General features: G+C 41.6%; 2 protein-coding genes across 3 annotated transcripts; one reads left to right on the plus strand and one right to left on the minus strand.

The window, feature by feature from the left end:
- The first annotated feature begins 4,040 nt into the window (after nt 1-4,040).
- Nucleotides 4,041-5,645, plus strand: prlh2 (prolactin releasing hormone 2). Its single transcript, XM_034706820.1, has 2 exons — nt 4,041-4,288; nt 5,279-5,645. The coding sequence occupies exons 1-2, from the start codon at nt 4,126-4,128 to the stop codon at nt 5,473-5,475; spliced, it is 360 nt and encodes a 119-aa protein (XP_034562711.1). The 5' UTR covers nt 4,041-4,125; the 3' UTR covers nt 5,476-5,645.
- A 3,014-nt stretch (nt 5,646-8,659) lies between these two features.
- Nucleotides 8,660-30,433, minus strand: myrip (myosin VIIA and Rab interacting protein). Of its 2 annotated transcripts, XM_034705859.1 has the most exons (14): nt 30,350-30,433; nt 27,692-27,789; nt 27,362-27,442; nt 26,615-26,776; nt 22,394-22,562; nt 21,667-22,193; nt 21,379-21,528; nt 20,301-21,086; nt 19,957-20,019; nt 12,101-12,292; nt 11,852-12,013; nt 11,551-11,646; nt 10,865-10,925; nt 8,660-9,218 (listed from the first exon to the last, which is right to left on the minus strand). In XM_034705859.1, exons 2-14 carry the CDS (start codon nt 27,779-27,781, stop codon nt 9,175-9,177), a joined length of 2,583 nt encoding a protein of 860 aa, XP_034561750.1. In that variant the 5' UTR covers nt 27,782-27,789; nt 30,350-30,433; the 3' UTR covers nt 8,660-9,174. The 2 variants fall into 2 exon arrangements, with proteins under 2 accessions (XP_034561750.1, XP_034561751.1); XM_034705860.1 differs by lacking the exon at nt 19,957-20,019.
- Between the last annotated feature and the right edge of the window lie 41,656 nt (nt 30,434-72,089).

Consider the following 72,089-nt stretch of genomic DNA (forward strand, 5'->3'; position numbering starts at 1 on the left):
TGTTGTGATGATTTCACTTAATGTGTAGAGACTTCTTCAAAAGAAAAACCAAAATGATTGAGGTAAACCCTAATATGTTATTTTTGTTAGATGTATAGGCCCATCATCTGCTGAATTACTGAATCTCTCAGTGCAGACTGATGTCCTCTGTGAGTGAAAATATTCATAAACTCTTGTTTCATCTCTCTTTCTTTGTGTAAAGTCAATCATTTAATCTTTAAAGTTATATATTTTTGGCCTTTTTGTCTTTATTTATAGAGCAGCTGAAGAGAGACAGGAAATGTGGGGAGTAGAGAGTTGGGGAAGACATGCAGGAAAAGGTCGACCGTCCGGGAATCAAGCCGGCAACCCCGGCGACGAGGACTGTAGCCTCTGTATGTGGGGCGCTTAGACCGCTAGGCCACCAGTGCCCCAATCATTTAATCTTTAAACTCTTTTGTATCCTGTAATCACTGCGGTGTGTGTTTAGTGTTGTTGTTTATAAAACTACAAAATAAATACGCTACTCACTGCTGACTTCTTATTTCAAACCTTTTCAAGGCAAGGGGGCCAACCAATAATGATCAATGAACATCCTGACCCACACACTCTGTGGGTCACGAATTACGAGGTAATTAACAAAATAAACTCTAGCATGCAAGGGGAACGATTAAACCCACAGAGCTTAGCAAGCTCAAGCTGTTAATCTTTCAGCAAGCAGGGTTCCCTCAATCAATACCACATTTCTCAGAGCACTCCTGAACCACACAACCCCACATGCATCAGCCATGCCTTAGATTACACCACCATGGGACTATTTTTATGAATGAAACAATCGTATACAGCCGCTCTGCTTGCTCGTACAGTCTCTACGCCTCAAGATTTGTCATTCACCAAGTGTAAGGCGACAGGAAGTGGAGGCCAATAACGTCATGCTGTGACTTGGCCGCTGATCCTCTGAGTCTCTATTCACAGAAAGACAGACGACACAGGCGAGATGAAGCCATTCAATCAGGGGCTGATGAGAACATGATGTTATAGTTCGAAAAGAGGAGGGACCAGACGTGAGTCAGAGGCAGTGTTGTGATACAAAAGAACTTGTCTGTGGCGACGCTGACCAAGGCAGTGTACTTTTAATTAAATCTGGAGATACTGAAGGCTTTTGATGCTGATAATTGATGTTCATTCATAAAAAAATAATTTAGAATGGTCTGTTTGAAGATCTTTAAAGCTGGGGTTGGTAGTCAGATTTAGATACACTTTTTGTTATACTGGTTAAACTGATCTTTATGTCCCGATGGCAATCAATATAGAATGTGTTCTTAAAAAAGAGCGAAAAAAAGCCACTATCTACAGCCGGATTAAACCCGGGAAAACACCAACCAATCCCTGCCATCAGGAGCCAAATTATGAAACCAATCAGATCCCGTCCTGCCGTGCTGCCCGCCTCCTGCAGAGCGTACATTTCATGTTTGTTTGTGTTTTTAACTTTCACTATGAGAATGTTTTGGTGTTTTCTTACCGCTGAGTGAGACATGAGTTGATGTAGTGAAAAACACAAACCATGTGCTGAGGACCGATTTTCAATCAGTCACGACCAAGGGAGAGGTTCCGGTGGCTGGTGGGAAGCTTTTAGCAGTGTGACTGCCCCCTGGTGGCTGGCTGCAGTATAGGTCAAAAAATCCGTCTCCCCCATTCATTTGAATGGGAGCAGTCAAACTTTAAAAAATTAATAAACGTCGTACGAATGTTTCTCACATCCGTATGCTGTGGTGATATGTAGTTAGTATGTGACTGTTTTGTGTCCAAGGCCTCTTTTTCCTGAAAAGTTTCTTTGTTGTTAGTTATTAGAGTTTAAAAAACGGGATTTTACTTCTGGGTTTCCTTTGATTCACAGCCGCCGTAGAACGAAACTTCAAAGGACACACAGTGTCTTGTGACGTCACGCTGTAGGGTAGAGCTTATTACAGTGGCTTCCCAGGCTCTGGCTGCACAATGGTGGCGCCCAGGAGCGGGATTTTTTGGCTTCAGAACCGTACAACGGGAAGAGGCGGAGCAACGCTGTCCATTTTTATTTACAGTCTATGGTCACGACCATATGGTCGCGAAGCAGCAGCGCTCGTGCATGTGAGCGGGGGCGTCGTTTTGGAGGAGCTCCGAGGGGAGGGGGGGAGAGGTTAGATGGAGGCCCAAGGACATGCTACATTCAAATTCATGCTAGTTTTCCATGACTACCAACCCTAGCTTTAATAAGTAAATTAATTTTAATGTTAGGCACCTGGCACATTTCAAGTCTTATAATTAAACTGCCATAATGCACCCTAAAAGATGCATGCAAACTCCTGCCTAACTTTTAAATATGGTTATGTTTCAGTCATGACGCTTTAATTTCTACGTTTTTAAATTGTTACTTTGTACTCCTGAAATAAAAGTCAGACAGAACTTGATACCAGACATGTGGCTCTTATTCTGGCATAAACAATCACTTCTCATATGTCTGGATTTTTTGAATGTGAAGCACAACTGTGTACATTAAAACACTATATATATTCATTTCAATAATTTATTTTTGAGTGCCAGTTTGTAGTGATATATTAAAGGCTGTGCAGAGACACATGAAATGTTCAGCCTAAATGTCATTCCCAGATAGAGACATTTAAGTCCTTGTTTACTGCAGGATTCAGTGAACGGGCATTATAAGTCAGCATTTAAATAAGCATGTATGTCTTCCATGAGGACTGACCCACACTAAAGCACATCGTAGTGTTACATTTTCAAAATAATTCCTTCATTTCTTAAACTCCTGTCTGTGTTTAGAGCACATCTAAAGGTTAAACTGCACGGTCACATTTGAAGCCTCTCTGTCACATCATAACGTGACATTTGCAGACATCCTTTTGGGCCCTACGGTGACTTTACACCTGAATACATCTGAGTGAGGAAGTTTTCCTGAGCTTGGCCTTTCACTTATGATTCATCACTGTCACCTCTCATCATGTGAACTGGTTCTTAAAGAATAAGTAAAGCCCACCCCTCCTCCACTCAGAGTTGATTTGACTGTGCATTTACTGTGAAATGAAATATTAGCCTGTTTTTTCATTGCAACACTAAACTGGTGCTTAAAGAAGAGAACTTGTTTTCAGATCTTAAATGTGATTACAGCTTGCAACGGTGCAAGGAACTTTCTGCATTTATAAACTTAGTGTTTGAAACTGAGTTGCAGAAGCTCATAGATTTTTACAATTTGTCTCTTGATTGATGAGACGCTCATCAAAAAGACGCCCACCCCGTGTTCTAGTTCCCTGTCTGACAGACCTCTTGAAGGTGTGGGGTCCCCCCTGTGTTGTCCTCTAATTTAAAGTTGTCCTCATGTCACTGACTTCCTGATGGACTGCTCTAATGCGTGACAGACATCAGGAGAAGTCCAAATCAAAACCTCCTTCTCAGAGGGCTGGTGGGAGGAGGAATAAAGGACGGGGTGTGTGTGTGTGTGTGTGTGTGCGTGTGTGTCTGTGTGTGAGAAGGGGGGTGGGGTGTATTCCTGTAGCCTGGGATCACTGTGGGACTGACGTTCTTGATTCATCATTGAACAACCACAGGGAGCTTATATATAAGCTGAAGCACACCTGCTCAACAATAAACGACTTCAGACCTCTGCAAACTGACCTCAGCCTGTCACCAAAGTTCAGGGTAAGAATCTGCTGTTTGGACTCAAAGTATTGATGACTTTTTAATGAATTATTTCATGTTTTAAATGCCTTTTATACTATAAAAGTGTGTTAATCTATAAATAAAGTATAGATACATGGGATTCATTTGTGTAAACTACCCTCACAACTAAAAACACCTCTTATCTGGGTGAAAACGTTATATCTATAATAATGCAGCTTTGACTTTATAATGAACACCACTTTGTGTTTTGAAGTCCTAATTAATTCCATTATTGAAATAATATTACTGTATGAACTTTTAATTAGGTAAAAATAATAAACAATGTTCTGATGGTACAGTAAAACTTTAATATAAATCCCTTTTACTTTTAATTGAACAGAAATTACATACATTGTTCCTTCCCTCACTTTCAGCTCGGTACGGACACTGAGCGATCCGTCCCTCCTCTCCAGAGCACCGGAGCGACCTCACAGCATGCTGCCCGGGAGAGCGGCTGATGTCCGGCTCTGCGTCCTGACGAGCCGCTGGGTGCCCGCAGCCCTTGCGCTGCTCCTCCTCCTCTCCTCCAGCCTGAGCAGCACTCACAGCACCACGGTGGAGCACGACTTCCACATCGTCCATAATGTCGACAACAGAAGTAAGACTGGAATTTTTGATATTGTTTCGTTGCTTCTGCTCTGTTCGTTTGTAATAATCTGAAAATATTGATGAAGTGCGTTAGGAAGATTTGGGAGGCTGAAAGTTGAGGATCATCTTTAGCTGCTAGAGTGACGGTCTGGTTGAAGTAACCCCCTAATGAGCACCGAGTCTTCTTATTTTTAGTGTGTTTTAAACAACTTTACCCTTAAAAAAGTTTCACCATAATTTTTTCTCTCAACACTGAGCAATAGGCATCAGTTTGAAAAGTACTTTTTATCTGAAGGACTCATTTATTGCATCCCAGTGTTAGTTTTTTGTTGCTCATCTGTTTTCCATTACGCTCAAAATGCCTAAACATGCGCAACTATAGTTTATCACATATTCTAATTGTTATTTATTTGATGGCAATGTGAGGAACAGTAGAATTTTCATTTTATCCATTGTTAAAAAATGTTAAAAATGCATTAGTATCTGCTTTTATTGTCTTCTTTTTATTGCACAGAGGTTGAAGAGCACTTATATTGTCACCTTACTATTTCTTATATTTTTATACAGCTCGCATAGGGAATACACAGATAATACATGTATTGTAGTGAACTACATGAAATATGAAAAATAATAAAATAAATAAAAATAATAAAATAAAAATTAAGACTTTAAACATATGTAACCATAAATTCGTGTAAAACTTAAACGTTCTCTTATTTAAATCAATAATTAAAGATTAGATGTAAAGAAAAACATTACATTCTGTATCCATGCAGTTCCTGATGTCATTAATCAGATTACACAATTAACTCTATTCACTTATCATGGCTGTGTGTTCAGACAAGAGTATAAACTCACTCTGAAAAATAACCATTGAAGTGAAACTGTCTCTTAAAGATTATAATTCTGTTTTAGCTCAGTGAATGGTCTTTTTCTGGCTGTCATGTTGGTGTTTGAATCGTCATAATCACTGCCACTGGTGTGCTTGTCCGGTGTCCAGGTCCAGAGATAGACCCATTCTGGTATGTGGGGCGTGGGGTGAGACCCATCGGGCGTTTCGGGAAGAGACACAGCAGCGTGAGCAGCGGGGATCTGCAGCCTGTCATCAGGACGCTGAGTCTGCTTCTCAGCAGCCTCAGAAACAAGGAGGACCTCGGAAATGTGATAGACGTTGAGGAGGGGGATTGGTTACCATGACAGCATGCCCTCCTTAGTCTATTCATAAACTCCAATTGTCTTCATTTTTTATGATTGAGGGTATGTTCTCGCTCTTGGCTGTATGTCTCCATAATAGAAATCACTCACCAAATGAATCTGTACATATAAATGCATTCTATATTGATTAATAAACCAGGATGTTGTGATTATATTTGTGCCTGTCAGGTTTGTGTTTGCAGAACGACAACAAACTTTTAAGTTTTCAGATTTTATTCATTTCATAATACATGTTTTTCTCAGAGTACTGTGGCACATAGAGAATCGGTATTTTTTGCTTGTTAATATTTTCCCCAACATGTCGTATGGATTGCAACAAACGATTGCACATAAAAGTGAACGGCCCGCCTGTGGAGCTGTGCACAGCGAGCCCCACTCACGCTGGATTTAAACAGGAACAAATATAGGAACTGTTTTTAACTCTGTATGAATCTCATCATCTCTGAGTACCTGGGACGCAGTTCCAGCCGTAAATCAGACTTCCTGTGTGAATCCAGCCCTACGAGTCATGACACTGAAACACAGCCTCTTGCACACAACACTGAAAGATTGATAAACTTTGATTGGGCAATACATACATTATTCTATATCCATCTTTTCACACATATACATATATTAACAAATTGTGTTGAGATAGTATTATTTTCTTCTTAGGTTAGAAAAATACAGGACACTGATGATTGGACCCTTGTGGCTGTGCTTCTCATGGGAAATTTTACATCAATTTTTCGATAAAACCAGAAACATGCTTTTATACATCGACACCTCTGGAGAACAAGATTGACAAAAGTACAGGATCAATGTGCAGAAACCAGAGATGTGAAATGCTGAGATGAAAAGGTCACTAATAGAAGGGGCAGAGCATTCATACAGAAGATCATCACACCCTTTAGTTCAAGCAGTCTGTCACGATATCAGTCTTACTTTGACATCTGTTTGCATGGCTTACTGAGATTCGTGTCATGTAAAGATGTCACAGAGTAAAGAAATAACCCGGAAATGAAAGGCAGTATTCTCAAATGGAGTGTTTGCGGAGTACAGAGTGAATTGTACTCTCCGCTCCATAAAAAGCTTCCTGACACGTGTTTGATTTTAACATTTACCATCACCATTACTGGCAGAATGTCAAATGGTAAATGCAGGCATACACTGAAAGCACTTTGAGTCACCACACTGTGAGAGTCTGATGGGACTGACTGAGGAGGACTCCCGTGACAACAGAAGAAAAATGCCTTCAGTTTTCTTGAGTGGTATTGCATAAAAACATTTAGTAAAGTAGAAAAATAAATTGCATTGTAACAAAATCATGGTTTCATGGCATCGGTCATATATGGCCCGTCAGACTTCACTATGTAAAAATCCTCAACACATTTTCTTAATGCAACAGAAAAGTTTGAACACGACCCGGTGAAGGGGTAGATACTGTTTGTTCAAATGAAAGGCCACAATGTTCGAAAGTAATCGAAGAAGGTGAAAGAGAAGAAGAGAATGACTTGGGGTTGAAGAATACTGCAACGAGGGAGGGCTGTGGGACCAAACCTGAAGGTCAAACTGGAGCAGATGTACACGTCTCATCCTTACATGTCTCACACCTTTAACAGACTTTTATGTATGTGTGTGTGTGTGTGTATTTTCTAGTTCCTTTTCTGCATTAAATGGAGAGTTTGGGCCTATAAATGATCATTACAGCGGGCATTTGCTTCAGGGACAGTTGGACATTTTGGAGAAAACACTTATAATTTCTTGCTGAGAGATAAATGTGAATATGTACGCTGATCATGTGTCAGCAGCCAAAGGGTCATTCTTAAACTACTGGGTCCTATTCTGCTAAGGTTTGATGAGACCTGTTTGGGTTCTTTGTCATTCAGAGTGATGACATTGAAATGCACTTTGAATGGTAACAACAAGTTTGTCTTATGAGGTTATCTGAGGACATTGATTTCATGGCCGAAACTGTACCTAAAAAAAACCAAGTGTGGTAACTATAACCCTGATAACCCCCTATAACCCTTCTTGATTCTGATTGGTCGGTGATCAATAAGTGATCGATGAGCGCAGCAGTGTTACAAAAATTAAACTGTTTTAAACTGAGACACATTTTTACGCTGAGCGCTAAATCACATTTGATTTATAAGAAAGATAAACGACGATAGTGGACACAGCACCTACTACTTGGGGGTCTGTTTACCTCAGACCGTGGACTTGGACTATGGACTGTGGCCAAAGAGCCGGGGCAATTTATGGCAAAGAAAATTGATAAGTTACCTTTCGGGGCTTGTGACTGACAGGTGGTCTAAAAACATCAGAACATTTGCAGTAGTGCAGTGGTGGGGCCAAATGGGATGTGTTTTCATGGGGCTCAAAATCCCTGCAAAGGAGTACAGCAGTCTGCCATGTATCTTGTTGACGACAGTTTCAACCCAAACCAAGATCTTTTCATGTTGGCACGCTAAAACTCACCAATGTATGACTGTTTTACAACTAGAGCATCGTTCTTGGTTAGGTTTAGTAACCATGCCATAAAGGTACTAAAAGTACAGTCAGGTTTACTTTAGAGTGAGGGAAATGCTGGCTCTGGGGATAAAAGCAGAGTAATAACAACATAAAGTTGGTGCTGCATCTACACACAGCCCTGGACTGGACTCAGAGCGATAGAGGCGATGTGTAGATTCTCTGAAGTTCTGGACTAAGTGTTAGTTGTTGGTATTTACAGGAAATTAAGAGTGTTGCCTCTTTGTTTCTGATATAAGGGGAATGGCTGTTTTTATCATGCAGATATGTTAGTGGTATTGATCCTCCACTGTAACTCTGGGGAAAAATATCTATAATTTCCCATAAACCTCTTCTTAATCATTCCTTTAGACTGCTGTTAGGGTGTTTGGGAGAGATTTCCAAAGTGTAGATTGTGTTTCATTATTACCATTTTGCAATTTTACTGTCAGGAAGGGGGGAAGAAGCATGTTTTGGCCCTGAAGTGATGCACATCTAAACACTATGTTCTGTTTTGTGTTATGACATTTTTAAAATGTTTAATTTCTTAGAGGTGTTACAATCATTCCACAAATAAGCTTGTATTATCTGATGGCTGTGTGTGTTTTCTGTGTTTATGTGTGAAAATGGACAATCATCCCAATAAGCTCTGACGGGGGGTTAAAGAATGATACGATTCCTCGTGACATTTCATTTGGTGCGAGAGAAGATGCAGTATAAAACACGGCTCGACCTCTTTTTGGGACACTGAATCACAGAAAGTTTCACATGATTAATCCACGTCTTCATTGTACAGTAAATCACAATACTCTTGCAAACAGATAGAAAAAGGTGATGAGAGTTATTTTTGTCTGTACAGGTTTTTTTCGTCGGGTCATGAGGAGTGATTGCAGATTTTAAGGCAGAGACGCTGACAGTCGAGTCATCCTTGCTTGTTGGTGTGTGCATTGTGAGCAGGAGAGAATGACGGTCAAAGTGGAAAAGAGGATGGTCAGGGGCATCTGACTGATGTGGGACCATGCCGGGCTGAGAGCTGAGGGCTGAGTGCTTGGTGGGTCACACAGGGCAGGTGTTGGCCCCTGCTTGGCCTGGAGTTGGAGGCGGACACTGGGTCAAGGCACTGGATGAGGGCCCCCATGTCCCTGGGGCTCTGGAGTGGCCCTGAGGGACTTGTTGTGCTGCTGACTGCCACTATGGCCGAAATGCTTTCACCTGAGGCTCTGGCTCCGATTTTTCTGCAATGCATAAAACACAAAGCAGTGAGCAAAGTTACCTTTTATAAGTTTATTTTTCATTTTTCCTTTATCAGATAAGACAGCTGGAGAGAGACAAGAAAAGTGGGGAGCAGAGAGTGGGGGAGTCGAACCAGCTACTACATGGGGCCTGTGCTTAAATCAGTGCCTCAAAAGTTGCATTTAATAAGTAAGTCTGTGAAATCTGGGGATGTCTACAAAAAGGAAACTATAAATAACATATGATTCACATGGCAGCTGACTTCTCCTACCAAACATATACTTCCAGCACACTGTATGATGTGCTGATAAAAAGGGACACTGTAAGCTGGAATCAATGATATGATTAGGGGACTTATTCTGTCTCATTGTCCAGCTCTGCTGTCGGTGTGGAGCTGTGCTGAAAAAGCCACTGATAATCAGAGCTATTGTGAGGATGCTGGTGAAGAAAAAAAACCAGACAAAAATGAAAATAAAGAAGGCCCTAACAGAGAAAAAGCCATTCACTGACATGAAAAGGAAGCAACTTCTTGTTGGTTGATAAAACAGCCTTCTCCCCCTGTACAGTGTGTGTTTCCATTTTGTTGCTTTACATCTAATGGAGCTTTTCAAACACCCTGTCCCCATCCTGCCAATGAATTCATTTTTACATCCTTTCAGCAGCCAATGTCTTCTTCTAGGGACAAAGCATAAATGTGTGATGTTAACTAAAGGTGAATAAGTGTTCCCTCAGCTCTCCCCAGCTGTCTTTGTTCACACTAACACATCAACAGAGTATGTGCATATAAGGCTTTTAAGATGTGCCTGGGGTCAGGAGAGTGTTACACTATATACCGTGTGACTCAGCTCAGGTTAGTGAGCTTGCTTTACTTTTACTTAACGTCTTGATGACTGCTAAGATGAGGGATGTGAAGTGAGTCCAACAATCACTGGAGTGACCTTCCACAACTGAAATACAGTTCTGTTTCCCCCCTGATCTATTAACTGTACAGAAATGATCTCTCTTGTCTCTGATGGTCTTCATTGCTTTTTAAGGACATATCCAGGCATCAGTATTAATTCCAACCTGTTTCACAACTAGGTATGTGCAATGATTTTCGAATATTTGGATATTCGCTTTGTAAAAATTGAAGTTACTTTGAATATTTTCTCATTTTAAAAGTACAATATTTCATCGTTTTTACCAGTTCCTGGTTGTAATACGGTATTCCCGCCAGACGGTGGCCATAGAGCGTCTTAAAGCTGTTTGCTAACCGCATTAAGTAACAAAAGAAGAAGAAAACATTAGCGACAGTGGCAGTGATATTCTCTGTTTCTGAATCTCACACTACTACACACGTATTTCCAGTGACTGAGCATGGCTGAAACATGTAAACACACACGCCACGCCGCATCACAGAAACACCAACATAAAGATTGAGACAGATGCTGTCAGAGCCTGCTACTAACAGCACCTTGTCCTGCTGCTGGTTAACGAGACTGCCACACAAACGGGCTGTTAATGGGGCAGGTGTGTGTGTGTATGCTGATTATTCGAATAATCGTCAAATGGATGCCAATGATCATTGAATAGTATTTCAGCTTGAAACACCCATCCCTATTCATAACTGGATAAAAACTCCTCACAGGAGCTTTAAACTTATTTGTACCTTTCATTGGAGGGGCTGGAAGCTTCCTCCTCTGATGGCGTGATGAGTCCAGAGTTTCAGGCTGTAATCAGAAAGTATGTTTATTTACTGCATACACAATGTATTTCTACACTGTGTAACTTTTACTGTTTCAGTCAGACTGCTCATGTTTTAATGGTGTGAAATGTTTAATGCTGCAGCAGAACACTGTTTGTTTGCTGTCCAGGCTCAGACCTCATCATTCCCCCTAGTTTTATTTTGCATGCAGAAATTTAAGGAGTGATGAGAAATTTTCTCAACTCGCCCTGGTGGGAGCCTGCAGGTGGGTGCTGGGGAAGTGGTGGGGCTGAAAGTTTAGGTGCAGAACTGATGTCAGGCTGAGATCAGAAATCTCGCTGCTTAAATTGACCGCCGAAATGGGAGGATACCTTTATCAGATGACTGAGGAGAATGATGCAGCTAAAAGTGCCTGCCTGAATTAGCTTGCAGGCGTTCTCAGTTAAAGGAGGTTTTTGTTAATTAGTGAGTGGAGGTGAATGTGTTACATATCCACAAAACCTCAGTGATGACACCACAGCTTTAATTTGCAACTCTTCACTGCACTACAGGTCTCCCTCAGGCAAATGTGAAGATACTAACTCTTACTGAACCAAAGATGTATAAGGCTGTGTGAGAGTTGTTGGTGAACCTCTCAGGGTTTGTGTTACCTTAGCCTTTGGCTTGAACTTGGAGAAGCGATTGCAGGCAGTCACATTCAACCCAGCTGTTTTCAGAGCGGATATCCTGGACTCAATGTTTGAAATCTGAAATGAACAGACAATACAAAATTCAATATTAGCTCTGTCTCAGTTTAAAAAAGAAAGCACCCAAAACCCAATTTTACTTTTTAATACTTCACTTCTACTTTTTCTTTGAATGATGTAGAAACAGCCCAACCTATCTCCTCTCTAACTAATATCTTATTAATATAAAGCTCATAAAAAATCATTGTGTGGGAAGGTTTCCCACCTGTAGTTCAGAGTGCTGAACCTGAGCAGCTGCAGTGGCCACCTGGTCCTCCAGGAAGGCCAGCTCTGTGTCTGTGGTGCCGCTGTTAATGGTGCGGGCACAATGCTCCAGGTCCCCCAGCGCCCCCTCGAGCCCGTACACTGCACCAGCAGCCAAGTACACCTGTGAGGAGATGAGAAGCCAGTTCACAATAACACTGAATCACTGGTCTGTAACTCCTAGTTCATGCTGCTGGACCTGTTAGCTTACATTCTCCTCCATCTTGGTCAGCCTCTGGTCCAGCCTGCGGGCCTCTGCGCTGTTGGAGACCGGAGAAACACACGAGGACTCAGATGGAGTGACGCCCTCGCCTCCTGCCTCGCCTATCAGCTCCTCTGTGGCATTCAAAACCTTCAGCACCTCGGTAGTGATGCTGCAGAGAGAGGCCGCCGAGTACTTCTGCTGCTTTTCAAAAACATACATCCCCACACAGACACGGACACACACACACACACACACACACACACACACACACACACACACACACACACACACACACACACACACACACACACACACACACAGATTGTACAACCATGAGATAGCAACATGACACCCTGTTGGGCTTAATGTCAACAGCTTTGATGATTTAAAGTGAATAGACATGGATTTAGTTTCAGTAATGAACTGATGAGAGCAAAACAACTTAATGTAAACCTTCACATAAAACCTCTTAACACCACATTAAGGACAGAAAGTGCTTAATGTAGCATAACAACCAAAATGATAATGAAAATATATTTAATTTTAGGACCAAAATACAGAATACAATAAGGACAAAACATTTGGAGTGTCGTATAAAACCATTAAAGTGAGAAAAAGGCATGTTGAAATCATTATTTGAAAATGAAAGGGAAATAAAAACTTCACGGGACTTCAAGTTAAAGATTTCTGTTTGCTAAATAAACATTTTGCAGGAGACAAATACAAACATATCTGTCTCTTTTCACATGTTTTCTGATTTGTGCACATCTCCACGTGTGAGACGAGCAATGAGGAGGAACAAAACAAAGAACTGAAGGTGAGAAAAGCAGCAGAGTATGGAGGAGGTGGAGAGGAAGTAAACAAGGTTTCAAGATGAAGCTGTGGGAGTGATTGATCTTTACTTTTTAGGGCTTTAAACAGGTTAAGCATGCTGCAATGAATAGAATATCCCTTATTACAGCCTGTTTCAAAAAGTGGGCTGCAGGGTTGTAATTATCTTGTTTGTGTGTTCAGATAATGAATCAGGGGTTTTATGAGCTGTGTCTCTCAGTCACATGCAAAGAATATGCAAGATTGGGCATTTATCACAAGAAATACTCCAAAAATGTGCATGTGCTGATGAAATGTCATGTTTTGAAGTTTTGTTGTATAAAGAAGTAGAAATGGTACATGTGTTGAATGTCACACACTCAGTTAATTAAATTTGAAGTGGTTCATTGGTAGAGATCTGTCACTAGCATATCAAATGCTTTAAAAAGACATTAATGAAAAACATGTTAGTCACTCTATTTACTGCCAGTCACTGTCTCCATAATCTGGAGCAGCTTGTTCATCCAAATTCAAGCATGTTTCCAAATTCAGACTGTCAGGGATGAAAAATAATTAACGCTGGAGATGCCTAATAAATAAAGCTGTATCTGAAAAGATACATGGTAAGAAAGAGAAAGAGCAGTGAAGAGAGACAGATGTAATTCAATAATGAATCAATCACTGGCTGAAGCCTTGTTCAGCTGCATCAGAGGCGTATTGATCCATCTCTCTGTGGTGGCAGTCTGAGAGGTAGAGCGTCAGGTGGTGGGGGATGTGCGGGAGATGAAGGCCAATGATTTGGATAAGACAGGATACAATAAAAGGTGAGAGATGAAAAGTAGAAGACCAAACATCTTATCTTTTGAGAAACATTACCTTTCAGTAATCTTAAAAAGATGAAGAAGCAGCAGCAGAGATATTGACTTGTGTTGGTCGATGGAGAGGCGGGTGTTTTGGTGAGAGTCTGATGTTCTCGTCCTCTCCTAAGAGCTAGACTAACACCATGCAGATGAAAGAGTCTGACATGTATGCACGAGTCACTGCTATTGACTTTCAAAGATACATTTGGCGTTTCAAGATATCCCCCTTTCAAATGAAGATATAAAAATAACTCAAGTACAGAATATATGAGTTGTTGAATATAACATGAGTTCTGTTGTTTAAATATGAAATGATATGTTTGTTTTGGACTCAGGAAGCAGCAGAAGATGGACTAGCCACATTTTTAAATGTTGAACACACATTTCTGATGATATAACTGAGGTGTGGTTCAAAGGACAGGATGCTGTGATAAAAAACGTCCTGATTGTGGGGTCAGAGATGTGTGAGGAGGGGGAAAGGGTGGAATTATGGTACGTTTGTTTAGCTCTGGTGACAGATTTGGAATAGATGAGGATCATGTTGGATTTTTTGCAGCTAACTTTGACGCAGTTGGCTTAGACCCATGATTGTATAGTATAATAGAAGTATGTGATTCTGTGAAAATGTGGAGTTGGATGTGATTATTGTTTCGAGTAAGGACCATGTGGAGGATGAACAGGAGAGGACCGTATACCAAACCCTGAGGGACGCCTTAGGACCAAGCATTAACCTTCGCCATTGAGAAATAAAGCCAATAGCTGCTCACATATTGCCGCTAAAAGGCGAGATAAGCCTCGAGTGCAGTGTGTAACATGCTGAGGCTGAACAGTGGGGCGAAGTCATCACATCACTGATCCATCAGTGGTTGTAACACGAGCAGTATGGTGGCAACATATGAGGTCAGAGCTTGCAGAGCAGAGCAGTGCAGTGTGTGTGCATGTCTGAATATTTGTGTTTGTGTATTGCAATGCAAAATCCCACACTGTGATGCCACTATAGCACTGTTTCAGATAGAATATGTCAGAACTGATGTGTAAAGGGTGGTGGAGCTTTTGAATGGCACTGCTGCAAAATCTCACTGTGCAAGTGACTAATGTTTACAGCCTGATAGAAGAGCCTTTCCGGGTCTTAACCTCTTTTCTGTATTCGTGACAACTCAAGGTGGATGATCATTGTACGGCTCACCTGCTTTTGATTACATTAGGGCTATATGTTATGCATAATGGAACATACTGTAACTAGGGGCGTGGCTAATTGACTCACAGGTTGGTCTGTTGTAACTGTTTGCCAAATGGCCTCAGCTCCACCTTTGTTTTTCAAATATGGCATCTGACATTTTTGGGCTACATATCCAGTCTTCACAAACCAATGGGTGAAGTGATGTCCATGTGTTTATAAGCTGTAGATGTGTGGGGCACATATGGCTAATGAGGCAAAAGCTGTGAGTGGTTTTGGTAGGGGAATTTTGACTGTTGAGAATCATGCTGGATATATCACAGATTACTTTGACCACCCTGTACAGAAACAAAATAATATATGTAAGCCAACTCAGAGTGGAGAAGGTTGCAGTGATGATGGATTCAGGGAAGATGTAGACCTGGATGTCATTGCTGTGGCATTTTTGCAAATTGCGAGCAAGTAGACAATAAACAGGAGAGGACTGAGTACCAAACCCTGAGGGACACCTTGGGACAAGGGAGCAGGGGGGGAGTTGCAGTTATTGATCCTGATAAATGGATGTCTGATTGTCGGTCATTACCCAGGAGATGGCAGTGCCACGTCTTTGTGACATGATTGGCATGCTAATGTTTGCAGCAAGCCCCTAACTGCATCTGTACCAGTTTTTAAAGCTTTTGAAAGATCATAAACTCCATTGTCTTAAACCATATCCTTCCCATATCATTCAAGGTTAAGTGCATTAACAAGTTCAATCATATATGTTTCTAATCTGTGTCTTGGTTCATCAGTTTAAAAAAAAAGACAACACCTCTTGTACCAATTTCTTGAATGGCACTGTGCCGTCTGTCTGTTTCATATAGTAGATATATTCTTTGTCATGTTGGATGCTTCTCTATAATAAGGTTAACTCAATGTAAGTGCAAAAAGTACTACAGATTCAAAATAATCACGGTCATGGTCACGTTTTCCCTCATTCAAATCAAGCTGAGATGTCAGTTTCAAAGGGAGCAGTGAAAATAAGAAACATTGATCACACTATCTCACTAGTGCTTGTCTCATTGTGAGAGGAAACCATTACTCACACAGGAGCCCTTATAATGAGTCTGGGTAATAACCTGCATTGACCCACACGCCTAAGAGCTTAGAAGCACGTGTGTGTGTGTGTGTGTGTGTGTGTGTGTGTGTGTGTGTGTGTGTGTGTGTGTGCGTGTGTGTGTGTGTGTGTGTGTGTGTGTGTGTGTGTGTGTGTGTGTGTGTGTGTGTGTATTTGACTTTGTGTGGATGATTGTAAATGGAGTGGATTCGCTCTTATTGAAAATGTTAAAACTGGAACACTGGCTTTAACCTAAAGGATAGAAAACACATAACATAGTATTCAAAATGTGGGCATTCTGTGTGTACAATACACCCTCTCAGACATGCTTTTGTTGTTAATATACAAAGACCAAATGTACTCCAAAAGGTAAATTAAGGACCTAAGCTCCTGAATTTTCTGGGTGGAGGGTTTCCTGACAAAGGAGTGAAAAAACAGGTGCTCAAACTAGACCGAGCAGATTGAACTGCACCTCAGGAGACCCCTCGGTGAAACTCCTGAAGTTTGCAGACGACACCACCGTCATCGGTCTCATCCAGGACGGAGACGAGTCTGCTTACAGACAGGAGGTGGAACAGCTGGCTCTCTGGTGTAGTCAGAACCATCTGGAGCTGAACCCGCTCAAGACGGTAGAGATGACAGTGGACTTCAGGAGAAGCCCCCCCCCACTCCCCCCCCCTCACCATCCTGAACAGCACTGTGTCTACTGTGGACTCTTTCAGGTTCCTGGGATCCACTATTTCCCGGGACCTGAGGTGGACCTCCCACATAGACACAATCAGAAAAAAGGCCCAGCAGAGGATGTACTTCCTGCGTCAGCTCAGGAAGTTCAACCTGCCCCAGGAGCTGCTGATCATGTTCTACACCTCCATCATCCAGTCTGTTCTGTGTACCTCCATCACTGTCTGGTTTGGCTCTGCAACCAAACTAGACAAACACAGACTGCAACGGACTATAAGGACTGCAGAAAAAATCATCGGTGTCGACCTGCCCCCCATCCAGGACTTGTACCGGTCCCGGGCCAGGAAACGGGCAGGGAGCATTACCGCTGACCCCTCACACCCTGGACACAAATTCTTCAAACTCCTCCCCTCCGGCAGGCGCTACAGATCACTGTGCGCCAAAACAACCCGCCATAAGAACAGTTTCTTCCCCCAGGCTGTCACTCTGATGAACACTAAACCATAACAGTGTCATACCTGTCAGATAAATACTCTCTGTAAATATACATGTAGATATACAATGCAACAATTCTCAAGCAGAATTCCATATTTCTATTTTTTGTATTATTTAACTTCTATTTTATAATGTAAAACTACCTCTGCAACTCACCACTGCACTTTATCATATTATTTTAGCCTGTACATATTAGTCAATGCCTATATTGTTGTTTCTTTGTATTTATAGCTAAGGTTATTGTTATTATATTTTTATTTTATTTTTTATTGTAGTTCTTATTCTTATTCCTATTCTTATGCCTTGTACAAAGAGAGCACAGTTTACCAAAGTCAAATTCCTTGTGTGTTCAAGCATACTTGGCGAATAAAGCTGATTCTGATTCTGATTCTGATTCTGAACTCACTACAGCTGAAATTGTAATGATGGATAATAGATAATAGGAATTGTTGGCTTTTCTTTTTAAGGGGCATTCCTTAAACGAAAATACTGTTTTCATTTGTTTCATAAACTGCTTCTTCTCTCTAAGTAATCATTTTGTTTTGGAACTTTCAACTCTGTTAGATTGAACCAAGAGGCTCGTTCAAAATTTTAAAATTTCCTGTGCTGTTTGTTCCTCAACCCTTTTGTTAGTTTTCTGGGCTTTTTATGTCTTTACTGTACATGGAGGGTGGGAAAGTGGATAGAGTCTGTGAAGAGAGAGTGGGGGGTGTCAAAGGTCTGTTGGTTAAGATGTGAAGCCAAGTCGCCTGTTTGGAGGACTTTGGATGTTCCAAGGGCGACTCATTTCCCAGTTTTTAGAACAGAAATATATGAACAATAACAGTCAAAAATGAACACAATATATTTGACACGGCTAAACCAAGGAACACAGAATCTGCTGGTTAACAATGTCAAATTGGTTTGCAGAACAAGGCTTACACTAGCAGAGCTAGCACCACCACCCTTCAGTCCTCAATGCAGGTTAACATCCACATGTTTGTGCTGGTTACACATCTCTCCAGTTGAGGGGTTATATGCCAGTTTAACAAGACTCAGCCTACACACAATTCTATCTCCAAGATGTCATTGAGATGGGAAAAGTTGCTCTTTTCTGTACTTACATAAAATATTAACAGGTATAAGTTACAAGAAAGAAAATTAAATGACCATTGTACAATACAAAAGAGAGGAGGGAAGGATACGGTATGTAATTGTATTTTGATCTGTTTTTTCCTTCCCTTTCTTTTATTTATTTATTTATTTGTGTTTACCTATTTTTATTATTTTTTAGCACAATTTCTTTGTTGCGATAAAACATAGATAAGTGACTAGGTTAAGTTTTTATTTGACCCTTTCCTTTTTATTGATTTTTTTATTGATTTTTCTTTCTTTTCTTTCTGTTTATCTATTACACAATTTTTCTGTTTTATAAGGATATAAAATTTTGGAAAATGTATGAATGTAACAAAAATATGTTTACATCCAGGTAGTAGTGCATTGACGCATTAAAGCAGCAGCCATTGACCTGAGCTACAGCCCCAACTAGTGGTGGGTGGCTGCAGTAGAGCTTAGATACAGCATTTCAGGCCTATGACAATAAAAGTTTCCATAATTAGCTTAACTGAGGTAACTCTGGTGCCAACTCTTTAATCATTTAGTCGTCCATAACATGCACACTGCTTTTGAGAACTACAGTCTCTGTACACGAAGAGCGATTTATATCACAGATGGACATGTTGTATTGAATGTCTAGAATGTTTTGCTGAGGCAAAAATGGTCCTCTGGTCAAAATAAGACCAGATTGGGTGCAGATTTAGCCTTATGGTTAAATCGCGCACTCATAGCAGGTGGCTTGGTTTTAATTCCAGCCTGCAGCCCCTTTCCTGCATGTCATTCCCACTCTCTCTCCTTGTTCCTGCTCTATCCACTGTCTTCTCCTCTCTAAATAAAGGAGTAAAAGCCCCAAAAATATATAAAAAAATAAGACCAGAATGTTCTTACTCACAACTGGACCTGTGGCTATTTCAAAATGTGACTTTTTATGGATTGTTTTAATAATAAAAAACACATTTGCAGCTATTTTGTGGCGATATGATTCTTTAACACAATTGCAAAACAGTGTTTCTTTAAAACCCCTCAAAATAAAATGTTTCAGCTGAGATCTTTTTTACATATTTTGGAGCTCCCCAAATATTCAGTCATATTTTCAGGAGGTGACAGTTAAAAACATTTTTTGAGTATGGATAATCTCAACAATGCATCTAGGCAACATTGCAGCTCATCTCTTCCTTGCAGATAAATACTTGTTAAAGATCTTATTAGCAGCAGTAGTGTTAAATGGTTGAAATCCAAACCACCAGTAGAGACAGACAGGTTAGTTATTGTTTGTAATTAAGAAAGTATGGAGAGAATGACTTTCTCACTCTATCTAAGGGCAGGAAAATGTTGCTGTGTTGTCTCCTTATGTTTGTTTACAAAAATAAAGTGTGTCTTTCAAACTGTAAAGGCCTGAGCTGTGCACACGTGAAGCATCATGTGTGTTGTTGAGCATTCACATGAAAGGGGAATGCCTTTCTGCATGCTACAACAGAACAGGTTTAACAAGTTGTATGTGCGCATGCAGCTGGTTTGCTCTTCAGTACAGTGTGTTAGTGTGTGCGCACAGTATGATGGAGGTTTGGTAAACAGATCCATATCCTAAAATGATAGAAGGCACAGGGCACAACGCACCGCAGGCATCCTTCCCTATCTGATATCTCACCTGCTGTAAGAGAGAGGAGAGCAACTGAAGCCTCTGCTGTTGCTCCGAGTCATTCTGTCCCTCCTGATACACACACACAGGAACATACACACACACCCACAAAGCAACACACGAGCCAAGAAAGAAAAAGAAGGGAGGCACAGAGGACACGGGATGAGGGACAGCAGTGATTGTCACATCGTACAAGGTGAAGAGAGGAAGATGAGAGGATGAAGAGATATTAAGAGAAAAAAAGAAGATGTATCAGAAGTGAGACAAACAGACAGTGTTGACCAAGCAGGGCAGAGACAGCAGCAGACAGTGAGCAGCACAAATAAGTCTAACACAGTCTCTAATGATCCTACCTGGTTGTCTGACAGCACCCCCTCCTGGGATGAAGGTGTAATAGCAGGTGAACTTGCGCTGGATCCACTCCTCTTTGCTCCCACTCTGGGCTCCGCCTCCTTCTCCACATCTCTCCTGTACAGTCTCTTACTCTGTCTGTTCAGCTCTCTTTTCTCTCCTCTCTTGTGCCCCGGCTCCTCTAGTCTCTCTTTCAAACTTTCCACCCTCTTCTCTAACCTCCTCTCTTTTACTCTTCCTTCTTCTCTCACTGAATAACTCTTAATTAGTCTCTCACCTCGTCTCATCTCCTGTCCGTTCACTTGGACTGTTTCACTCGCTTTCTCTCTCTCCTTAAAGCTGGTCCTGTCTCTTAATCTTTCCAGAACCCTCTGCCTCTCTCTGTCTGTGTCCTTCGGCCTCGTCTTCTCTCTCTGTCTGTCACTCTCTTTTTCCATCTGTTTGTCCGCGGGCCGCTTTATGCACTCCTCCTCGGATGAGCTGCTGTCTTTGCTGTTGGCCCGGCTGACCAGCTCGCTGAGTCTGGATCTGAGCTCCTCCTCTAGGGGGTCTACAGGCCCTGGGCTGCTGGGCGAGTGCCGGGACCCCGGGGCCAGAGGCTGGGGTGGTGGGGAGCTGAGTGCGACTGAATTTTGGACCACTGTGTGAAAGTCTTCTGGCTCGGGTGTCATGGCATCTAGTTTGAAGGCTTCCGGTGCAGCTGTGGCCATTGGCATACTGTCAGGGGCCGACTGATCCTCACTCATGCCCCTCTTCAGGAGGGCGTTGAGCAGAAACCCACCGTTCTCCTTGAGGGGCAGAAAAACAGACGAAATACTCAACCGGAAGTAAAGGAATCAGAAAAATAAACACTGCCATAAATATAAGAAGCTCACTACGAAGCAAAATACACAAACCACACAGAGGAACTGAGCAGATTATTGAGTCTGGATTGCATCATCACACAGGATTGTAATTTGCTGCCTCTCGACGGGGAAACAGTGTTTTACAACCACTTAATTTCACTCTGGCAAATTGGGACCTGTAAGTCAGATTTATCAGGAAACACACACACTGCTCCGAGGAGGGGCGATGTTTCACCTGCACTAGAGGGTACGCTGACTGAGCATGAGGCTGGCTTCCGGGCCGGCTCCTCTCTGATGACGACTCTCTCTTGCTTTTCCTGCGTCGCCGAGATCTTCTGATGAGGTCGTTCTGCCTCTCCTCGGCCTCGCTGCTGTCTCCCATCACCTGAGGGAGAGGACGGAGAAGAAGAACATGAAGTATGTTTTCGAGGAACTGTTTCATTTAGGTTAAAAATATGCTATGATATGCTTTGTGTTTACTGTCGAACACAGTAATCCAAAGTTAAAAGTAAAGAGAAATGACCTTTGGGTTGAAGTTCACGTCCAGAGCCTCTGAGTGGTGCGGATACGGAGTAAAGTTCTGCTGCAGGTGTTGGTGGTAGAGCAGCTGGTGATGAGGGTGCAGGTGTGTGTCTGGCGGTCCTTTCTTCCTCAGGTGGTTGGAAGGCGGTTTGCGAGGACAGGCGGACAGCACTGATGAGGCCTCTGAGTCTGAGTTGAGGGTCTCTGTGTTGGTGAACTGGCCTGAGGACGGAGAGGTGATGGGAAGGTGCTGCGTGTACGTCCACTCCGGGTCGTGCTGCGAGTCCGTGTAGTAAGTATCATCGGATAATTTGCGTCTGAACTGCCTCAGTGCTACGCCCCAGCATCCTTCGTCACCCTCCTCGGAGTCTGATCCCATCTCGTCGTACGCCGAGATGACGCCGGACTCTTTTTCCAGCACGCTGAACACCAGACTCTTCCTCTTGGTCAGCAGGCTGGGCCGGGACAACTGTGAACTGTGGAGAGCGATCCAGTTACCGTCTGGGCTGTGGAGCACTGAGGATGCACCTGGAGGAACACATGGAGACAGTAAAATGACCCAACCGCAATTTATACCAACAATAATCAATAGAGGAGTCTTAAATCCTTAGTAAAGTAAACGATGCACATCTGAATAAACTTTATTCATCATCACAGTGCTCACAGTGCCTGAAGATGATTTATAAAGACATAACTCAAAATGCTGAGTCTCTTGGTGTGATATTTACTGGAGTTGTCCAGGCGGTCCACACTCCTCCAGGTCGGTAGGGAGGTAGCCTTGCCCTCCCTCTTCAGAGACGCGTACTCTTGGAGGCTGCGTCCCACCCCTGCGCCTTCCTCGTCTGGGCCCTTCTCTGGGGAGTCGTCACTGGTGAGGGAGAACGCTGAGCGGGATCTCTGTGAGGACACACACACACACACACACACACACACACACACACACAAACGGGACCATGAGCAATAAATACTCCATCGTAAGAGTCAAAAGAAAAAAAGAGCAAAGAAACATATGTGATGGAGACGTTTGACAGATTTAAACTCGGTCATCAGTCTCTTCTTAATTTGGCTTTTGTTCACTGGAGTCTCAACAGGCCCTTCAGATCCAGACAGATTATCACTGCTTGGACAGAGAAAGCAGCACGAGAGCCAGGGAAAGTCACACATTATAGTCTCATATAGTAATTACATAATATAAAGGAGAGCACTCAGTCCATCTGGCTGATCTCTCTTCTGTTAGTACGACTATGACTGTGAGGCAACTCTCTGTCCAGCAGGGGGAGCTAGAGAACAACTGAAGAAGAGACAGCAGGTGCTCTGCAGGGTTCTTTACATTAGATATGTCTGTCTGTGTTTAAAAGAGATCCAAGGTGATGAAGATGAAATATAATAATATAATAATAATATAAGATGTTTTCCTAGTCCTCTTAAAGATGAGCCACAGATGTATCTTGATTCATGGACTCTGTTTCCTCGATCAATGTTTGTGGACATTCAATTAAACCTAATCTTAATTTGCCATCCGAGTAAGAAGACTGCTAAGGTGAAAGTTTGGTGAAAATGAGCTGTTATTGGAGTAAATCAGAGGAACACATAATTCTTCCAGTGGGTGGGATTGAGGTATGAGATTACAGCATCAGCGTTGAGGCAGCACTGATGTTAGTGTGCGTTTCCACGCACTGTGTCTTAGCGAGTGTGTTTGCAGAGAGCTGATAAACACAGCCCGTCCCACTGTGGGCCGCGCCTTTCAGAGAGATCCCTTCATATTTCACGGGACTTTGATCTTCCCTGAGCGAAGCGGCGGGAAACAGAACGGTGGAGCCCGGTGAGAGCAGCTTTGATGCTTCACTCACACACGGGACGATGACAAATCTGCAGGAGTCCCTGCTGACTGGTAGTACTATCACTGCCAGGTGTGTGTGGGCCCCGTGTGTACTATACATCTCTATGTGCTTTGAGCAACCTGTGTTTTGTTCACATTATGCTTTGCTTTTGCTGTACTTAAGAGGGAATGAACTGTAAAGAGCTTCAAACTGTGGAAAAGGAGGAATTAGTCACGCATCTATGAGTCTTTTGTTGCCTGGTGGTCTGTTTTCCCTGCACGCAGCAGATGAAACTCAAAGTTTTCATGCAGCATAAGGATCCCTAATAGCTCAAGAATACACATCATGCTAATATGAAGAGAAAACTAAAATCTGAAATATAAATCACACAGTTATTTCAACACTGTGTTACTTATTCTAATGTCTAACACACTGGAATGACTGTATCTTGGCTCTCTGACTTAAACGTGTGCTTTAACACCCTACAAAGTCCAAAATGTGCAGCTTCTGTGCAGCTGTGTAACTTTTCTGGTACTGTCTGTTTTCACTTGGACCCTGCTAGCTGCCGTTAAGGTTGTGAAGGTGAAGGAGTGGTTCCCAAACTTCTTCTGCAGGACCCCCCTCCCTTCATCTTAGACATTAACACATAAAACCAATGAACCACTTTCACAAGGCAAGCAATTAAGAGTGAAACTTCAACACGTGACTCCCATATTTTGACTGTTTGGGCAGCCCATCGTTGGTGGAGGTCAAGCTGAGAGCCAGATATGACTCATCATAACTTCTTATCCTTGTTTAAGCAGCTGTGACATTAGGTGTAGATTCATCATCAACCTTACGTTTGCTTATCACATTGAGGAAATTGGCCGTGCTTTGCTTGCCATGAAGAATCGTACAGTTTTTATTAGGCCGTCATTACTCCCGGCCCTCTCTAGGGGTCAGGCCCACAGGAATCACTGGCCTGTGGTAATGGTTCATTTTATTTACATTGAAAGTCGGACAGTGTTCTAGTAATCATCTGAAACAACTCGGATAATACTTTAGCCTTTAGTTCACGTTACTTTTAGAATTGTTAGCCAATTCCAGGCGATGACACCAGACCAGGATAGTTTGTGGGCGAAAGCAACATGACATTGTTTCATGGAATGTCATGTTTTTTACTGAATGTCTCTCGAATCTTATTGATTGTCCTTTGTGTACGTTTGTTTATGTCTGGGAATGCATCACTTGAGTGTCAATATTAACTTTGTTGTATTCCTACAATGAAAATCAAGGCTTCTGACGACATGTTCACAAATAGAACTTGCACAATACTATCGGGGAACAAAACAAGACTAAAATGCAAATAAATGCTGTTAAAGTTCAGTTTTCTACTCCTGCTGCAGGTAGACATCATCTAGGACAGAGGCTCTCAATAGGCGGCCCGCAGTGGCCCCCGGACTGTTATCCCGTCATTCTGTGTTTTGGTCGGGTCCCTGCGTGTTTACCGGGACTTGTCTCCATGTCAACGATACCCAGACAGGCTGTTACTGGATCAATTTTTAACTTTCACTTTCGTTTAAGGAGTTGTTCGCATATTGGCACTTTGCCAGCTGTAGGACCCTAGAATGCACGATAACGGTGTGTTCCAAGTTTACTGCTCAAAGAAAAGTGGATGGTGAAAATCAACGATTGAAAGAAGAATGTAGTGAAAGTTTTGAATTCACTCACCCTCCAACCACCACAAGACCCATGTGCTTAATATGCCAGGAGACTATAGCTGTGCTGTAGATTTCCAATTTGGAACGGCATTATGAGACGAAGCATAGGAATTTTGAAGAGACATTTCCACAAAATTCAGAAGTAAGAACTACAAAATAAATGCACTGAAATCATCATATCAAGCTGCAAGCAGGACTCTTGACATATCTATGACACAAAAAACACACAACAACATTTACAGTTGTGCTCATAAGTATACATACCCTGGCAGAATTTATGATTTCTTGAGTAGTTTCTGTTGTCTTTATGATATAAAAAGAGTAAATACAGTTGTTTGATAATAATTTGCTTCACCCAACCACTAACAATGAGTGAAAACAAAGTGTTTCTCTTATCTTTCAGATTCTCTGAAAAATGGCCAAAAAAAATCACAAATACTGCCAGTGTATGTAAACTTATGAGCACAACTATAGTTCATATTTTTGTTGTTATTTTGAACAAAAAGGACATTTTGTTTTGAATATTACCATACTATGGCATTTGGTCTGACCGACCTCATTAAATGGACCTTTGGCTCATTGAAAAAAATATTTGTGGCCCTTTAAGATTTGTATTTGGGTACCCCTGATCTTGGATTTTGAGCTTGGGGTTACTGAAGTTTCTCTGAGAGTCCAAGTCGGAAATCTGACTTCAGGGGGCGTTCGAACTTCTGATATCAAATGAAATGCACACTGACTTTGAAAGTTGTGAGGGTTGAAACTACATACTAATGTAGTCATTATGGCACATGTCTGAGACAAAACCTTAGCTAGATAATCGCACCATCTTCAGGGTAAAATATCTTAAAATTACAAAATGATTCTCTGCACTTTATGTTGGTGCCTTTATACTGATGCAACCAGTTTAGAGATGAAACAATCGATAAAAAATGTAGTCCTTTACTCCAAATTGTCTGCCAATACCCTTGGAATATTATGACTATGCTAAAGTTAGCTTTGCAACATCTTGAGGGTCTGAAGCGTCCTCCTTGACTCATTATAAAAGAGGAGCAAGATCCAGAGAGGGCACATGGCAGAATCGAAGCCACATACAGAGTGGGACCTCACAGTCACCACATGTCCTTGTGTGCTACAGAGACGCTGCAAAGATTTTTCTGCCAAACAAAACATTCTTCTTGAGACAACATATGGTCCACCCTGAGGAGCACATACCAAAACACAGACAGAGGAGCTTTAGAGTACACGTGGAGTAAAGGGAGGAAGAAATGTACATCTTTACTGGAAAACCAAATGACCCTTCTTTAAACACACAGTGAGGATCAGAGGAGCGATTCCCATGACAGACGGATGAGACAGTTCTGTTTAGACTTCTGAGGATATGTTTGACATAGTTCAGAGTTTCACAGCATGAGTGGAGGCAGACACTAACCCAGAGGGTGTAGGAGTGCCTCAGGGTGTCCTGTGCTCCTTGAGAAGAGCCTTGAGTCTGGGACGGAGACGGCAGTTCACCGGATGGGAGGAGAGACTGAGTCTGAGGCCAGACAAAGTCATACTCTGTCTGCATCTCTGAGCGCTTTCTCCTCTGGATGATCTGAAGACAGAGAAGAAGAAAAGGAAAGTCTTATTAATATTAGATTAAATCACTTCAGCAAATTGGAATAAAATATGCAATCCCATAAAGGCCTATTATGTTTACACTCGGGCATCAATAATTCATTGTAATGAAAGTTTAAAACCAACAACCCGGTGTCTGTTTGAATCCTCCTGAAATATTAGGCTTAGCTGGAGATAAAAAAAACCACATTTTCAGATTGTCCTTTACAGGCCAGCAATCGTTAATTAAAGGTGCAAAGTTAATGCAAATTACAAAGCATGGTTCTCATGAAAGAGGCTGACATTTGAATTTATATTCAAACTTAAATGTGACATTCAAAGACCGTGTCTTTTTTCTATGATGCTGGTGTAACCAGGAGTTCAAAAGATGAAAATAACTTCAATTTGTTGCGTTCTTTTGCTGTTTCTTGAAAGAGTAATGAATGCAAACATGTTATTGAACTTTATACAACCCTGTCCTAGAAATGAGGACAAACTTGGACCTGGAAAACAACTTAAACGCTTCAAAATGTGATGGAAAAATAAATGTTTATAAAGTCTAATGAACTCTGGCTGGACTTACTTTTTGTACAATGGTTGTGGCAAGTTCCTCTATGAGCTCCTCTTTGTGGTCCCGCAGATACCGAGCCTCATTTTGCTTTTCCTGCACACACAAACACACACACAAACACACACACAAACACACGCACATATATACTGTTCAAAGCGACTGTGTATTACCAGGAGAGGCTCCGTGCAGACATCTTAGCCAACAACCATGACTGCTTCCTACTGATACAGACACCAAGAGGGAGGCCGGAGGAAGAAGAGGAAGGAGATGAGGAGAAAATGGAAAAAGGAGAGATGGAGAGAGTGAGAGAGAAGAAAGAGGAGGGAGAGATAAACGTCTCACCAAGCTGTCACTGAACTCCTCTGCCTTAGCGATGGCCTCCTCTATGGCTTCCTCAGCGACACGCAGGGCGACTGTGAGCGTGTCTGCCATGCTGTGTCCTGATGACAGACACAGTGTGAACTTTTATGAGATCAACAGTTTAACAACACATATACACAACATTTCACCTCCACCTTCTTAAGCTTATGTAACACCTTTTCTCTTGTCAAATAGTCCCCAAACAGTGAGTCGTAATACTTCCTGATGGGCAAATAATAATGATCGGTGACCCCTATTAACTATTGCACAAAGTTTGAGGGTCTGGACCACACCTTATTATGCGCCCTTAAAAGGTTTATAGAACTGTTTATGAGCTCTGCCCCTGAAACGTTTTAAAGTAGCATGCATGTCCCTCATACCCTGAAGTTTCCCCTGCTGGATGAAGGAGGCAGAGAGCAGGGAGGGATGAGTCTTGGCAGGCCGGATATGACATCAGAAGCTTGCAGTGAAAGCCACAGTGGCTGTTCTCGAAACCGCCTGCTACTAGGGATGTTAATTGGATTGATTGTTAAGAACTTACTCAAACACATTTTTTTGTTCTGATTCTCTAAACATCATGTGGTCTCACTTTGTTCAGCTATCAGGGAGGTGTTTTCAGTTTAAAGCATGTTTCATGTGAATCAGCTGACTGAAGGTGTTGCACACAGCGGAGACGCTCATCTGGGGGCTGCTGCTTAGTGACAGGTCTCCGAGAGCGCTTTTTTCCTCCGCCGCCAGACTGATTATGACTCAGTTGCGCTCCCGGCTGACACCTGGCCACGTTCATATGCTTATTTCTCTCAATAAGAACGAGTGACAGAAAACTGGACACTGTGAGTCTGACATATGTTTCTGTTCAGTTCCCTTGTTGAAGTCTGAGCCTTCACTTTTATGACTGTATGTCCGCAAAGATTATGAGCCTGCTCCACATGTTGATATTCAGCGTGTTTAACATTTTGAACACCTCAATACGATCCTTAGTTATTGAACACTGTCCGTTTTATATACATTGTGTTGTGAAGGAAAATTTGATTGAGGGGAAAAACAGATTTGGCATTGTTTTTGACATGGAATACGTTTATGTTTTTTTAATGATTAATTGATAATTGAGCGTTAACATTTCCAAAGATCGATCACGGAAAATACTTGAAATTTGCATCCATACATTGGATTTCCGGTTTTGGGAAGCGGAAGTAAACAATGGCCAAACTGATAGAGAAACTGCTTCTTTAGCATCACTTGTGATTTAAATTGTTAAGAAGTGATTTATATGGAATTCAATAATTTGCCTAGAACCTAAAAACTGAGTGGCCCCGTCATATACAGAAAAAAGAAGACGCATAACGCTAGCGCTGTGCATTGTGGGAAACAGTACGCAAGGCAGACTGGTCTGCTGCATACTGTGAAATTTTCCCGAATCAATATGACATCCGGGTAGATTTGGCATACTGCAGATTTTGCTCTTTTTCACATACTACATACTGAATTTGGCCGAATCAGTACGTAGGCTACTGCTAGTATAGTAGGCGGTTTGAAAACAGCCTGTGTGACTTTTCAACATGATGGCTGATGAAGCAAATGAGACCTTTGCTATGGGGACGTTCTTGCATTTATTTTGAAGCTACATGCAAATGGTCAGATGTGCTGTTAAAGTTTAAAAAAATTTCTCCTTCTTCAACCTTTGAAGTTTTCATTTATCTTATTTTGTAACATGTCAAACTTTTGATTCGCCCCTGCACACCTGTCATTATTAATTTTCCTGAATATTTCCTTTCATCGACTCACCCTGACTTCATGAGGAAACTTTATTTATGAGGAAAAAAGTCTGGGTGAGATCAGGGTTTGCATTCTCCCATGCAGCCCACCCAAAAGTTTCAGGAGGGTTTCAGGAGCGTGTGTGAATACAGCAAAGAATACTTAACAAAACAAAGAGAATATTTCGCTCGGCCTCTGTAGCCTGCCCCCTGACACATATCGCCAATGTGGAGAGCACAGATAAATGTAATACAGGCCACACAGACACACACGCACATGCACACGCACACACACATGCCCCCACACACATGCCCCCCCACACACACACACTCACACACACTCACAGATTGTTTGTTTGGGTTTCTCAAGAGCAGCCATTATCTAAGCAGCGATCATCATCAGCGCATAAACAACTCATAATCACGTGCAAAGAAATGAAATTAGCTTCATCATTAGGCTGGGGCTGTGTGATTGTGAGCCCGTTTACTTGAAGGTGTATGTCTGTGTGACTGTGTACAGTGAGCACACATTAGTGTGTGTATCTTCATATGTTTTCTGAAGCTGTGATTTTATGTGCGTGAATCTTAATGGCTTTTCAGTTGACTGATTTGAAGAGGACATCTCCCTGTTGTGTAGCTCATACAGACAAGCACTCAGCAGGATGGTCTCTATTTGTTAAAGCAACAATTAATGAGCAATAAACGTAAAAACTGGACCTCTTAAGAAAATGGAAAGAGGGTGAAACATTGCAAAAAATCAATACGGCAAACACAGCAGACAAGAAGCAACAGCAGAGCGGAGAAGATAATGTCGACTGTAATTGCGGCTGAAATTACCCATCAGCGCCACCACGAACCTGTCACCTTCCATCACAGCAAATCTCACCTTCACTCTGTCTGTAGAAGGCGGAGTCACTGCCACAGATGCTGCCATCATTGTCGTTGCCGGTGCTTCCCTCGTGAACGCTGCTTTCTGCAGAGAGAGAAACACAGAAATGAAGCCTTTAGATAAAAGCCTTCAAGCTGTCACCTGTCACACATACCCAGGTCTTACACTCCTATCACACCAACTAATAAAGTAGATGCACATAGAAGTTGGTTACACTGCGCACAATGCCACTAAACTCTCTTTTTGTACTCTCGTCATCTGAATTCCCAACTCCATTTTGTCATATTGTCAATTGTAATCTTTTGTTTCTCGTACATGGTGCTTTTCCCCGCTGTGCATGAAAAGGGAAAACAAAGTAGGAACAAAATGACAGTTCAAAGAAAAGGACTACTCGCTCTGGTGCTTATCATACGCAAATTCTCAGTGCAGATGCACCGTCGGGTTGTATGTTTTCTGTATAGCACATTTAGGCCAAGTCTCCTAAGAGTTTGAGCTATAATTGTGCAAGTTTCTTTCTCAAACAAACTCCAAAATCTTAAAGCAAAGGGAGACTGGGGTGACCCAAAATGGAAACTTTGTGATTATAATTTTCAGACTATTCTACATAAAAAGCTGTAAGAGCCCAGAGAAGGTGCAGTGGTTACAATTTCCCCGCCTTTCAAACCACATATTCCCTCAGAGGCCCATTAACTCCTGTTAGACATCCCTCCTGTGGTTCCCCATTTATTGTGGCTCGCTCATCAGCGGTAAAAACAGAGTATAAATTCACACGCAGCTTATTCAGAAGACAAACTGTCAGAGAGAGCAGGCGAGGGATTCGCAGGAGCACTAAGGTGGAATACAATGCTACTGTTCAGGCCATTGAGAAAACACAGGAGCAGTCTGGCTCCAGCTGCACCTCTGGATGTCACTTTAGTTCATTTCCATCCTCAAACAGGAGCCAAAAGAAAACCAAAACCTCCCAGAAATGCCTTCATAAACTCCATGACTCCCACCCTTGGCCGTCCTCTTCTACATAAATCTTGTTGACAGTGTCCTGTTGCTCCTCCTGTTGGACAGGCTGCAGTTTCTGGCTGAATGCACAGAGACAGCCAAGTGCTCGCCGTGGCTTGGTGCGAGTCTGGCGACAAGGAGCCAGAGCCGCTAGTGATCCTGCCATGGCTAAATGTTAGACCGCCACCACTCTTCTGCACCACAATGTTTCCTTTGAGTGCAGACATGGTATCTCCTTTGAGTGTAAATCTTACAAAAAGACATTTATTTGGTATAAAATGGTGATAGAAGGCACAAAAAACAAGCTAATACATCAAAATCACACAAACTGGCATTTTCGTCTCTTCTCCCCTGACAGCAGCAGCAGCAGCAGCAGCAGCAACGCAGCCAGCTGTCAGATACACTCCACTATTTCTGCTTTACTGAGAGATGAACTGCTGTCTGTCTGAGCTCTGAGGTACAGAGCTGTAAGCCAGCAATCACAAACTCTTACATTACTTCACTGTGACACACAGTGACATGATGCAACTTATCCACAAGGTACAATGACTGCTTTGTATTTCTACATTTATAACCTCAGGCAACAGCAGCAGCTTCAACGTAAAAGATTTGTGCACGAATATAATGGATGTAGTGCAGTCCTATGTGTTTCCCAGTCCTCCCAGTCTCAGCACGGTGTAACAAGTTTCCAAACCATTACACGCTCTACCCGTCCTTCACTGCCAGAGTTGTGTCACACTGACTGAAGCTGCGTTCAACAGAGCTGTACTGTTCCCACTTGGTTAGAGCTGAATGATTCTGTCTGGCGCTATGGAAGGGGACATTAGGTGGGGGGAAATTACCTGCAGCGGCTCAGGACAATGTAGACACAAAAGGACTGCTGTCAGAGAAAGTGAGCTGAATGGTAAGATGGGCAGCACACACACACACACACACACACACACACACACACACACACACACACACACACACACAGGGAAGCTGACACACAAATTGTTCAGACTAAGAAAGCTCCAGAGGACAAGGTAGGGTGAAAATTTATTCCATTTCAACACCAGCTCAGCACTGTTTGCACACCAACGCCAACCTATGTCAGAACAGCCTGTCAGCACAACCTGACCATCTGTGAGATGTCCAGAAAGGTGTTGCTGTCACCGGGCCGTCAGTAATATGGATGCAGCCTGCAGAGAGGCAGACGCATGTGGTGTATGTTTATCCAGCAGGACGAGCACCTTTGTGTGTGTGTTGCTATATATATGCACCTTGTTTTGTTCTTCAATCACAAAAGGTCAGAGGTTACTTTATGTATTTTTTCTTTCTTCTACACTTCTCTTACAGTTGAAGAGCTAAAACTTTTTTTCTGGACTTAGCAGCAGAACAAAAAGTTAAAATAGCTGAAATTCAACCAATTATTAATGCTTCTTCCACATTACAACAACAACATCAGTACCATGATGTGTCTGGGAAAAACAATCTTGCATAATGACTAATTTATCTTTTAATACCTGATTACATTGTGTTACTGGGTTAGGATTGTACTTTGGTATTCTTATGTAATCGTTCAATGGGTCTTGCTCAAACCTGCACGTAGAGAGACTGTCCACTAAGAAAAACAACGCACTCATTAATACAGCAAAATCCCCCAAAATACAGACATGTTAAGACACCTTCAAGCGACAAAGACCCCGACCGGCTGCAGATGTTTTTACAAAGCAAAGTCAGGAGAACAATCATGAACTGTCTCAGAACTTAAGCAAGTTATTCATCAGTCTACATCCCATCAGATGTATGCATCAAACACTGTTCATAAGTGCTCAGGAAGATGCAGACAAAAAAAACTAACTAAAAACCAAGTATTGCTGTAACAGGATGTCTCGCTGTGCATTGTGTCAACACTAATGTTTAAGAGGTTTACGTTAGCCAGTATTTAGCCGGTTTCACGTGCAGTTGTCCGGCATACAGAGATATCATCGGCCAAAATGTCAGGCTGAAAAAAACAATTACAAATAACATTATTGACCGTAGTTTAAGCTGTTTTTTCCCCTTTAAACTGCATTTGAAAAAGTGGACAAGTCTTATACTCTAAGTCTACACTTTTACATACCAACATGCATTCATGACTGTGCAGTGAAGCAGCAGATGTTTTTGGAGTCACCCAAACACCACACTACATGTTTACTGATTGACAGCAGCACAGAGAAAATAGTCGGACATGAATGCTCAAAAACATCAGGAAAACGCTTCTCCACTGATGACGCACATGCTAGAAATTGTGTAACCACAGCTCCTACTTTGATAAGTATACAGAAAACCTGATGTGAGAGCCATATTTGTATCGGTGTTGTGTGGAATGTTTGATTTTGTTTGTTGCACTTCCTTGTTTACACACTAGGTGGCAGGATTTATCAAGTTGGGTGTTAGAAGGTACAAAGAGAAGAAGACAAAATTAGTGGCACGTGAGCTGCCTACCAGAAGTAAGCTAACAGTTTTTGACCGCCGCCGTCATCGTCTTTACGATGTCTGTGAGCCTGTTAATTATTGTGCAAGTTAATATTGGATGTAAGTGCAGATTGATCGGCAGAGTTTGATTGTCTAGCGTTGTAAATAAACCCATTTGGTGTGAGTGCACGGAGAGTGGACCAGAACGTTATTGATTCATTTGCAAAACGAGGACACGCGTCAACTCTGTAAGTCCTGGAAAAGCAGCCCCTCAGTGGCTTATTGGTTCTGTTTCGACTGGCGAAAGCAAGCCACTACACAGGATCATATGCTTTATGAATAGTTTAATCAAGTTGAGCCTCTCAGCATGATGAGATATGAACATCAAAAACACAACTGAAACATTCACCGGTTACTTGCTAGCTAAATTCAGAGCAGAGTTGGATCCAGAGGTTGACACCGGACAGACATGGTGGGTAACGCCTGTTGGTACTGGACCAGAGGAGGATCAGATTACAGTAAAAACCTAGGCTAACGGGATGAGGACACAGACACATGATGCTTTACTGCTTTTGCATCTTTGCTACTGAAGTAAGACGGAAATAAATTCCCCATGCTGCTGTCATATGGCCCCTAAGTGACAGCTATCAGACATTTTAAGGTGGAGCGTTTTCTTATTTGTCAGTGCATGATTGTTGTTGTGAAACAATCAAACAACCTTAAAGGTCAAAATGATTACTGATAAGTGTGTTTCATCGTATCGTCTGTCTTGCATGACATAAACTTTAGTGCTTATTAGCTTAGTTTCTATAGATCTAATCAATTCAAATCAAAATCAATTCAATAAGTGCACCTTTACAGAGAATGATTTTGGTCCGAGTTTCTAATTTCTTAATCAGCACACACTTTCTTTTTTTTTTTTTAAGTTAGATTTTTGGCCTTTTTGCCTTTATTTTATAGTAGAGAGCGGGGGAGGACATGCAGGAAATGGTCAATCAGCCGTGAATCAAACCGGCGACCCCTGCAACGAGGACTGTAGCCTCTGTACGTGGGGTGTTTAGACCACTAGGCCAACAGCGGCCCACACTTTAAAAAAAACAAAAAACGAAACTCTTGTGTAATTTTATGGTATGCTCCCTCTAATTAGCAGGTATCTCTGTCTGAGCTCACAATACCTGCTAAGTAGCTTGTTCAGTGTTTGTCCTTCATTGATTCATTTGTTAAGCGCAGTGAATTAGAGTCATTGTTGTTGGAGAGAAGTGAGAATTGCACATCTGGTATGTCCCTCAAGCTCTGTTAGCTTCTTTAGTCTTATAAATAAACAACTGTGGTCTGGGAACAACAGAACTGAAATAGAAAATAAATCTCTGGGAATTATGACGGCTAACTAGTCCGTTTACGAGCCAGAGAATGAGCCACAGGAACAGACTGTTTCGCTTACATAACTTGGCGTTGGCAAACTCTTCACTTCCCTCCAGCACCAAAATATGGTGCAACCTCTGGCTCCAGAAAACCAACATACCAGACTTAGACTTAAAAAGGCAGACATTAAACCAGTGTGATGTAAGGGTTGCAACGTTGAACTAAAACAAACTCAAGGCAGTAAAACGAGGACAATGACTTGAAGATCCTTTTATCTCCATGAGACTGAGGTGATCTGAGTCCTCTGTTTCCATTCACACCTGCTCCTCATGCATGAGTCATACGTGACCAGACAGTACTGATACATGAGCTGGTCTGACACCGGAGAGTGATGCATTTGTCATTAGTTAACCCTGAACGACACGGCTGCTTTGTCATTACGGAGGTGATGGAAGGTAAATGTGTGTGTTTGTGTGCGTCTCAGTCCCGTGCATTCCTCCTCAGGTCTAACCTCGGTGTTTTCTCTCCATGACCATCGTCTCACCTCAGTCCTCAACACTTGCCATATCCGCCACTCAGGGGAGTGTGGGAGGAAATCGCTCGATATCACCTTGGTAACCGCAGAGACGACAGCGGTGGCCTGAATCTTCAAGGATGTCTGCACACTGCTGGTGAGAGTGCAGATATGTGTTGTACGTGAGTGGATGTGGAAAAGAGAGCCGCAGGGTTACCTTGGCTTTGTGCTCAGAGAAAATAGACCATAAATATTAATTGCATGCTTGTAATATTATGTATGTTTACATTCCATGGATAGATAGAGACTGATGACATTACCAAATGTAGGTGCAGTTTGTCACTTAAGGTGAGCACCGTTTTTATTTCAGCGGTCTTGATTGAAACTCTGTTGAACCCTTGCAGATGCAGGTGTATTTGGATTATTTCAAATATTGGGAAATTAAATTTAAGGCTGTCCTCATTTAATCTCCATTTCCTGTGTAACAGATATTAAATACATTAAGCAGTATATTAAACCCTGGACTGCATTCTCCTGTATTGATGTGAAGCAGATAAAACATCCGTCATTAGCTTTTACTTTACTTGGCAGAAAGATATGTAAGAGTGAAAACTTTTATACTCAACCTTAATAATTACAGAGGAAACAGGGTGCCATGGATTTAAAGATTACCAAAGAAACAAACATGCCAGTGATGTAGCTCAATGGATCTAAAATATGTAAAACCTGATGTGGTCTAACATCGGACTTCCACCAGATCCACTGCAGTCTGGCTCTGTGCTCTCTCGTCCGTCATCACCCACCGGCTGTGTTTTCAGAACGCAACAGGGAGCAGGACCGTCGGACAGCTGGAGTCATGTAATGTAATTACTGAATCAAGGATTCTCCTCCTCCTCTCTTCATCCATGTTGTCTTTCTGGTCCTCTGAAAACCTCTGACCTGTTGACTCCAGGCCTGGCTCCGCTCATCATGACAGTTGTAGTTAAGTGAAATACAATCTGGTGATAACACAGAGGGCCCGATCTACTAAAGGTTTGTGTGTATAAAAACACGTGCAAACTTGATAGCGCGCGCAAGGCTGACGTACTAACCAGGAGCATCAAGGATTGCGTCTCTCAAATGAGCAAAATAGCACTCGCAAATCATTTAGCGTGTTTGCCTTCATGAATATGCAGAATACATGTAGATCATCAGAACGCGCAAAATACTGGGAGGAGGAGATGCAAATGTAATCATTTAGCACACGCAATGTGATTTATCAAACCTGAAGCAGATAGCGAGCGCTGTTTTTGCGTCTATATTTAGCACGTTTGAAAGGCAGGTGCAAACTGGCACAGCGTTGCGCACACATGGCTGCGGTCACTGTAACGCTCATCATAACATCGCTTTACAATATGCCCGCAAAAGCGGTGCTTACAAGCATTACTAAATGTTTTAGTCAATCAAACCAAGAGAACAAAATAATAGTAATAAAACAACACAAATTCAAAGCAGTTCAGCACCACGGATAGCGACCGGATCATTCTGACACCCACTTTAACTTTTTCAACTAACGAGAGCACAGTAGGTCACTGTATCAACAGCTATAAAGTTTAGTCAAATTGGCACAGCGGCCCACATCTTCACATACAAACAAAAAATCAACATGAAGTACTTGGCCTACTCACCACTGTTTGGACGAGCCTTAAGCTTCACGGACTTGTCCATGATGCACTGTATGTCCATTTTCTTTGATCTGTCATTCTCAATAGATATCATGACATGTCCACTCAGTCTATTCTGTCCCATTGTGCTCATCAAGGGGTTTTTAATTAGTTTTAACTTGGAGAATGAGCGCTCACTGAGCTGCGCCAGGCAGCTCTCCGTAACTCCTCATCTCGTGCTTGCAGCAGTGTGTTGGGGTGAATTGACTCAAACATGTTCCCAGTTCCATTTAAGCTGGTGAATCTTTGGGACAGTTGCTGGATGATGATATCAGGCATTAAAAACGTTCACCCGAAAGTTGCTCCCCGGGACAGTGAGGCGACTGTCTTCATCGAAGTGACGCCTAACTTTTCTGGAGCAAGAGTGGCAGACTTAGCCTCATAAAATCGCTCTCTAAACTCCATCTAAACACTGATTGTGTTTTGGAGTAGAGTGGATGGGTTTATTTCATCGGCAGATCTTCTGTTTTTTCTCACAGCATTCACCTTTTCACAGATGGCCTCCCAAATCAAGTTTCTAACACTGAGATGTTTCTTCTGGAGTTCACCGATGTGTTTATTTCCCTCCTCCACTAAAACCTCCAACTCCATGTCTTCAAACTTCATTTATCGCTTAAGGCCACTCTGATCTCTCAAACTCTCCATGGTGACAGCCATGCACACGCAAAATCCTCGTAAAATATGATCCACCCTGCCGGATCATAGATGCAGCCGGAACGCAATGGAACGGATCCAGTGGAAGTACACATAGACACACATAGACTAGAGTAGAAACCAGATCTGTTGCAGTGACGGTTTGGAGACTGAATGGACATGGATCAGGTGGAATTTGGCTGTTACACAGATAATTATAGGAGGCATGGTTGAGGTGTAATCCTGCTCCTGAAACTTTGCTATAAAGCATCACTACAAAGCAAAGCAGAAATGCCACAGGATAACTTCTGTAATCTTGCAGTGATAAGTGGTGCAGAGAGGCGAGGCTGTGGGTACTTCCAGTGCGAGAAACACTGTGAGTGGACACAGGCCCTTAATGTTCTGTTTACACATTGATCATTCGCTGTTGTTTGTAAAAACACTGAACAACTTTACAACCAACAACACACAGGAACACAGAGACGCATAGAGGACACAGGAAGAACTAAGCCACTGCTGGAGTCTGTCAGCGTGCTCACCACTGGGTCACCATGTCAGCATGCAGGTGTCGACGGAAAAGTAGAAGACTTTAGAAAGAGCGGAACTTTTTCTCCTCTTCCTATTTTCCAAAAACAGAAGAATGAATTCTTCTTCTATTCTGCAACATTTCATCACTTATACCCTTTTTCAGTCACATCTGTGTTATGGTGTACATCCCCTCTGTAACCACTTCATGTCCCTTGTATACATGCAAGAGCTGTAACAGGATGCCTCTGCTGTTGATAGAGGCATGGTTAGCACAGCTGAATAATATGTTTTGATGAGACTCTTTGATACAAACTAAATAAATGAGTGAGAAAAACAATCTTGAAATCTACTAAGATATTTTGAAAGTAAGATGTTGAGTGAAATAAATGGGGAGAATATGTGGATTGGCAGAGGGAGCAGACGAATAAGGAGTGTATAAATAAATGAGCCACTAAAGCTCCACTTAGAGCTAACGTTCCTGGAGTGCCAACAGCAGCAGCAGGACGAGGAAGGAGAGTCCAGACGGTTTCCTTTCAATTACAATGCAGCATCTGGCAGCACACACAGCCTCATAAACAACGCTCTCAGAACAACGGCTGAACTGACAGGATGTCTGCTCACATCATGACAGGCTGGGAGTTAGGGAAAGTAAACAAACCTGCACACTTCAGTCGCCTCTCTTTGGCAGCTAAGAGCTTTACCCACCTTTTCTGGAGATGATGCAATGTAGGACAAATCTGTCATGAGTCTGATGAAATGAGAGGTTTCTGAACAAACGGTCTTCGTTTGAAATTATTAGTAAATTATGACTATTTGCTGCTGTGTGTGTGTGTGTGTGTGTGTGTGTGTGTGTGTGTGTGTGTGTGTGTGTGTGTGTGTGTGTGTGTGTGTGTGTGTGTGCAGAAATTAATTGGTCCCACAGCTAACATAGCCTTCAAAGTTCAAATGAAGGAGGTGGAATATGCAAAAAAAGAGCATAATGTCTCCAGTATTGAACAATAGCTCTTAGTATTCTACATAATCATCATGCAACCACTGTCACCTGAAGGCCACTTTGCCTGGCTTACGAGGAGCCTAATTGGGCTAATTCTCATCATGCCGCAACCAGAGCACGAACAATTCTGCAAAAAGTGACCCTGAACGCAGCCTGGAGCAGGAGGAGAAGTTCACCATAGAGCAAAGAGTGAGAGGCAGAGTCAAACCCACGCAAACTACTGCATTAAAGAAGAACATATAACAAGAGCTCAATAGTTTAAAGATTATTGTAAGAGAAATGGAGCCACTGTCTTTAGAGTCCAGCAGATTTAAAGAAGAGTGAGATTTCGCTTTATCATGATTCAAACAACAGAAATATTTCCTTTAAAAGAGGACTTTCTCTTTCTTTGTCTCAGCTACGCCACAAATAGACAAAAGATAATCTCTTTTTACAGATTTACTTGAAAAATGCAGAATCTGTGGGAACAAGACCATCAACTATTACTCAAGTCCCTCTAATGCAAAACCAGAAGCCATCAGTGGTCAACTCTCCTGCATGAATGAGGTTAAATCAATGTCTATAAATGCCTAAGTGCACAGAAGTGCAGCTAAGAATCTCATTTCAGATGTTCTTAACTACAACTCCATTCTTGCTTCTCGCCTCTTCAGTCGGACTGTTAACAAAGATGCAAGAGAAGTTTCACTGGAAGTAATTTTTTCGCTAACTGCTGGTAATACCACATGATGGCTGACTTTCACAGCAGTAAACCTGACTTAGATATACTTAAACGTGAAAGCACACTTCTAAGTGTGTTTATTTCCTTTAATGTAAGAAGAAGAAATAAAAGAGTGCAGATCTGTTGTAATTTCAGGTAAATCAGGAATTATTGTGGTTTGTCGTTCTGTTGTTGCACAAAGGTCAGTGTTTGCAATGCACTGGCTCTGACTCAGAACATTAGCCCCATCCTACAGCTCCACAGCTCTGTTATTCAGCTACTCCTCATTACACAGACGTGGATCAGTGGATCTGCATGCTCACTCTGCTATGCAAAACCTGATGCTTTATTTCTGCCTCCTCTTCGGCTTTGTTACACCGGTCCTTGTTTTAATGTCATCATTTGAAATCATTTAGCGGCTGTGAAATGTTCCCATGGCTACAGGAATGTTAATTAACTGGAGATTTATAACCGACCTTGATCGGTCCTCACATAGTTGGTTGTTCAGTGAAATAAAACAAAAATAAAAACGAGCAAAAGATTGAACCAAGAATTCTAACGCACAGACGAAACTCATCGCTGAAGTTACATGAATTCTTTGCAGTACCTTTCGGGTATGGTGTTCCAGGAGGCAGCCTGTGACCGGGAAGCCTCAGAACAATCCGAATGGAAGTCCACATGTCAGACTTTGATACTAGCTAACAATGCATTAAAGTAGGTGTTAGTAAACTGATACAATGGAGGAAAACTCTCTGATCACCACCAAAATACAATCAGCTGATTGCTAAACCCACACTAATCCCACCAATTGTTAGACTGAGTCTCTTGTTAACTCTATAGTGGAAAAACAAACTCTTTATTGTGAAAGTGGACACAGAAACATACATTTTTTTTATCAATCATCAATTTCATTTTCAGTCATCCAGACATGGAAACACACAGAACAAACCTCCACAGAACATCAACACAAGGCTTTCCAGATAAGGACGATAAGTGGATATCAGTGACTGTATTTAAAGATGGACTACATGTCTCCACCTCCTCCCATGCACAAAGATGAAGCCAAAATATCCCCCCATGACATTCATCCACATTTGCCCTGCTGACGATTTGGACTACACAGCAGAGACTACAGCAGGTTGAGCAACTGTACTTGCGTCTAATCCAAGTGGCCACCTCCGACTGCGAGAATTGAAGCCAATGGAGAATTATTACAAACTGCAGTTCCTCAAGTGTCCACTTGAGGCTGACTCCTGAAGTAACAGAAACCACATACACACCCATTCAAAAAAGACAATCTTTACAGCAGTAATAAACAGGTTTACAGCTTGGTTCAAAAAGTTGAGTTTAGTCTAAATGGCTCATTTCTCAATCGGCATAAACTGTACAGGGGGGATTTTTTTCATAACTCAGCAGTTTAGAAGACATTAAGATATCAAGTTTTGCATAATGAGAGTCACAGTTGACTTGACTGACAGGTGGGAACACTGTAAGTGTTAGTGAGGAGGCCTCTTTACCTCACACTAGCTCGACAGAAGTTATGTTGCGTTCAGCATTTCCAATATGGAATGCGTCGCCAATAGGCTTCAAAACAGCGCTTCAGAAATAGATGGGTGAAGCCACGGATACTATTTCATTATTTATACAGTCTATAATGGTCCAATCATGACACATAAATCTTACAGATAAAACATCAGAGATCTCTCAGGTTGGTACAATACTCTGTGTAGCAGATTCTGTTTTTTGTTGGAAGCAGTCACATGGTTATGAGAAGTTTAATGACTCTTGTGTTTGTGGTTGTCACGTCTCCTCTATTCTGCTAGTCGGATGCACAAAGTGCCACAGGAGCCACATCTGTCATCATTATACCTCATTGAAAACATCAAATAACTAAACACAACTAAACTTTTCAGGAAAATTAACGCTTTGAAAAAAGTCAGCATGAAAAGAAATTACTTAAAGATGGAAACCATGTTTGGAAAAAAAAAAATGTAAAGTGTATTTTGGTTTTAACACGTGTAAACCTGGAGGAGGTGGGCCTTATGACCTACAATGAAGCCAGTCAGCAGGGGGCGCTACACAGGTTATGGCCTCACTCTTGGGAGTAATCAAGTAATCTCTTCTTCCCTTACACACAGTGGCAGAAATGACTGAGGATCTCTGACCTTGCTTTGATTTCAATGATTGAAATTGAAAGCCATTCCAAACTCAGAATCAAGCTATTGAGATACACAAACATGCACACAAAGACAAACACAAAGACATCATCCTTTCCTTTGTAAGAGAAGACTGCTACAGCCATAGAAAGCTACAAAACAGCACAGCCTTCCCTCTGCTTCTCCTCTCACTCACTTACTTAATAAGCATGTCGGGAGGTGATAGTACGTTTGAACATTTCTCCAGTCAGGGAAGCCTCCCACAGACATTCAGAGGGATGTGACAGAGAACACAAAAGGGAGGAGAAAAGTGGGACAACAGTAATCCACCGTCTCAAATGAATGAGGTTTACGTCTGAAAAAAATCCTTCTTGCCTCTGATACTTCATTACAGACTCGTCACATCGACTTTCATGGATGATTTAACGATGCTTTACCGTTAAACCAGACTGGAAAGGTTGAGGAATGTGTAAGAAAATAACTCTGAGATGGAGATGGGAAACAAACCAAGTCGAATTACAAGTCTGAGATGCTGGCAAAGTAAAAGTGGGTGCTGCCATCTTGTTATCACCAGTTGGTTACTCGACTGTGAATGTAAAACCTGGAGTCACAAATTTGGTTGAATTGACCATGTTGGTGGAAAGATTGGTGCTGGAGAGAACCAAGAGGTTGGCAAACACTAATTTACCAAATCTGACAAGTTACCACATGTGGCTGGTGAATTAAATAGTTAATCATGGTGTTACCCCAGGAGAGAAATTCTGATCGGAGATGTTTATTTAATGCAGAGGTCAGACTACACGTGTAGTTCAGTCCCTCTTTCAGTCAGCATCATCACACTGGTCATGATGATTGGTCAGGGTCCATTGTGTAGTCTGCCATTAAAACATAATCTGACTTCAGTTCATCCTCTCGCCACTTGTGTCGCCTGCCTGTGTGTAGTGTAGAAATGGGTCGGAGTTAGCTTACCAGTGCACGCGTTTCCCATGAAGTTTGTATTTCATAGATCACAAACTGAGTGTGTAAAGTGGTGTACACCAGTTCTGTTTTGTGTGTATGCAATGTTTATAAATGGGCCTCAAGGTACTGGTCAGACACCTAGCAACTTATCAAATGAACACAGAACTATTTTGTTTATATATGTTCAGGACAGAGATGTTGAAATACCTGTCCTCTTTTTATTAAAGCTGGGGTTGGCAGTCTCGGAAAACTAGCATGAATTTGAATGTAGCATTTCCTCAGGACTCCGTCTAACCCCTCCCCTCCTCCCTCAGAGCTCCTCCAAAACGACGCCTTTTTAGACTCTGATCCGGACTACAGTCCTGAGCAAAGCACCTCATCGGGTCAGAGGGGACAGGCCCGAGGACGAGCGAGAGGGGCAGCCAGTACAGTAAGGGGAAGCAGAGGCAGGAGACGGGGACTCAGAGTACACGCCGGGGAAATGTACGCGCAGGAGGCGGGCAGAACAGCAGGACGGGATTTGAATGGTTTAAAATTTTGGCACCCAAAAAAGGCTGATTGGTTGGTTTTTTCCCAGGTTTACTCTGGCTGTAGATAGCAGCTTTTCTTTGCTCTTTTTTAAGAACACATTATGTATTGATTGCCATCAGGACATAAAGATAATTTTAACCAGTATAACAAAAAGTGTATCTAAATCTGATTACCAACCCCAGCTTTAAGAAGAAAATGAGAGGATCAAAACCACCGTCATGCTTGGTAAAGATGTAGCAGCTGGTTAGCTTAACCTTTTGCTGAGAAAGCTGATATATTTTGAGGTAATAACCAAACCTGTTGACTCGTTCACTCTTCTGTCATATACTTGTTGAATAAAGATTTGAAGTGATATCGTTATTCCATTAATTTAATTTATTAAGTGCGCTTTCTGGTTTTGTGTAGATGTTGCGTCTGTCTCATGAACAAATGAGCTAGCAACCTGCACAATGTGACATATGTAGTCAAATATCCTGTATAACAAAATCTTTTTCTGGCACACTAAATTGTATTCAAGAATGAGAACTTACATGGGATGTATTCGAAACTGCCTACTACATACTACATATGAATGTAGTATGGTGGATTCCTCCTGTGTAAATTGGCAGTAGGTAATCAGCTCAAAGGCATATAGCTCCACCAAGTGGACGTGAGTGAGGTTATTTGTCAAGGCAGACAGGGAAAATTGGGCACATACAACTCACTTCAAATAATAGGCACTAAACAGCTGTTGAAAGTAATGATGGGATTGTTTGCAATTGTACCATCACTAATCTGCACTGTTTTCTGTCTCCTCCAATGATATCAGTTTGTGTAAACCACAGGCTACAACTGCTCAGGATCCATTCATGCTTGTGTAAACATGTCTGTTTGTTTTAATTTCATGCTATGCTGGCATCAAAGCATTAATTACAAATTTAATAAATAGTCGGATCAGTGCTTGGCATCTACCCTTGCACTTAATGAGGTACTTAGATCAGTCACAGAAAAAAAAGGAAATTCAGCTGCAAACGCTAAAAGTGTTTTGGGTGGATGATTCTAATAAAAGTCTGAGATGTTATTTGTCTTTCTTTATGGGAGCTGTTCAGCAACACTTCATCCATGCTCCAATGTTAAAACTCTCCAGAGGTCACGTCTGTCATTCAGAACACACTCTCCCTTTAAGCAGACGATGGTGCGGTGTTTGTAACAGGTCACACAGCAGCACTGCTCCCCTCCACCACAGATGATGGACATGAAAGTACAAATCCCTCACTGCACTTTGGCTTACTGTTGCTTTGAAGGTCACACCTTCTCTCTGGGGACGTGATGGATGTAAAACACTCACATCTCTCTCACTGACTGTCACGTCGGCTGACATTTCACACTCCCAGAGAATTGATTTCACAAGCATTGGCCCCTTGGTGATACATAAAAAATAAAACATTCTTTACAAGCAAACATAAAGAGGCAGCCTATATTTCACACACACTTGGGAAACAGTTTACGATACTGCTTTACATTCCTGTGGCTGCTCTCCTTTATGCACAAGGAGAGGGGGGCAGTGCTTAGTGTTTTTGAGCGACAAATGAAAAGCTCTTTTTCTTGGACTGGAGGGAGATGTCGTAATGAGAAACATCTTTTTCTTATTTATTTTTTCCTGTAGACCTGATTTACTTGCTGATCTAAACTCCCAATAGATCCTGCTCTATAAAAGCTCAGACATCTTGGTGAACATTATGATAATCTATTGCAACTATAAATTTGTTGCATAACTTTCTACGTAGGAGGTTTGAAAATGCATTTTTTTCTTTAAACAAACTCTTTCTTGATGGATCCAGCTTTGAATTTTCCCTTGATTCAAATATCAGCTGAAGAAGAAGTGACATATGAGGGATAATTCCGGGTGAGACAAAACCGCTCTGCATTGCATCAGGGTTCTGGTCCAACCGGTTCTTATCAGCCTCCTCGAAGCTTGGAAGTTAACGTTTTGCCAAAGTGTCAAGCAAGGGAAAGCCAGCCAGGCAAGAATTCCATATAAGACACAAGTATACAGAAAATGGAAGAAACAATACCCGGATACACACAACAAACGTACCGAGCAACACAGGCACATGCCTCACAGTTTATCCGTTATTGTAATGGATAGTCAGCCTGCCAGTTAGCGGGAGCAGCAATGCGAGTATTTGAGAATTGGAAATAGTATAATCTGTTGGGCTCATGGGAGCTGGGAGACCAGCAGCAGAGTCATATAATCCTCCCATCAACAGCCCAGATGATGTAAGAGAGAGGAGAGGAGAGGAGAGGGGAGGAGAGGAGAGGAGAGAAGAGGAAAGGAGAGGAGAAAAGAAAATGGTTGAAAGGAGTGGTTAGTAAGAGAAATGTGGGAAGAGGGGAAGGGTAAGAATTGGAGAGGAAACCAGAAGACAAGAGGTTTCGAAGGTTAATTATTTGGTCGTTTAACACTTCAGAAAAGCTACCATTACATCAAACCTTTCAACTTAGGGTGAAAGGAAACAGTCAGATTCCAAAAATTAAAATGAGTCAATATTGTCCTTCAGGGGCAAATTTAGCCAATCCTGCACCTCACCCCTTTTGTACCCCTTTGGTAGTATATCTGTTAATGAAGGCATTAAAGCCACGTCACTACTGGGCTCAGATCAGAATACAATAAAATAGAATGGAACAGAATAGGATATCTGTATTGTTCTTGTACAGGTGTGGTGGTCCCAGGTCTGTAAGTTTGGTCAGGGGGTATGGTGTAAAATGAAAAGAGCAGCCTAGCGTCGCCCCCCAACTACTCTAGTGGACCTCTGTGGGCAAACTGGTGTTTGTCTAACATGGGTGGGAGGCTTGAGATAATGCAATTCTGGACTAGATTCTTAAAGTTCTTCTTGGAGTAAGTGCCACTGGATGGTAGTGATTCAGGCTGCTGGTGCAAGTCGTTTTTGGCTGTGGAACTATGGTTGAGGACTTAAGCCATGGTGGGATGGTGGGCTGGTTGAAGATCTTGGTGACGACCATTGCCAGCTGGTCTGCGCAGTCCTTCAGCACCAGTCCAGAAATGCCATCCAGTCCTTCAGCCTTCCTTGGAACCACCGCCTCAGTGTGCGCTTCACTTCATGCTCCTCCAGCATGAAGATGTGGCTGCCTTCGGTGGCTCAACCTCAAAGCAGGCAAGGAAGTAATCCTCAATCTTCCTCCAGTAAGCAGCCTTGGCCTCTCTGATTCCTCTTTCAGGTTGGTCCTGATGTTCAGAAATATCCCAGTTTGTTGGGAATGTGGTAAATGTGGTAATAGCACTTTTCCTGAAGGGGGTGTATGCCAGAATTAATAGCAGGGACATGTGGTCTGACTGTCCCAGGTGAGGTAGTGGTTTAGCCCTGAAACCCTGTTTGATGTTAGAGTACACCTTGTCCAATGTATTTGCACCCCTGGTAGCACACTTAACGTGCTGATGGAATTTAGGGAGCACTGCTTTTACATCAGCATGGTTGAAGTCCCCTGCTACGATGTGAACAGCCTCAGGAGACATGCTCTGCTAACTGCTAATAGTGTCATGCAAATGTCCAAGAGCTGAGTTAGCTTTAGCATCTGGTGGAATGTACACAGCAATTCTCATGACCACAGTAAACTCCCGGGGGAAGAGAAGTGGGGCTGTATTTAAGAGTCACATACTCCAGATCTTTGGAGCAGTAACTGTCTACAGTCGTAGTGTTTGTTCACCAGCTGTTGTTGACATACAAGCATGGCCCCCTCCTTATGCTCTCACTGGAGTCTCTGGTCCTGTCATGACGGTGAGCTGGCGGCCTGCTCGCTCGATAGCTGAGTCCAGAATGAGTGAATGAAGCCAGGTTTCCGTGATCGGTTGTTTGTTGCATCCTGTAGCTTCAATTCATCCATCTTATTTGCATTGGATCTTGCATTAGTGATAAAGATAATTGGAAGCATGCCGGCCCTGCAGCCTTGCTTCTACGCCTGAGTATGTCAACCAGGATGCTATTGGAGCGGAGAAACTCTGCTGTCACGTGCTGCTCACTGTGTAGCTTTATAATATTCAATAAGACTTTTTATTTAACATGTCCTCTCTAGCTTTGCTGTCTTTTCTTGAATTCATCACATTAACCTTTTCTTGTACATCTGCATTCACTAAATTCAATATCTTTAATCATCTTCCTGTGTTTCATTGTGGTGCTGTGTTTTTCAGCCATCCTGCTGCACAAACACATTCCTCTGAGCTGTGAGAACCAACACACCACGATATCAGGCTAAATACTTCTAAGCTTCTTTCTGACCAACATATTTGTAGCTCTCCAGTGAGCCATATCAAGTTATTCTAGCTCATCATGTTTGCTGTCAGGGAGGCAGACATGCTGTCTGGAGCTTAGATATCATTTTTACTAGCATAGCCAGCTACCTGTACTGTATTCCTCTACAGTGTGGGATGCATTGCAGCAGAGATCAGTGCTTTGGAATGTAATGGTATAAATGTTGTCCATATTAATCATGTCGACCATGTCACTTTTTCCATTACAAACTGCATTTGTGGTCACTGTGCTTTTCTAAACATCCCCTCAAGTCAACGTCATCCAGTTCAGCCTGGAGTCTGACCTGATTTATCCGCTCTGTGCGCTCCTCATCCATTTAATCCCATGTAGCAGGGTTTGAAATAATGCCATGTTGTCAGCCACAGAGGCAGACCGATCATGTTGCAGCCGGGTCAAAACAATGTTATCTGTAGCGGGGGAGGCGGGATCAAAGCTGAGCTGCTGCTGTCCTGCACGGGTACAACTCACAGAGGATGCAAAGTGGCTCCAGACACTGCAGGGATTAACATGCAGAACGAGTCGTGCAGGGCAGCTCACCTGGAGTCTGTCACCGTCACTACTGACACATCACACGCAGGAACGCTTTGCCATGTCAATCAAAATCAATGATGTAGATCAAATTTTGCTTCTAGAGAAATTCCTTGTTTAGCTTTAGGTATAGAAATGCAGTCATGCTGAAATCTTGATTAAAGTGGAGTGGTTTGTTCATGTAATAACATGATTGAGTTAATCATTGATGCAGAGATGCAGATTTAAAGACGATTCTTCTGCCAAAGAAGAACTCAAAAGAGGACAGAAGAGAAGATAATCATTCCACAATAAGGCTGCAGCCTAAATTAGATAACAGCTCACTAGAATGAAGGAATTAAATGTTTGATGCTTAAAATGATCTGAGTGGAAGGGGGGTCAATTTTTAATATATGCACCCATGTTACCACTAACATGATCACAAGCTTCATCACACATTCACAAACATATTGAAGGAATAGTGTTTTATTTTAAGAAGTGGGGTCATACGAGGTACTTGTCAGTAGTAGTGGATGTCAGTCAGCTTGGCCCCTTTACTGAGAAACCATGCAAAGAACCGACACAAAGGACAGGCTACAACCCTCTGCAGATGGGAGACAGAATCCCTCTTTCTCTAGTTTTTTTGTATTTTCTATCTCTGTCAACGCCCGCAGACCCACACAGCTGATCTGTCTGTTGCAAGGAGTGGGGGGCATGCATGTGCCACGTCCAAAAATGGTGCTCAAACAGCGTAAACACTGGGTCAGACTTTCTTAACATGAGCTCAGTTATGTGATAAAGTTGACCCAATCTGCAGCAGCTGTGGCCTTGCTTTCCTGCAGGGGTGTTTCTCAATAAAAGAGCTGATGTGACCGTTATCCCCTGTGGTGATGCACTGACTATTGAAAAGAACATCATACAATCCTACTTTAAAAAAACAAGACCAAAACATCCTCGTAAAGTCACACCTCAAACATTTTGTTGCTACACTGACTGCATTATGGACTCCAACAAAACACTCCAACAACACAAACCAGTTTCAGTTCCAAGCCCTCCAGCATTAAAACCACTCTCAACGGTTATTCACTGGATCCCTCTCTGACACAGTGTTGTTAAGTATCATACAACTATGTCAGCATTCAAGGGTCTTACAACCTTCACACCCAGAGCTGCAAAGCTGAAGTACCAGTGCACCATCTATTTTCTTCTTCTGTGGTAAATGTGTAAAAATGCTCTCGTTACAATGTCTCTGAAACTATGTGTTCACATCCATGAAATAAAAAGCATTGAAGTCACATCTTTGCACAGACAGGATTCAAACTCCTGCTGGAGAATGACTTTGGAGAGATGCTGTTACAATAATCACATACATCCTATCATGCAAATAAACAAGTGAGTAAGTAGCATCTTTTAAACTTAACTTGGACACATCATATCTGTGCACTCATTTTATACATTTCATACCCTCTACTTCTTTTTGTCCTTTGCTGAACACTTGCTGGCTGCGTGATGATGCAATGTTTAGTCCTTCTGTCACCTCACACTGGATAAAGTCCTGCTTCTGCTCCTGTCTGAGCAGGGCCCTCATGTGCAGAGTGTGCATATTCTCCCCGTGCATGCATTCATGTCCCCTCCAGATACTCCAGCCTCCAAAGACATGCTCATTAAGTTAGTGATTCTAAATTGCCTGTAGGTGTGAGTGTGAGTGTTCTGATGTATCTCTTGTCCAGGGTGTACCCCACCTCTCGTCCAATGACTGCTGGGATTGCCTCAAGCCTCCCACATGATAAGTGTTATCACTAATGAGTAGCTGGCTGTATAATAATCACCTGCCTGATCCAAAGTAAGTGTAAAAAACAGAATATAGTTTACAATTATAATTTGAATGATTACATTTAGCCACAGAGATGTATTTGTGTGGTGGGGAATTCTTTGTCTTCACAAGCCAGAGAGAGTAATTAAGTGAATCTATCAGTGAGTGAAAAAAGTGTGAAACAAACTGAGTGATCATTCAACAAAGGAAACTAATGAGCAATCAGGCAAACTCATCAGTTTCTACTCTTGAATGTCCGACCAGAGCCTCAAATGAAGCCTTTCCCCAAATTGAGGAAGTTAACACTCCGCCTCTGGCCAAAACTGCAAATTGCTTTAATCACATTATGACTCAACATCACAGGCAGACAGAAGGCGGCTCTGGAATCAAAATCCTTTAAAGATCAAATTAAAAGGCATCAGACTGGCTTTATATCTCAGACCATGCTTTAAAGAAATGTGAGGGATGAAGTTACCTGGGAGTTCAGAGAACGCTCCTCTCTCTATTATGTGCTTTCTGTACAGAGTCTTCAAAACCTTGGCGCTGCCAAACCTCTTGAAGCGAATCTTCACATTGTTGTAATACCATTCAAGCGACTGTGTCCTTAAAACCCTGCAGACAAGAAAGAAAGAAGGAAGGAAGGAAGGAAGGGAGGTGGGAGGGGAGAAAGAGAGAAAACGAAGTATTAAGTCAAACAGAACAGATGGCAAAAGAAATGAGCAGGAATAGGATTTCATAATAATTACAGCAGGATTATAACTTTGAGTTCAAGCCAAGATTCAATTAAAATCTGCTGAAAGTGAGTTCCTTTTATTCATTAATATGTAGATCATCAGTCTGTACGGACCGTTTCTATCAGATTAAGACAGAAAAGAGTCCTCAGGGATGAAATCTGAAAAAAAAAAGTCAGGCAGGGTTGTGGATTTGTGTTATCGCCTTCTTCTTATGTAGGTTTGAGTATGCTTCCCTCAGACTGTCATTTCTAAGTCCCACTCTTTGGTTTGAAGCAAATTAAAGCTGTAGCAGATTCAGTGTGTCGTCTTTCTCTCTGTGGAGGCTGTACGAAAGGTATCCAGTATTTGTTCACAGAGATATTCAGCAGGATCTAAGCTGTGTATTGTTGTGCACATGGCTGCACTGAATGCCTTTAGGTTTAGAGAAGTGACATCACATCATTTCAAGACTTTTCTACATTTGGTGGTGCACAACCCGCTGCAGCTTTCATGCCAACCAATTGCATAAGCAGTAATTCATAGCAGAGGGTTATGAAAGGCCCGGTGAAAAGCGCTCCCCTTGCGCCAGTGTTGCGCCGGATTGCATGAAACTCTGCCAACGCTGAGTTTAATCTTGCTGTCCCTCCTGCTCCTCTATTGGCTTTTTTTGTGCCACTTTCACACACAGCAGCGAGTCTCAACGGATACGACATACAGACAGACAGACAGACAGATTTACTGTTCCCATAGAACCCCACAAACACACTTTGTTCTTTTTCACACCAATCATTACCATTTTCGTGTATAATATAATATAAAATAATATAACATAATATATCATAATACAACATGTAAAAAATAATATAATTTATTAAAATATAAAATATGTCTGCATCTTTGACTTTTTTATTCCTGTTGTTGAATGATTTTATGCAAGTTAACTTGCACACATGCTTGCAAACATGCCTACTCACATGTTCATATCGTGTGAGAGTGCAACTATTGAGAGGTAGCAGTGTGAGTGCATGTGTTACCAATGTATATCCATATGGTGTGCATGGTATTAAAATATCTACAGTCTGACACCCTGCTGTGCTGGCTATACATTCATTATTCATTAATTTCCCTCCTTCTTCTACAGTGTGGTGGAGAGAATGAATGGACTTTGATACTCTGTGATTTTTTCTTTGCTCTGCACAGGATTAAGTTTCAATATTAATAAGCACATTTTTAATATTTTCACGTCTTAAGATTTTGTCGCGGAAGACCACGCTCATTTCTAGGTTGATAGTTTTTCACTTTTCTCTAGTTTTTTATCTTTCTTTTGTTTTAACTTTTTGTTTTCAGTTTAGTTTAAATATCTTTTTCATGATAGTTTGTTAATTTTTTTTCCTTTTTTAATTTCTATTTCTACAAAAACTGTATTCAAGAACAAAACATCCTCATTAATCCTCTAATCCTCATTACAACAGAAATTAATTATCAATAACAGAGACCTCAGGGACGTTCTGACCACACACATCACATGAAATCAATCAATCCATTTAAGTCCAGCATATTTCACCTCTGCCTGTTGACACTGTGGCAAAAACGTTATTTTCTGTAAGCACTCTCAATCAATAAACAAAATGGAGGATGTATTTGTTTTATATTGGATCCTTCCTAATGTTATCTTCAATGGAAATGTTCAGTTTAACGTGAATTATAACAAATAAACAGGACATAGTCTTAACTTCAGGTGGGACCCCTCCGCTTCACGTCAGCGTTTTGCTCAGCCTATCTGCATTTAGATTTGCATAACCACCAAGCAGCAACCTCCGGTCAGCCAATGCTGAAGTGTTAAAAACTGCGGTTAGAGTGTCTGCATGAAGCCGGCTGCAGAAAGATCAGAAACCTAACACACATATCAATTCAAAGAAGACGATCTTTACAGCAAAAAAACCCAAAAAACACGTTTAAAGCCTGGTTCAAAAAATGATTTTGATCTGTATAGCTAATTTCTTTCTTGACACACTGTAAGGAATTCATTTTTGTAACTATTAGTTTTGAAGACATTAAACACACACGTTTTGCGTCATTAGAGGCACAGGTGCCTTGACTGTCTGACTTAGCGAAGAGGTTAAAGGCCAGCCTCAACTGTACCTCTTTGCTTCTTGCTAGGTTGACAGATAGCATTTCCAATATGGCGACCGCCAAAACTCTGCTTCAGTTATACAGCTGCTCACTATACTTGATTCCAAAGACAAAAACAAAAGACATTTTTTATTATTTTTTTCTGTTTAAGTTCGCAAAACACAAAATACAGGTATCATTTTTAAAGCCTGGTGTTTTTTAAAGATCTAGTTTTTGTTATTTTGTCAGTTTTTGTGAACGTTAGTTATTATGGTGTGGTCAAATCGTTACAAGCTTTGAAAAATAAGGCTGTAGATATCCTCTATTTTTTTTTTAAAGTCAACAAACACCAAAAAAAGAACATCATTAAATGGCTATTCCTAAACTTTAATATGGAAAATACTGTTATTTATTCTGAGGAGGCCTCAAACTGTCCTGGTGCTTTAACTACTTATAAGCCATTGAAAGAAAGAGCAGAAAGTGGTTCTTAACAGATGCAGTATTTCCTGTTTGAGTAATGTCAGACTAAACACTTAAGTACCCAGCTTTTTATGAAATTGTAGGCTTTATAAAAAATGAAGCCACATATTTAAACCCTGTGTTTAAAGGTTTAAAGTATATGTTAGGAATGTTTGTATTGGGGCTGATATCCATAGACAGGAGGGAATATCAGAGCTCTGTTTTTAGAGCTGCTCTTTATGTAAAACATAACCAGCTTCAACCTTTAATGAATCCACAACTTTAATGTGTGTATCTCATTTTTAATAAGTGACCTTTGCATCCATTTAGGTTGTTTGGTATGCCAACATGCTGTCTCACAGTTTCAGTCTGCACATCCACGAAAGGTCAAATCTGTCCTTTATAGCTTCTAATAAACACGGACATTCACACTCTACATGCGTACATTCCTCACGTCATGGATTTCATTTCTCTCATTATGAAAGAGCAGGGAGAAAGTGTGAGAGTACTCTACAAACAGCACGACTGAATGCTTTATTTAGTGTGTGTGTGCATGTTGGCGCCTCTGCTCAATGAAGAGGCAGGCTGCTAAAGGAGAGGGTGAAAATAGCCGTGCTAATAAAGGGATCCTGAGTGCCCCCGAGGCTGCACTGGCTGCCACATCCATCCCACCACCCTCCCCTCCTCCTGCTTCTTAACCTCCCTCCACACTTCCTCTTTCTCTGTGGATTTATTATCCTCTGCCTCTATCAGCGGGGCTGCTCAATGGGCCTCAGCTCCTTAATTTCATGCCACGGGTCAACCCAGTCGCTCTAATGGTGGCTGCCGAGCTCCAGCAAAGAGGCCGCACTCTTTTCATCTCCCTCTGGGCCTGGGGAAGACGGCACAGAAATGAATCTGGATGATCAAAGCGGCATTGAGATGGCATCATGGGAGAAATACAGATATAATCCACCTGTACTGTGAAATGAGCTGGGGCCACTGGGTACAAGCTCCGAACAGAAAAGTTACACAGAAAACACGACAGGACTGAAAGGGTAATGGAGAAATGTTATCTGAGAGCAGTCCTACTACACTTTAGATAAGCTGTATGCCCGAGTAGCATGAATGGTCACACCCTCAAATTGAAGATTAAAAACAACTGACTCCTTGCTAACTCCACTCCCTTTGTTACCTTCTTAACTCAAGGACAGCCTGTGTGCACTTCTCACTCACAGCAGAGGTGGATTAACTTCTCCAAATTCTTCATTTCATAAAAAACATTAGTCCTAAAATTTCAGACTCGTGGGTCTCAGATTTCTGGATATCCAGAGCAGATTTAGATTCTGTCATGCAACTCTTCAGTTCCAGTACCTGAACTCAAACACTTGGTTGTCTGCTCTCTCTTCAATCTAAGGATGATATATTGCCAATCAAGCTTATTTGAATCTGAATGTGCCTTGACATCAATCACTTGTAAAGCTGTGACAACCACATTAATGACAGAAGGAGTGCAGAGTGGTCACACTCGTCAAAGGGCAGTGATGTAAAGCAGAGACTTTAGTCTTTAATGATCATATTTATATATTATAACTGTAACAGGAAGCTACTTATTAATCCAGGTCTGTTAGACAATCATAGACTGTAAACACAACATGGCTGTAGTCTCTGTGGAGTAACTCATGACATCTGATGAGGGGTAGACGGCTCATCTTACCCATCTGTCAATCAAATTAGCAAATGCCCCTCATTATGTCGACTTTTACCCTTAATATAATTAAAACTGATGAGTGAATCTTTTTTAATCTTTGGTGCGGTTGTGACAAATAAAAAAATGATTAATAGACATCAAATCCAGACTGTAAACATGCTTCATTCAGCATTTTAATTTGGGTTCTAATGTGAATGGGACCACAGTTTTTTTGCTTCTCCACAATGGCTTCTTCTTTCATCACTGGAGGTTGCTGCTTGCAGACAATCATAGATTGTCATATAATAAATGGACGTAGCATCCGTGACGTCACCCATCTCTTTCTGAAGCGCTGTTTGGAAGCTCATCATCGACGGGTGGCATATTGGAAATGCTGAACTCAACCTAACTTCTGTCAAGCAAGTGTGAGGTAAAGAGGCGGGCCTTTAGCTTCCTCGCTAACAGCCCGCCTGTCAATCAAGTCAGCTGTGCCTCTCATTATGGAAAACTCAGAATCTTAATATCTTTGCAACTGCCTTGTTATGAAAAAGTTCACCCCTGTACAGTGTGTGCCAATAGAGAAATGAGCTATTCAGACTACACTTGTTTTTTTGTACCAGGCTGTAAACATGTTTATTTCTGCTGTAAAGATCGTCTTCTTTGAATGGGTGTGTATATGGTTTCCGGTACTTCCTGCGCCAGCTTCAATTGGACAATCGAGGAACTGCAGTTTTTAACACATCCACATTGGCTTCAATTCTTGTGACCAGAGGTTGCTGCTTATAGACAACCCACTCTCTCCTCCTGCAAGGTCAAATATCTGTTTTAGTCTAAGCAGACTGGTGGCACTGAAGACAGCAACAAAACATCTGTTCCTGTTTTTTTAACATCTCCCTCTTTGACTGAAAGGTCTCTACCTTCAGGTGTCCCATCCATTATGTTGACAGACAACCAGATAAACAATCAGAGCCTGTCAGAGGCAAACAGAAGAGCTTTGAGTGGTCACTCACATTTACCTGCAAGGATTACATTTCAGACATGACATCCTGTTTCACTGCTTCGGGGTTCTGATGATTTATGCTACCCTGTCAAAATAGGTCACAGAAGTTATATAAAACAAGTTTGACCCTCTCAGTATACGATGACTTGATGGCATGCATTTTAATGTGTGTCAGTGAACTGCATTGCAATATCTTTTGGACTTCAATATTAATATTTCTAAGATTTCAGCGGTAGCATAATTAACAAACCACTAACTCCTGATATAAAGTGGTCCATTATCAGAATAAACACACTAAATACTCATAACAGCTCAAACTAACTCAATGTATGTTGTAAGAATATGGGGAGTACGATTCAATCACTGAGACAATCTTTCTATCACACTTTAAACCTCATTTAATGCACCTAAACAAACTGGAATGGATGGAGCGCAAATATGAAATCCAAGATAAACTCTGTGCAGCAGTTTGAGGAGGGGATGGGATTGTAGTCTGTAGCTGAGAGTTATTTCTCAGTTTGCAAAATAGAATGAAAGTAAAACTGTGAAAAATAAAAGCACCAGCAGCTTTTCAACAAGTTGTCAGCAAGGCTAGCCTGATTTGCCACTCCAATGAACAGGGACTGACCAGACCGACTCACTGAAGCTGATAATTTGTCCAAATAGTCCTCAATTGTGTGGTGTCAATGGGATTGTTTTACTGCTCCAAACTGTGTCAGACTGCCTCAAATGGAATACCCACAAGAACTAATGAGAGGAGCAAACTGGGAAGCATCACAAACTGGATGTTGCGTATTTATTTTTTATGATCACTTGTTTATTGGTTGTTTTTCAGTACCTTTAGCATTGCAAATACAGCTCAAGATGTGATTCAGCCATACCATCAACCAATTCAATTCACTTGAGTCACAAAAAAGGTATAACTCATTTACCCCTGAAACATGTGGAAAGAGTTTGACTAGATTAGATTAAATTAGATTAGACTAGATAACTTTAATAATTTCCAATAGGGAAACTCACGTGTCACAAAAATCTGCTCACACTCAACAGACAATAAGAACAAAACAGTCACAAAACACAACGTATAACTGAATAACACTAAAACCATCTGAAGCATAATTTAAAGTCAAGGGTCAGATCCACTTTAGTTTAGTCTTTGTTCTCTTCTCCAAAGTGACCTCAAGGGAATCAGGGGTACTGCCAATCACAGAACCAGCCTTTCTGATCAGTTCATTGATTGTTTTTGTCGTCAAGACAAATGCTGCCCCCTCAGCAAAGCACAGCACAGAAGAGGACACTAGCCAAGATTCACTAATAAAAAACTTGGAGTAGATTCTTGCTAATGTTGAAAGATCTCCGTTTCCTCAGGCAGCTTAGGTTTTAAAAGATGAACCTTTAAGTTATGGAGGGACCAATGAAATTCTTGATGACTCTTCCTGCAATATGCAAATATATTGTAGTAGTTACCCCTCATATTTGTTCTCTGTGGATATGTGGTCAAATATTTTTCTTTTAGGAGAATTATCTGAAATCAGACCTGCAGGAGGAGCAGAGGCGAGTGGAACAGCAGAGTGAAGCAGGAGAGAGGGCAGAGAGAGATGACCCTAACAGGGAACACAAGATGAGGTTCAGACCATCTGGCATTGTGCATGCTACTGAGCATTGATGTTCATTCTCATGATGGAGCATCAGATCAGTATTTATGAAGACATACAACTAAGTGCTTTCAGCCATTCTGCAGACTCAGACACTGATACTGAAATCCTTGACACTCTGCGTCTGTAAGTAGTTGGTAAAAAGTGCCTTTTTGGTTCTTTTGAAAGCTTTACTTTGGCAGCTGAGCATTGAGTGAAATTTATTTCATATTTTGACTCAGCTATTGACATTCAAGTCAGCAGCACATTTCTAAACCAGTTTCTTTAAAATGATTTCCCTGATGCTGAAAAGATTCCTGGAGGAAACGTTGGCATGCTCACATGTTCCCCCTTCAAACATGTCCAGCTCTCCAGTGGTGCAATGCTTTCATTCCCTTCCCTGTCGCTCACATTGGCACAGAAACAGATGATAAGTAAATGCAAACTTAAGCTCAGGCATCTGCTCCCGTCCATGCCAGGCAGCTACACGAACTTGATGAAGTTAGCCGAGCTTTCCCTTTCAAAGAAAGAGGACTGAGGGAGGGATTTAGGACAGTGGGAGAGGCGCCTGGATGAATGAAGCATGACATCGCTTCCCCGGGGGGATCTGATCTAAAAACGAGAGAAAGAAGGGAGGAGAGTGGAGTGGATAAGCAGAGGCTTTCAAGCAAGAGCTGCACTGCTGCGTGAGCTTCTGCAAATACACATTTCATAATGAGGCTGGGAGATTCCCTGATGCTTGGCTGCTGCATGAATAAGTAAGAGGGATTCCTGTGGATGGTCTCCTGACACCGGGTCTACCCGCCCTCCATCATCACTCTGCCTTCACTCAGCTGGGTGGATTCATGGGAACCAACGCTTGCCTTCTCATCTTCTCTGCAGCCCTTCTGCCCTCTGTACTTCAGAAGATTGATTTGCACATCTAAATGGAGCCTAAATGAAATATATAAAAGAATATGTGGAAGAAGTGCAATAATAAGTATCGGGCCTTGCTAAGATTCCACCTCCCCTGGCAGACGGAACCATTACCATAATTGACTTTCTGAGCCTTCTAATGAATTGGTTCAGCTTGTGTTGAGGATGGCAGTGAAGGGAGAAGAAAGAAGAGAGGGGGTTGATTTTAACAGAACATCAAATGGGCCAGCCTCTCGTCTGAAGACTTCAAAAGTGACTGCTCTTGTTAACAGAAGAAAACAAAACTGATGTTAGATTGTTGTCAGCTCCAGGGTTGGATCAAAGCGCCTTGTATTTGGGAAGTTATGGCTTTGTCTTAATGAGTGAATGCTGGAGGAGTTATTATGTGTACTGCAGCTTAGCTTCCTTTTCGTTGAGGCTACATTATGTGCCAGAAATTAAACTGCAATCCAAATGGAGAAAACAAGAGGCTATGATGATATCTTTCAGTGAATTGATGAACTTTAAAGTGTTTCATAAAATAAGGACAATCAGAAAACTCATTCAAGAGAACACTCCAAATAAATCGATTCGTATCTCCCAGAAGGATGCCCTCATTTACCTGACTTGTTGGAGTATTTCTTTAATGAGCATAGACCTCTGTATGGTTGGAGTATAATAACCACAGTACAGCAGTTTGTAGTGTTGTAGTACTCCAGACCGGTCTTGAGACCACCTATTTAAGGTCTCGGTCTCGTCTCGGAATCGAGAGCATTTTTACTTGGTCTTGTCTCGGTCTCAGAGGACTCTGTATTTTATATCAAGACTGGCCGAGACCACCACTGATGCACTCTGTGTCCCTGTCTTTACTGTGATAAGAGAGAACCCCCCCTCCTTTCTCAATTCATTTTTTCCTCACCTGTTACGTCCGTAACTTTCACGATGTTACGTTGAGTGACGCCTCCTGCACTCAGGCGTTAATGAATATAGACAGGTGACAGGAGGACAGACTGTGTGCCTGGGACCAAAGATGTCTGCTAATCGTTTAAGTAAGCAATAAATACACATTCAATAACATACAAATACCTGCCACAGGATTACCACAGTCAACACCTATAACCCAGGAAAAAACATTACAAGTATTAGAAAATAGGAAATGCACACAACTAATGAGAAAAAAAAAGGCTTGACAAAGTAATCCTGCTCATATACCATTTCATCTCCTACTTCTCCTGAGATCACAGGCAACAGAAAACACAGTTTTAACTCTAATCTAAAGCAAAAGTTTAATTAACGACGACCAGAACGAAACTTAAGGAGTCAAAAGTCACTCACAGCTCGTCAAAAGGAAGGCAACAAAGACAAAAACAAACCTTCTTTGTTGCTTTCAATTCTATTCTAAAGCAAACTTAAATATAGTAAAATAAACAGAAGACTTTTATTTTGTTAATCCTCATGATGATTTTTCATTGATAAATGGTCTTGGTCTTGTCTTGGTCTTGCCCTGCCTTAGTCTTTGTCTTTAGTCGGTCTCGACCCCTAAATGTCTTGGTCATATCTTGGTCTCGGTGCACTCTTGTCTCGTACATGTCTTGGTCTCGGTTAATGTGGTCTTGAATACAACACTAGTAGTTTGTCAAGCTATGTGAAGGCATTAATCACCAACGCCACTGAAACAAACTGACTTTGGTGAGTGGTAAGTGACTTCCAGATCTGTGTGATATAAGAGAGTGGATTGAAGACGTTATTTCCCAGCTCTCTCAATAAACACCCACTGTGTCAAATGCTTGATTCTGATTGGCCAGAACTCCGATAACAATGGTGAGTAATTTTGAAAAGCAAAGTGAAGACAGAAACAACCTGATTCCACATGTCAATTTCACCTCTGCTTGTTGACGCAGGAACGCTTCCATCTACATCAAATAGGTGAACATTCTACAAAAGAATTATGCATTAAGCATGCAAATATTGTCATTAAAAACGTCAGCTTCAGTTAGCATGCTTACTTAAGCTTACTTAAGCTGTCCGTCAAGTTAAACAACATGACAGACGTTTCAATATTAGATCCTCATCATCTTGGAGAGCACATCTCTGAGCTGCAGATTTCTACAAGACAACTTAAACCATAAGCAGTGCTAATAATAAATAAAGTCTCATTTATGTTTAAAGGAGAGCTGAATGAGAACAGAAGTTGTCTTGTGTAACCTTCAATGAAATGTTCAGTTCAGCGAAATATAACAAATAAGCAGGCTAATGTTTGACCATGTATTGACCGTGAGTTGGTGTGCAGTTTAAAGTGAATTCGTCCTGCAAGGAGGCAGATAAGAATCTGTTTCCAACTGTGGACTCATTTTCTCTTTGCAGCTGCACACATAAATCATTTTAAATTCAATGAAATCATCTATTTCAGCTTTCAATCATTACTTCATATAAACTTGTTTACAGCTTTAGTTGGTAGAAGGGTAATAAGTGTGATAATGTAAAGTGAGCAGGTGGTTATTTGAAATATAATCCCTTCAGGGTGAGAAAAGAACCCTCCACTTTGCAGTGAGGTCCTGCTCACCTTGTCAGGATTATTGCATAACCACCTGCTCACTATACATTATTCTTTACTTAGCCAGTGACGAGTAAAGACTATGATAACTGTGGTCATTTATAGACCTCAAATATCAACACATCGACTCTGAGTTTTGTGTCTTGAAATCAGAAATCCTCCTAAGCCAAAGACAGCAAACAAGACCACTACGTATGAGACCTGGGTTATGATTAACAAACCAGATAACTACAAACTAACAGTAACGTGCACCTGAATCTATGTTTGGGAAATTAGGGTTTTGTGTTTGATGGTGTCGTGTGTGACGCCCCCAGCTGCTCTGAACAGGATCTCGTGAATGTCTGTAGAACTCCAGTCTTAACTACGACGCAACAAGCACACATTTTTATGCTGCTAACAGTGTTAATACAGGGCTGAAAGCTTGCATAAGTTGCTGTAAACGGATCTTTAGAAGCACAGACAAGACACACAGATCACTCGATATGCAGATGATATGATATTCCTACAGGAGCCTTTAGTCATCCATACAGGAACCTTTTACAGCTGCTCTACTAACTGGCCCATCAAACCCTCTGTATGGACATGGACACTAATGTATTACCTGTCCATTTGTCCAAACAGATAAAGGAACAATTCAAATAGAGTAGTAAAATATAGCTGGTATCATTGTGCTTGATGATACTTTTATACATCTATAGATCACTGAGGGAACTATGTACGTATCTGTCCCTCCTCTGAAGAGACATCAGGGGTATAAGTGGAGATTCAGTGTCCTGTTCACACACCGAAGATACCGTTGAGATATGAAATCACAGACAGAAAGAAACTGAAAGTAGTCTCCGAATGATTACACAAATATTTAAACTGCAACACAAATGTTTCCTCAGCGTTAAGACGGGCCTATTCAGAAATGAAAGCAGCACACAACAGGAGAAGAGAGATACATATTGATTAATTTCTGTTATGAGGACGAGGAGAAAATGTGAGTCCAAACAAGAATTAATGGCCTTTTATCCACATCTCTTGCTGCTGCACTGTTGGGGTGTTTGTACGCGTCAGAGCTGATTTGTGTAAGAGGGAAGAAAACACAGACAGCAAGAAAATCTCTACTTTTAAGTGAAAAAGTAAAGATTGTGTAACACGTTCAGATGCCAGACCCCACCGTGCTTTGACTTTTAAAAGACTGCTGTACATACTGATGCTATTTATTTATACAAAAGTACTCTTGTTCCTGAGCTTGTAGGTTGTCATGCACCGTCAACACTAAGCTCTGATAAAACGTTTCAGGCTTTGTTTTGCATATTCATAGCTGGGATTTTTTTGCTGTCTACTTTGCTATATTCTGGCACGAGGAACACTCTTTTAAAATACATTCAGCGATGACAGAAGAGGCTTGAGGATAAAGGACAAGGTTATAGGTCAACTGCTAAAATGCCCACAGTATGAGATTTCCAGGGTAGCGGCTGCACTAACCCGTCAGAATGATTTAAAGTAGCGTCTGGTTTGCAGCAGCCGGGGAAACAACTCTCACAGCAGTGGTACATAACCTTTCCAGGAATCAGCTTGAATGTTGATCACCTGCATTTGCCTCTTACGACCGACATCCAGGAGGAGAAACATAAACAAAGCTTACCCTGAAAACTACCAGTGGTCATTCACTTTCCTTCTTCCCCTCTACTTTCTCTTACAGCCTCGATCTTTAACAGTCTTTTCCTTGCAGTTCTGCCTTGTCCTCCTTTTTTATTTTACCTAAGTGTGTTAGTTTTCTTGCTGGACACACACATGCTCTGAATATGAACCTGAGCAGATAATAAATTCTGTAAATGCCAAAATGTGTGCTGTAAAAACAGGCTGCAACCCAGCGAACGTATTGCACGTTGTCAAACAGAAGCTCACTTCATTTTAGAAATTGCATCTTGTGTTTATAGAAAATGTGTGTCCTTATAGTTTAATACCATGCATGCAGTATCCATCCCATGCAGAGCACAGGTTTTCTCAATGAACAGACCGCCATGACAGCAGACACGTTTGCAAACATAATGTTACGCAGAGGTTTAAATGAGCACAAGCTGAACAGTGTTTCTGGCGTACTGCAGCGTTTAACCTCGACAGCTACTGCAGGTTCCCGACAGAGCACTCTGCTGCTTTCACTTCACTTACCATGTCTCTAAAAAGTCTACATTTAAGCAATTTTCTTTTCCATTTCTTCCTCCTACTCGCTTTTTTCTTTAAAGCCCAAAAGCTGTCACCTTTACACTCTCTTTTTCTTTCTCTCTCTCCCTCACTGTCTTCTCCTCTGTTTCTCTTTCCTCTTTATCGCCCTGCTCTCTCTTCAGGCCTCCACCGTGCAGGGTGTTACAGATGAACGTGTCGGCAGCTTGGAGAGCCGGTGGCACAGTATGGAAGACTGGAAATGAGTTATATTGGGACAAAGTGCTCGCTGACAGAGCATGAATAGAGAGAGCGGAGTGAAATACAAACTGCTAGCACGGCGCCTATTGCTTAAGCGGTAGTGCTGACTTTTAGGACTGTTAAGGACATACATTATGTCACTTATACAGAGACAATACTTGTCCTTTAACACTTAAACTTCCTTCTATCTTTACATTTCATTTCAGCTCACATGCTGCAAACATGTATTATTTAAAACACACTGATCATCAACTCTCTCGTTTCTCTCAGACAAAATCAGTAATCCCAAACCCCTTCAGTGTGCATCTGTTGTAACTGAGTACTGTCTTCTTTTAGCTAGTGTAATTGTGCTTTCCTCTATTTCTATTTCTTTTTCTATTTCTAAGGCTTCAAGAAATGTTTGAACTGAAGTGAATTTAATAGAACAAAACCCAAAACAAATAACAGGGTTTTTGGGGACCTCAAAATAACCTGTGAGAAATACAATTATATGAAGAATATTTTCTAAAAGCTTAAAGTCAGTGTGAGGAACTTTTATGTCGTGTTGATGATAGTGACACTCGTGGACAAAATCTGTAGTTTCTTACAGCATCAAGACTGCATTTCCTATGAGCACCATCACCCACCGATGTACAGATGTGGCTTTTCCCAAAGTGTGCATTTGTTTTGGAAGCAAATACACGGAAAGTTAAAGAGGCCATGAGATACTGCTTACAATAAGTGACTCCTTCTGTTTTTAGGAGTGATACTTTACGCCTCCTCTTCTCCTTCTTATTCTCTGTTTACTTGGACTGGTTCATATGTGGGAAGTAAGGAATGTGTCAGTCGTGTCTGGTTTGTCTGATACTTTGAATTGCCCCTTCCTGAGGCATGCACAGAGAAGCTGCTTGGTCTCCTTTAAACAACGTCACAGGACTGAGGAGATGAGGCAGCAGCTGTGATGTGATGTGGACGCAGACTTAGATAACTACTACGAAAATCACCAATCGATTAATCCCCATGAACTTTGGAGAACCAGTCCTTATCTTTTAAATTCAACCTAACCAAACATAAAAAGAAACTTGAACTCTGAGATGAAGCTTGGGCCTATCATGCACTTCCACGCCATCCAGAGCAGCCCAGCAGGTGAGCAGACCCAGTCTTCTGTTTCCAGTCATGAGAACCAGACCCTTCCTTCCAATCTTTATACCTTTTTTTCTGTTGTTCACTCTTCATGTTAGGGCTGGCTTTTACTCGAATTCATACCTCTACTCGGGGCAGTTCACAACACTGTTAAAGTAGAATATCTGAGATCTCTATGACCGGAGTCCTTCAGGACTAGAATAAGGTTGATACTTCTTTGAGGCAGAACTTAAAACAGAAACAGTGTTACCACAGAAAGTTATCAAAGAACATAGTTTGAATGTTATAATAAAGAACAGGTGATTTGATAAAAGGTCTCGGAGTCTACGCATGCCTCAGTTGTTGGAATCAATTCAATTCAAACAACTTTATTAATCCCTCTAGGGGCAATTTGAATGAAGCAGCTTGTAAATAAAAAAAATAAAATAAAAAATATATTAAAAAAATAAAATAAAATAAATAATAATAATAATTATAATAATAATAATACAAACACAGAGACATAATGATAACACTGAATTACTCACAGGAGCTACAGTACACTACTAGTATCAAGGAGAATGATAAGTAAAAGATAGGCAGGATTAAATCAATAAAAGATCAGTCTGGCAAAAAGGTAATAAGTTCATAACCAATATCTTATTAACCTAAGGAGAATTTAACAATCTTATTGCAGAGGAGATGAATGATCAACTGTACATATACATTATAACATGGTTCATAACAAGCAGACCAAAGAGGTCTAAGATGGTCTGTGTGGGGGAGAAAGAAAGACTTAATGTTACATAAAACTCCCACTCTTATAGAGTCTAATAGAAATCCTACCTTATGCTGCTTTAGGGTATCAGCTTAACATCTAACACTTGATATATCGCTATTAATGCATCCCGATACAACAAAGCAACATACTGTATCAGCTCTTTATCACAGAATGAATGTAATATGAGCATTTAAACTGAGCCTCTGTCGTTCCTGTGAAATACAAGAACTCATTATGGTTTCACTTTAGGAGTTTTTAGGAACCTCACCTGACCTCAGTTCAATTTATAGAAAAATACACTCAGTGAGACTGCAGCTGACAGTATTCTAGTCAGTTATTTCCAGGAATTTTGTGTTTTCGTGAATGAGGAATTAGTCTGTAGTAACACAGATCTCATCTGTGTGCACGTGCCTGCAGTCACCAGATACTATTTTTATTATACGGATGCTCTGCGTGGAATAAAAGGCAATTAAACATTCAGGGAAATGACTCAGTTTTAAACCAAACTAGATCACTCATACAGTAGTGTAATCCAGAATTTGAGACAATTAGGTTAGGACCTCAATTTGGCTTCTGTAACAGCTGTCCAGATGTCACGTCATTTGTTGCTGTTCAGCTGCACATGTGGGTCAATTTGAGGATGGAGGTCTGTTCAACATGATACCAGATGTAGGTGACTTTGAAAATATCCTCAAACATTCCCAGATAACAAAGCTGCTCAGTGTTAACAGGCTGTGGCGTATTTACATACAGTATATGTCTGTGTGGATGTGCTGTATAGAGAGCATATGGGAAAGTGAGATAATCTGCTCTCAGCCTCCAGCCTCTGCACCGCCAGAGCACCACATGGGATTTTAAGGGGGATATGTAGAGAGGCAGAGCTCTGCAGCAGCACAGTAATGTGGGAAATCTAGTGACAGAATAGACTGCGGTTACGCTTTCCACCGCTCAAGCCTTTCTCCATCTGGCTACTCTGTGTGGATAATAAAAACCGCAGCTCCTCGCAGACAATTATGTGCTGCTGAAATTATAATGTCATGTGATTGGAGGCTGAAAAAAGGCCCAGAAAAAAAAGCCTGTACACAAAATTAATTTGTTTGAACTACAAAGCCCATGATGGTAATTAAATCTGGATAAGGTGTCATCGCTGGGTTTTTTAGGTACTTTTTTTAGGTCACTGTTGGAAATGCAAGCCATGGTTTCATCCTCTTAAAGCCATCAAGCACCTCAGGCAGGAAATGAAAATCCACAGAATTAACAGGATTTAGAGATTACACAAAGAGTGCACACAAAAGCATTTAAAAATATTATTTTAGTGTTTTCTTTTTCTATTGCACCTCATACAGAGTACCAGGAGCTCTTTTAGCCCCTTGCATGAGGTCTCTTACCCTTGAACTTTTCTGTGTGTTGTTGTGTCAAAACTACACTAACATTAAAATGGATTTCATTGAGTTTGCGACACAGAATAGTCAATAAATGTGAGTTAATGTGAGTTAATGTATGCTGGATGGTCAAGATCGTTGTCATCACTCTAATGTTGTTTTATTCTTATACTCATCTTGTGTCTCCTATATCTTGTATGTCCCACCTGTATGATGACCTGCCCTGCTCTAATTCATCTCATCTGTGTCTAATTGTCTCCTTTAGTGTACAGAAAGTGGAAACCTCTAGTGTGCAAAAATGTAACAGAGTACTCGTTTATCTCATGGTTAAATTATGGGCCCCATATACTGAGGATCTCGTCCTCTAGATGGCCGACCAATTCAAATCCAAACCGCGGCCCTTTGCCACATGTCACCCCCCTCTTTCTTTTCTCTTTTCCTACTCTGTTCATTTCCCTATTTTTTTAATAAATGCATTAAAAGTCCCAAATATTACATGTATAAAAATGTAGATAATGTAGAAGTGTAAAAAGCTGCACTTCCTTGCGTGTCCACTAGAGGCTAACTCCAAAAGCAAAAGGAATCCCTTTCCAAGCCCACAATGAAATGCACGTTTTTCCGTCAGAAATAAACTAGTTAAGGGATCGTGTTTAGCCTAATGGTTATGTTGCATGCCCACACAGCGGGCAGCCCCTGTTCAATTCCAGCCTGTGGCCCCTTTCCAGCATGTCATTCCTCCACTCTCCCCTGGTTTTCTACCCTATCCACTGTCCTCTCATCTACAAATAAAGATGATAAAGCCCAAAAAATATAACTTAAAAAAAGTTCAAATAAGACAAAAAGAAAAAAGAAAAAAGAACAAAAAAAGAAATAAACATGCTTACAACAAACAAAAAAAGAGTGAGATGTTTGAAGCTGTCTGCCTGGTAGAGAGGCGATGGCATCAACTCCACCTCTTTGATAAATTCTAAGAAGTTGGAGCAATAATTATTTTCAATAAGTTGACTCCCATTGTTGGCTTTCATTAAACCTCTGACTGACATCACTAAGTGTATGTTTTATACACTCCATTGTACAGTCCTTGTGTTCCCTCCTCCTTGTAGGTCTGTTTTGAGCTTCTCCTCTCTTTTCCTTTCTTTTGGTGTGACCTTTTTCTATTTTTTGGACTTAGCTTCTGTCTGTCGATTTGGGTACCTCTGTCTTTTCAGCTATCTTCCTGTATGCTGACCTTTGCTTGTGTTGAAAAAGACTTGGTCTTTCACATCCTGTCTCTAAATCTGCATTTGAGTCCTCATCATCTTTCTGGAAGTGACTCTTTGGTGTGAAACTTCTGACAAAGATCCAGCTTTTGACAGTAAATTGAGCAGTCAAATCCCATAAAAGTATTTTTCAGGTCTAGCTTGTGATTGCGTAAACGTTGCAAAAGTCAGAGAGCGTTGAATAATTATGCAAGGTGCTGTAAATGCAGCTTGGTTGTTTGGAGCGTAATTAAAGATTAAATGCCAATGTAGCAATCAAGAACTGCACATCTTGAAAAGTGTCTTTTTGCAAAGTGATAGCCGGCAGCCTCTGTAAGCTCAGCTGGATGATCATTATATAGGGAAAGAGTATAGAATGTAAAAGCAGTCAGCAGAGGATGAGGAGAGGAGGCATTGGCTAAAGGTCACTAAACTGATTCAAACACAGCCACAGGACAATCAGAGCAATGTGGAGGAAACTTCCCGAAGCTGCCAGAGCCTGGTGCATTCAAGTGTCAGTCTAAACAGCCTGTTAGGGAGCAGAGCGAACCCGCCTGACAACCCCGCACTATCCATTCTGCTGTCACCTGTTAGAGACCGCAGAGAGGGGCAACAGAGGGGAAAGAGAGAGCGGAGGAGAACAGAGAGAGGGAAAAAGAGGGCAAGAACACCATATTGAGCATGTTAAGAAAAAAAGGTCAATTCTCTGATTTCATCGCAGAGCATATGGGGACATTTACGTCCAGGGGATCTATTTTTAGAAGTCCTTTTCACAGCCCCGGTCTGCGTGGCCCATGTGAATCAATCCTCAGAGGAAAAGTGAGGAAAACAGGGAGACTGTCTTTGGCTGCAGTTGCCCTTTTAAAAAAGGGTTGTGTGTGTGTGTGTGTGTGTGTGTGTGTGTGTGTGTGTGTGTGTGTGTGTGTGTGTGTGTGTGTGTGTGTGTGTGTGTGTGTGTGCCTGATAAGCCAGAAAAACGTAAAAGAGTTTCTCTATGTGTGGGAGATGTCACAGAAAGTGTCAGAACAGCTTCAGACACTCTGTAAAGCAGGAGTGCTGATTTCCTGTTTGCATGGTGGCAAACTTTCAGTGTCCACACACTGAGAGTAAATATGAACATTATCTCTATTAAAAGGTTTAAGTTTGTGTTTATGTTGCTCAGCCGTGCCTTCACAGACTTTTTACCTACATGCATCAGCATAATTCCTAGCATCATCAGGGCATTATTGTTCTATACACTGAAGAGTCTGCACACAGCTGTAGAGACATCAGATTAACACAGAGTATTTATTGTTTTAAAGTGCAGACTGTCGCCTGTCAGAGGCAAAAAAAAAACTCAAGCTCTTTGTGTTTGAAATCCAAACACCAACTGGGAATCAAGACTTAGAAAGGTTTTAAAATCCACATCCACAGATCTGGTGTGCATGTCGAGTCCTATTTTTTCAATGTATGGATATGTAAACAGATTTTCCGCAGGCAGACATCTGTTTAACTCTGTTAAGATTAAATGATTTTAAAACCTCCTTTATATGTAAGTATGCTTTTTGCTCTGTTAGCATGTGTGTCTGCAAGTATTCTCACTGAAATCCATCCTGTGTTTCTGTGACCTCAGGGCAACAGTCTCCACTCGAGTTCTCTCCACTTGAGTGCGTTTCACTGGAGAAGAAGCATCCAAAACGAGGCCAATAAAGTTAGCCATCTCTCTGCTCCCATCATTAGGCAACCAATGGATGGCCTGCTTCCCAAACAAGCCTTCGGCTGCTCTCATCCCGGGAGCAGATCCCATCAAGTTAGACACACAACATTGACCAAGGAGCAGAAATTTCTGGTGAAAGAGCAGATTCTTCTTACAACCCCTGTCTTTATCTTCCTTCTTGTTCTTCGCCTCACTGCCACTCTAGTCTGCAATTTAGTGTTGACTTTGCAAATGCAGTGTCCACACACATCATCATTAGAGCCATTTAGAGTCATTTTGGAAAAAGGGAGAAAACACAATGCTTTAAATGAAACATCCTTTTCAGTCTGCTTCAGCACCTTATAAATCCATAACTGAATTTGATGGAAATCTAAGAGAGCAGATAACCGAGTAATTAACAGACCGCAGCCAAACACAGAGCCTCAGTAGTGCTGACCAACCAATCATTAGTTCAAGTACATATTTAACATGTCCCCACTTGGCCATGCTGGTGTCAGAGTCGCTGCTCGAGGGCTGAGCCAGGCGTAAGAGAAGATAAAGGGGCTTTGTTTTGCTAGTAAAGCGCAGACACTACTGTTAAGTCTTATGAATATCACACTGTATGTGTCTGGGGAAAATTACAGTATTTTTCTAAAGTCACAAAAGATATAAGCCTTGACTTAGGGTAACTTACAATGTGCTGCAACTGCCCAAAAGATTTGTATCATCCATTACAAGTTCAGCAACAGAGACAGTGCCAAGTCAAAGAAACAAAATTCAGGAATAAAATGAACAGAAAAATGTTGCTTCATGAGTCACACACTGGCCATGCTCCAGTGCTCTGGGAGGCACAACGTGTAAAAGATTCATTTTTAATAAGAGAGAAAGAGGAAACCAGACGGGTACTAAATTAACGAACCAACAATTCATTCATTATTATTTAAAATTTAAAGACCAAAGAAGCAAAAGACACTTCCAGAGCAACTTTTTCCTCTAAGACCAGGCTGAATATTGTTTATATTTCTAAATTTGCATATTTCTAAATTTGCTTAACATTTCTACAAATTGAAGTCATTTTGGCCAGTGCAGCAATTTGCTCACCACTGAACTAACTGCTGTCTGAATAAACAAAAATATCATGCAGAATGATTCAAGTTGCAACGTCTGGTGTTGAAATGAAGCTGATGGGCAGAAAACTGCAAATCCCCAAATGCCCACTAGAGGCTGGCCCTAAAATACAAGGAAACCCCATTTCTTCCTATTCAAAAATGTCCGTTTCTACAGCAGAATTAAACCTGTTTACAGCTTGGTACAACAAATGATTTTGGGTATGTAGCTCATGTATTTGTTCCTACAAACTGTATGGGGGTTGAATTTTTATTAGCAAATCTGTTAAGAGGATATGAAGAGTTGTGCATGAGTCTGCATAATTAGTGACACGACTGGACATGTGGCAGCTCCACCTCTCATCTACAGTCAGATTGAGTCAGCATTGTGCCAACCATCGCGTTTCAAAATGACTCTCCAGAAATCAGTCTTAGCAGTGAAGCGAAGTGGCAGTTGACCACAAAGTTCAGAGTTCACCATGTTGGCGCGCTTCAAATTGAAGGGGTGATTAATATTGTGGTCACACTGGACAACAAAACAAAAAGCTGCATCACTATCCGTCAGTGATTTCTGGACCTCCTCTGACCTGTGACACCACATCCTATTTCCTTGCTGAATGCGGGCCAATTTCATCGGACTGAAGGCGTATGTGTCGGTACCTTGAGCTCTGAAATGACACACACGCAGAGCAAACAACACTCTCCCGACTCAGTCTGGCAGACAGGGCGTGGGAGACGGACGATGATGAATCATTGATGCTGGGCACCCAGATCACAAACAAAACACACGAGCACACAAATACACACCAGATAGATGCACAGATACACACCGGCAAACACACATTAATCTCCTAGCTCTTACTCATGAGT

Source organism: Notolabrus celidotus, chromosome 17 (assembly GCF_009762535.1).
Source record: "Notolabrus celidotus isolate fNotCel1 chromosome 17, fNotCel1.pri, whole genome shotgun sequence".
Lineage (NCBI taxonomy): Eukaryota > Metazoa > Chordata > Actinopteri > Labriformes > Labridae > Notolabrus > Notolabrus celidotus.

Coding starts and splice junctions, on each gene's coding strand:
- prlh2 (XM_034706820.1), top strand. CDS start 4,126: ATGCTGCCCGGGAGAGCGGCTGATGTCCGGCTCTGCGTCCTGACGAGC. Junction 4,289..5,278: donor CCATAATGTCGACAACAGAA/GTAAGACTGGAA, acceptor TCCGGTGTCCAG/GTCCAGAGATAGACCCATTC.
- myrip (XM_034705859.1), bottom strand. CDS start 27,781: ATGGCAGACACGCTCACAGTCGCCCTGCGTGTCGCTGAGGAAGCCATA. Junction 21,529..21,666: donor ACGTGAACTTCAACCCAAAG/GTCATTTCTCTT, acceptor CCTCTCCCTCAG/GTGATGGGAGACAGCAGCGA. Junction 12,014..12,100: donor TGACCAAGATGGAGGAGAAT/GTAAGCTAACAG, acceptor ATCTCCTCACAG/GTGTACTTGGCTGCTGGTGC.